The sequence below is a fragment of the Aulonocara stuartgranti genome (assembly GCF_965226115.1).
Source record: "Aulonocara stuartgranti genome assembly, chromosome: 19".
NCBI classification, from domain to species: Eukaryota; Metazoa; Chordata; class Actinopteri; order Cichliformes; family Cichlidae; genus Aulonocara; species Aulonocara stuartgranti.
In genome coordinates this window covers 28173249-28236169 of record NC_138955.1, presented here as the reverse complement: position 1 = coordinate 28236169, position 62921 = coordinate 28173249, and the positions used below count along the sequence as shown (strand labels likewise).

The 62921-nt window shown below is 40.7% G+C and overlaps 3 protein-coding genes across 5 annotated transcripts; all 3 read right to left on the bottom strand.

Moving 5' to 3' along the window:
• Positions 1–9844: 9844 nt before the first annotated feature.
• On the bottom strand, positions 9845–24196 carry LOC309695007 (uncharacterized protein). Its single transcript, XM_082515367.1, has 8 exons — positions 24101–24196; positions 18200–18405; positions 17964–18089; positions 17771–17875; positions 17291–17655; positions 10137–10278; positions 9992–10045; positions 9845–9911 (listed from the first exon to the last, which is right to left on the bottom strand). The coding sequence occupies exons 3-5, from the start codon at positions 18087–18089 to the stop codon at positions 17314–17316; spliced, it is 573 nt and encodes a 190-aa protein (XP_082371493.1). The 5' UTR covers positions 18200–18405; positions 24101–24196; the 3' UTR covers positions 9845–9911; positions 9992–10045; positions 10137–10278; positions 17291–17313.
• Positions 24197–30786: 6590 nt separating this feature from the next.
• On the bottom strand, positions 30787–38155 carry LOC309696200 (uncharacterized protein). 3 transcript variants are annotated; one of them, XM_082517361.1, is made up of 5 exons: positions 32335–34085; positions 32046–32251; positions 31810–31935; positions 31617–31721; positions 30787–31501 (listed from the first exon to the last, which is right to left on the bottom strand). In XM_082517361.1, exons 1-5 carry the CDS (start codon positions 32453–32455, stop codon positions 31064–31066), a joined length of 996 nt encoding a protein of 331 aa, XP_082373487.1. In that variant the 5' UTR covers positions 32456–34085; the 3' UTR covers positions 30787–31063. The 3 variants fall into 3 exon arrangements, 1 of the variants encoding a protein (XP_082373487.1); XR_014273372.1 differs by lacking the exon at positions 32335–34085 and adding an exon at positions 37938–38155 and having other exon boundaries at positions 31617–32251; XR_014273373.1 differs by adding an exon at positions 37938–38118 and having other exon boundaries at positions 31127–31501; positions 31617–34640.
• Positions 38156–44611: 6456 nt separating this feature from the next.
• LOC309695006 (uncharacterized protein) lies at positions 44612–51856 on the bottom strand. The gene is made up of 5 exons (XM_082515366.1): positions 51761–51856; positions 45871–46076; positions 45635–45760; positions 45442–45546; positions 44612–45326 (listed from the first exon to the last, which is right to left on the bottom strand). The coding sequence occupies exons 3-5, from the start codon at positions 45758–45760 to the stop codon at positions 44889–44891; spliced, it is 669 nt and encodes a 222-aa protein (XP_082371492.1). The 5' UTR covers positions 45871–46076; positions 51761–51856; the 3' UTR covers positions 44612–44888.
• Positions 51857–62921: the final 11065 nt, after the last annotated feature.

The following is a 62921-nucleotide window of genomic DNA, read 5'->3' as shown; positions in this document are numbered from 1 at the left end:
GTTCAATTCCACCATCACGCCAGGGTCTTTCTGTGTGGAGTTTGCAGGTTCTCCCCGTGTTTGCGTGGGTTCTCTCCAAAGACATGCAGCTTGTGGTGATAGGTTAATTGGTTAATCCGAATTGCCCATAGGTGTGAATGTGAGTGCGAATGGTTGTCTGTCCCTGTGTGTTGGCCCTGTGACAGACTGGCAACCTGTCCAGGATGTACCCCGCCTCTTTATCTTTAAAATAATAGCGCCACAAACAAAATTTTTTGCAGCACAAACCAGCACAAACATAGCACAAACCTGTGACATCAACTTTTGTTTGATTTGGGTGATGTGGGGGGCTGGTTGACCTTTTGACGTTTGCATTTTCATTAATATCTTTAAAACAGAGGCAGCACAAACGACAATTTTAGCAGCACAAACCAGCACAAACGTAGCACAAACTTTTGACGCCAGTTTTTTTTTTGATTCCATTAATGTGGGGGGCTGGTTGACCTCTGATGACCGCTAGAAATTTTTCTTGAATATCTTTAAAATGAAAACGGCAAAAAATAAACTTTTGCAGCATGCACAAACGTAGCACAAACGTTTGATACCACTTTTGTTGGATTTGAAGAAGGTGGGGGGGCCAACTTCACTCACATGCCGATCATGCAATAACCCAGCCCTCTGTGGTAGATCTCACTGACAATGAACATAATCGGGCCGCTGATGATCTGTTGGTGGAAAACATAAATTAAGAACCATCAAACCACTTTGTAAATAATGATGGAGCTTCCATAAGTGGATATTTGGAACTGAATGACACATTACCATGGGATGGTCTGCCAAATGTAGGTGAAAGTGAAGATTCTGTTGCAGTTGTTATTATTAGTGGGGATAACAGGGTGGATATTAGTGTGGTTGAACTAAACCCTGAAACACTGTTTACAGAAAAAGAGTCTGATCCACCTCATCACACATTGTCTCTCTCACCGGGGCTGACAGGAGAGGCCAATATTCCTGACCAAGCACCCCCTGAACCACGATCTTGTCCCGTAATACTGACTGTTAGAAGAGGTCATTGTCTTACTGATTTGATCAGTGCCATTCATCCGGCATGACTTTCAGTGTGAAGAATGGCAGGCTATAGCTAGAATGTTTGTTGTAGGGTGGAAACAAGCTGGTTACTTCCCAGTGAAGCTTGCAATACCCTTTCTGGAGGAGATACAGCTCGACAACCAGTAGTTTAAAAGATTCCTTTCTTTTGTATGTCTCACAAGAAGAGCGATCTGTTCTCCTGAAGGCTTTGGATGACTTCAATTCAGTGGATACAGATGAATTGCTGGAAGTACTTGATGCACATGAGTGCAAGCAGGTCCCTACCAAGGACACACTGCTCCCGTTGTTGCTGGGAGTTGGAACCCTATTAGTTAGGTTGCTTAATATTTCTGCTAAGTACTCTTTAAAATACCAGAATAGGGAGGATGGTGTAGGTTTAAGTTTATTAGATTGATCAGTATTGCTGAACTATGAAATATTTTTTTTTGCATACAGGTATAACAGAATAGCTTTAGTGTAGTTGTTGTTTTAAACTTGAGTATGAACTTATACAAAATGCAGCAAGATATTTAAAAAAAACAGTTTTGTTGATTAAAAAACACTATATCGGATTCATATCGGTATCGGCAGATATCCAAATTTATGATATCGGTATCGGACATAAAAAAGTGGTATCGTGCCATCTCTAGTTGAGACCCTCCGCAAGGTTCTCCAGGCACTCCAAGAACATGGAGTAAAATTGAGGCCGGAGAAATGTGACCTCTTCAAACAAGAAGTCCGATATGTGGGTCGGCTTGTGTCTGCTGAAGGAGTCAAAATAGACCCGGCAGACCTGGAGGCTGTCAAAACCCTGACATCTAAGACACCTCAAACAGTTGGTGATGTGAGGAAGCTGGCAGGCTTTCTAAGCTACTACCGCTCGTATATCCAGGATTTTTCCCGAATAGCTAAACCAATCTATGAACTCCTTCAGACCAAGCCAGGCAAAACTCAGTGTCCGAAATCTGTGAGAAACAGCAAACACCCACAGCTGTCCTCTCGAGAGCACGTTGAGTGGACCCTGAAACACCAGAGAGCGTTAGAACAGTTGGCGACCCTCCTCACCAACCCCCCTGTTCTGACATATCCCGATTTTAGCCTGCCTTTCACATTGCATACAGATGCATCTGACCAGGGCTTAGGAGCTGTCCTGTATCAGCGTCAACATGGGAAATTGAGAGTAATTGGCTATGGATCTAGGACTCTGACACAAGCAGAACGCAACTACCACCTGCATAGTGGAAAATTAGAGTTCCTTGCGTTGAAATGGGCTGTATGTGAAAAATTCCGTGACTACCTGTACTATGCCCCACACTTCACAGTTTATACAGATAACAACCCCCTAACCTATGTAATGAGTACCGCAAAGTTAAACGCAGTGGGACATAGGTGGGTTGGAGAGCTCTCGGATTTCCGGTTCGACATCAGATACAGGCCAGGAAAGTCAAATGTAGACGCAGACACTCTTTCGCGTCTCCCCTTGGATATAGAGAAATATGAAACTGCTTGCACAGAGGGATTTCCAGATGAGGCAGTGCAGGCAGTCTGGGATGGAAGCCAGGTGGCCAGACAGAAAGATGTTGCTTGGGTAGCTGTTACAGGAAAAATGATTGTTTCTTTACCTTCTTTTAAATGTACAAAGCATTGTTTGGATGCCCTTCGTCTATGGTTAGATTAGTTTAGAATTATCCTTTTAGACTTTCTCAGCAAAGACATACTGTTTTGGGACATATTGTTTTAGATTGTTTTATCTCTCACAGCTTTCTCCCAGCTCTCTGCTGACGAGACTAGCGCCACATATGGAGTTGTTTATTTTATCTGTTTTGTATTTTCTTATCCTGTTCTCACTGTCTTTCCTATAAAAAGTGCCAAGCCTCTGTACACGGTGTGAGTTGTTCTGAACAGCTTACCCGTGTGCACGTTAAAGCATAAAAAGTGATCTTGTCTCATTGTGTCTTTATTTCTCCTGGGTCTTTTACAGAGTTTTCCCCCAACAGTAGCCATGCTCAATATCTCTTCTCTGGACCCCCATCAGCAGCCTCATATCAACTCGCTGAGCATCAGCCATGATGATCTGGTTAAAGCTCAAAGAGAGGATCCAGCCATTGGCCAAATCCTCAAGCTGAAACTAGATGGAGCAAAACTGACAGATGAAATACGCAAGATGGTAAGAGGAACTGCCCATAAACTCCTCCATGAGTGGGGTAAGTTACATCTTGAAAATGACCTCTTGTATAGATGTACCAGTGACAGAAGACAATTAGTGCTTCCTGCCAAGTACAGGACTTTAGCATTAAGACATTTACATGACACGATGGGTCATGTTGGGACAGACCGAGTGCTACATCTCGCAAGGGACAGATTCTATTGGCCCTTTATGGCTAAGGACATTGAAGCCTATGTGACCCAGAAGTGTCCCTGTATCATGTCCAAGAAACCAGTAACACACGTCAGGGCTCCCATGGGTAGTATAAGATCGGACTACCCTTTAGAACTGGTGTGTATTGACTTTTTGCATTTGGAAGCCAGCCGTGGAGGGTATGAGTATATTCTCGTGGTAATTGACCATTTCACTAGATTTGCTCAAGCATACCCCACAAGGAACAAGAGTGGGAAAACAGCTGCTGAACGGATTTTCCAGGATTTCATACCCAGATTTGGATACCCATCCAAACTACATCACGACCAGGGTCGTGAATTTGAGAATGAACTGTTCAGGACACTACAGAAATTATCTGGTGTCGGACATTCCAGAACATCACCTTACCATCCTCAAAGTAACCCTTCAGAACGTCTCAACAGGACAATACTCCAAATGTTGAGAACATTAACAGAAAAGGAAAAAGTACAGTGGAAAGACCACCTCCCACATCTTGTACATGCGTACAACTGTACTCGACATGAGTCCACCGGCTACTCACCATTCTATCTCCTCTATGGACGACACCCGCATCTACCAGTCGATCTGCTGTTTGGATTGAAGGGGGAAAATGAAACATACTCACCTACAGGATATGCCAAGAAATGGGCCGAACGAATGTCGGAAGCTTATCGGATTGCTAGTGAAAATAGCAAGAAGTCTAGTGCAAGAGGCAAAATAACATATGATAAAAAGGCAAAAGGAGTCATGCTTCAGCCAGGAGACAGAGTTCTGGTCAGAAACCTCAGTGAGCAGGGAGGACCTGGCAAGTTGAGATCATATTGGGAGAGGACTATTTATATAGTAAAAGAGCAGCTAGCAGATAGCCCAGTTTACGTAGTCCATCCTGAAGCTGGAGACCCAAAAAGAACCCGAACATTGCATCGCAATCTACTGTTACTTGTAAATGACTTACCTGTTCAAGTCACTCCCCCCCTGGCAAAGCCTGCAATTGGAAAGACAACACGCAACAGACGAAGGATGGAAAGATCGGCAGATGCACAAAGACAAACAGACATGTGGGATATCTCTGACAGCGGTTCTGAGAGTGATTGCTCGGGGTACTGGCTAAGAGCACCTGTTGAAAGGACTGTGAGAAAGAACCTGGACCATGAGCAACACCCTGCATCTCAGTCATACCAGACCAAAGAACCTATTAGAGTGACAACAAACACAAAAAATGGACATTCACCTGTGCAGACGATGGAAGACATACTGACTATGCCTGAGCATTCACCATCCGTCAGCATTGAACAATTCGAAGAGGAAACTGGGAGAGAATGCTCACACCTGCCATGTTCTCTGAGAGAGGAGATGGAAGAAATGGAAGTGGGTAGTGACAACCTATCTGAATCCAGAGGGTCTGGTGAGGAGTGTGAAACTCATTTGCAGTCTAACGTACAGGTTCAACCACCGGGACATACTTGTACGGACATTAGAAGAGCTACCCGTCACAGGAAGCCACGACAGTTTCTGACTTATGAATCACTGGGTAAACCCTCAGTGCAGTCACATGCGGCAGTTAATCTAGTTGGGGAACGCACAGCACCACAGTTACCTGCCACAACCATACCATCATACACTGTATTTCCATACCCACCATTGGCAATTGTGCCGCCCGTGTGTATGTCACAGTCACCAATGTACTGCACCCCAATACCATACTCACCATACCAGTATCACGCATCACTGAACCCATCTGCATACACACCACCCCCACTGCTTGTTTCATAACTAGTTCTTGGACTGATTAGAGTTAATAAGAATTTGAGAAGCAAAAGTTAAAAATGTCATGATTTTGTGAATGTTGGGAGCCATTTTGTTTTTGTCAGGGAGTGTGTGATACCCACTAATGTGTGATCACATTTATGTGAATTAATTTAAGTAATTTCACTTTCAATGTAAGTGATATTTCCATTTGGAAATGCCCTAAATAACTACAGTAATTGTAACAGGAAACTTGGTAACTACCCTGGGATGTTTGTAGCGGACACTTCATTTTTATACCAATAGGTGGCAGTGTGAGACCATGGTTTGGCCTGTTGTTAGCAGCCTGAAGCGCATGTTCCGCGCTGTTTTCTCATAATGGCGGAGTATTCAGGAAACGGCAAGCCACGTCTCTCTGTCTGATCATTTCTTTCCTGTTTACAGGACACATATATAGCTGTCTACAGGTGCTGCCACCCGGTACCTGTAACACTGGCGTCTGAGTCGGACTGGAGCTCTCTGCCCTTTACCAATCCAGCCACGGGCCCATCCATCTGGCCCATCAAGACTCACTCTCATTTCATCAGTCCATAAAACCTTAGAAAAATCAGTCTTGAGATATTTCTTGGCCCAGTCTTGACGTTTCAGCTTGTGTGTCTTGTTCAGTGGTGGTCGTCTTTCAGCCTTTCTTACCTTGGCCATGTCTCTGAGTATTGCACACCTTGCGCTTTTGGGCACTCCAGTGATGTTGCAGCTCTGAAATATGGCCAAACTGGTGGCAAGTGGCATCTTGGCAGCTGCACGCTTGACTTTTCTCAGTTCATGGGCAGTTATGTTGCGCCTTGGTTTTTCCACACGCTTCTTGCGACCCTGTTGACTATTTTGAATGAAACGCTTGATTGTTCGATGATCACGCTTCAGAAGCTTTGCAATTTTGAGACTGCTGCATCCCTCTGCAAGATATCTCACTATTTTTGACTTTTCTGAGCCTGTCAAGTCCTTCTTTTGACCCATTTTGCCAAAGGAAAGGACGTTGCCTAATAATTATGCACAGCTGATATAGGGTGTTGATGTCATTAGACCACACCCCTTCTCATTACAGAGATGCACATCACCTAATATGCTTAATTGGTAGTAGGCTTTCGAGCCTATACAGCTTGGAGTAAGACAACATGCATGAAGAGGATGATGTGGACAAAATACTCATTTGCCTAATAATTCTGCACTCCCTGTATTGGCTTTCTTGTTGTCAACTCTTTCCTGAGGTCCTATAGGGCTTTTAACAGGTTTCAGACAAAACACTACATAGAATGCATATTAAATGCATACAAATGCAAGAAAAATGAGCACTATTTATAGAAGGAAATTCATTTGAAACAGCATGTAACAAATTCGTTTATGAGCCCTCAACTACAACAAGATAATGAATGCAAGATTATTATTTCACCTATATATGACAATCACTATTCAAAATAAGAAATTTTACCAGTGTCACCAGACATTGAAGGTGCTGGGTTCAACACTGTTTCTGTGGTTTCTCTGGGTTTATTGCACACCTTTGGGGCTAGGTACACAAAGAAAAGAATATACACACACAGATAGGAACAAATCCAAGGGGTCAAAATGTGGTCATAAATATTTTGTACTTGTAAATCAGTTTTGTATGTGTAAAAAGAATTTGTGTGTGTGTAAAAAAGATTTGTATTTGTGTGGTAGCGTTCTGGTCATAAGACAATGCATATACTTACCTACAACAGCTTGACCCAGTGCTGACAATGAGATATTGATCTTTCCAAGTCGACCATGTCGTAGCTGCCTCTCCAGAAGTTTCTTGTTGGTGACAGTGTTATAATGATGAGTTATATTTCTCATCAAAAACACATGTGTGGATGGACTCATATTACTTAAAAAGTAATTGCTTTTCCTCATGTTTGCAAAGAACTGTTCAACAACTTGACTGTTCAGCCAGCCTTTCAGCTCTGGGACAAGTTGAATTCTGCGGCATTGTCCTCAAAGGAAGAACTCTCCTGAGTCATCTGTGATGGGGTGCCTGATGATAGTGGTACAGTTGATTTGAAGATGTCTCTCTGTGTCTGGAAGAGATGCCATTTAGCTATGTTTTTATGAGGACATGATATTCGAGGCTTTGCACAAGCACAATGCCAGGTGTTCCTCAGAGCATTATAAGTCACAAATATTCTGCCAAGACGGCAGAAACTGTGTATTTCCGGCTCAAATACAGACAAACAGATCTGTGTTGAGGATCCACCAAAATCCACCCTCACACAAAGTGGAGCATATGCCATCTGGGCAGCTTTCTGTCTCTTTATGCATGTAGCAGCTTTGGCCTCTCCAAAAAATTTAAGGTCCACCATTTCCATCACGATGTGCTCTTGAAGAAAAACCTCCTTTACAGTTTCTCGGCAGTAATCTAGTGAGCGAAGGTGCTCACATAAACTGAAGCCTAGTCCGCTCCGCTGGGCCAGCAACTGGTATTGCTGACATTCCTCCAGCTCACATCTGATATTGTGAGACATCCCCCATGTTTTCCTCTGAACGTGAACTGGCACAGAGAACCCATGGCCAGTTCTCTGCACAGCAAATAACCCTGTAGTTTCATCTACACAAACACACTGCTCCGGCTCACTGAGCTGCAGCGGCGCTGGCTCCTCAGCTGGTGGCTCGCTGAGCTGCTCCGGCTCGCTGAGCTGCGCAGCTGGCGGCGCGGGCTTCTCCCGCTCTCCGAGCTCCTGCCCGCTGAGCTCCAGCTCCGGCTCCTGCTCGCTGAGGTGCTCCTGCTCCTCTTGCTGCCTCGCGGGCTCCTCCGGCTCGCCGAGCTCCTGCTCACGCAGGGCAGGTCCAGGTGGCGACATAGCAGCCGGTGAAGAAGATGGCAGAAGGGTGACTGCAGGCGGATGAGGTGACAGTGGCGCTACAGCTACAGATGGTGAAGCAGCAAGTGATGTGGAGAAAAACCCAAGTGAAATAAATAAATAATTAATTAAATGTGTCAATAATTAATTAATTACATGTGTCGTAAATATTTATGTAATTAATTATTTCTGATTTTAATTAATTATTGCCACATTTAATTAATTATTTAATGGTGTATTTAATTAATTCATTATGGCAGTCCTGGCGTTCCATAGGATCTTTGTTCCCTACAAGTGAGGAAACACTACACAATGTGTTACTCTTCTATCACTCCCAGTTTCAACATTTTGCCCATTTTCTTCTGAACAATTTGCCTGTTGTGCTCGAGTCAGGCTATGAGTGCATTATCACCCCAGGCTGTGTTTCAAAATAGCGCTCTTTGAGCAAAGTAAGTTTCTGGGGTGGCTGTAGCTCAGGTGGCAGAGCAGGTCAGCCACTAATCAGAAGGTCGGTGGTTCGATCCCAGGCTGCCTCCTGGCTGCATGCCAAATATACTTGGGCAAGATACTAACCCCATGTTTGCCTACTGGTGGTGGTCAGAGGGCCCGGTGGCGCCTGTGGCCGGCAGCCTCGCCTCTGTCAGTGCCCCCCAGGGCAGCTGTGGCTGCAATGTAGCTTGCCATTGCCAGTGTGTGAATGACTGAATGTAGTGTAAAGTACTTTGGGGTCCTTAAGGACTAGAAAAGCGCTATACAAATGCAGGCCATTTACCATTTAAAGTCGGGCAGGTGGGAGAACAAATCTGCAAACCGCTGCAAAATTGAGGTCACTTTTTCTTTTGTTAGATTAACAAGTTCAATGCGGCTCCCTATGTGGATGAGAGCAAGTGGTTCAGAAAATGTGGTAGATTGTGGTGCTTGGTCTTTCCCCCAGTGGTAGGACATCTATGTACATTCTGATTAAGTTATGAAGTTTATGTGAACTTATTAGCCTTGTGATTTTACAACTGAAATTTGTGTAGATATAGGACCAAATGGCATCAAATGGTTTGACTGTATAGTACAACATACCCCAAAACTTCAACATTTACATACTGAAAATATGTCTTAAGCTTGGACTTTTACTTCTTCAAGAAGCATGTCTCCTTTCTTAATTTGACTGATCTCACATATGGTGGAAATATATAATGTCAAGTCTGAGAGCACTTGTGATTCCAGAAAATAAACGTGACAGTAACTCATTGGACACAGTATTAGATGATCACTTTTTATTAACAACTCTTTTATGTAATAAAAAAGTGGGATCTTCAAAAACAAATACAATGCAAAAGCCCTCAAATAAGGCATTTCTTGGGCTTACTGGGAGCAATGGAATAAATTGCACCTTATTTTCAGAGTCCTTTTTCCCCCTTCACTCTTCATCTTCTCCAGAGGCTCCTGCTGTACTTTTTCTTTTCTCTCTCTTACTTTGGCTTCACTCTTCATCTTCTCCAGAGGTTCCTGCTGCACTTTTTCTTTTCTCTTTCCTACTTTGGCTTCACTCCTCATCTTCTCCAGAGGCTCCTGCTGCACTTTTTCTTTTCTCTCTCTTACTTTGGCTTCACTCCTCATCTTCTCCAGAGGCTCCTGCTGCACTTTTTCTTTTCTCTCTCTTACTTTGGCTTCACTCTTCATCTTCTTCAGAGGCTCCTGCTGTACTTTTTCTTTTCTCTCTCTTACTTTGGCTTCACTCTTCATCTTCTTAAGAGGCTCCTGCTGTACTTTTTCTTTTCTCTCTCCTACTTTGTCTTCACTCTTCATCTTCTCCAGAGACTCTTCTTGTATCTCTTTCTCCTCCAGTTGTTCTTTATTTTAAGAAAATAATCATTTACTTACTCATTAACTTAACATTGTTCATATTGTGCAATATAATGTTAATATTTACCTGAGGTTATTATTGCTGCAGATGACATTCCACTTTGGTCTTTCTTGTTGTTATCTAAGACCAAATGAGAAATAAATAAATACCACTTCACCTTAAAGTTCTTTGAACTTGTGTATTTTTACTACAGCTGCTGGTTTCCAGTTACCAGATCTGGGTATGGTGTCTTCAAAGAGAGTTGATTGATGAAAAGTGAGCCTCTTCAAGCATCTGGTTTGGTGAATCACCCTTTTTTCTGAACTCTTATTCACAGTCATTGCTTTGTCTTGGCTTACATAGGCCTGCTGCATCTGAAAAATGATGATTGACAAAGAAAAACAAGGTTACTTTAGCTCATCTAGATGTAATGTTCAGATTTGTTATGTAACAACTGGAATTTGGTGCTGTAATCGTAATGAGCTCATCGCCGTTTCTCTGTCCTGTACATATAACACACAGAAATGCAAGAAGACTATGGTGTGAAGACGTGTCTCCCGGGGCTCCGCAAAGCAATGACAAAAATATTGGTTTAAGACGCATCCGCATTTACTATATCAGCCCTGTAGGCTCTAAATAACCGTTCTTGCCGCCGAGCATCCGCTCGTTTATTTATTTTTTTTATTTTTTCACTCTCTGAGGTCGGGAAACCTACTTTTGACAACTTCTGGGAAAGGCCGTAGGAGCTTCTTTCCTGGTTGGCTGTGGTGACCGTAGCAGTTGCGTCCGGGCAATCAAGTTCTCCCACTAAAAGCCTCACCATTTGCTCTTCATTTTTCTTTTTGTACAATGGCAGATAAGAGGGAGCACCGTCGAAAACGGGGTCAAGCCGGCGCGGGTGGTTCTCAGAGCCCGGAGCTGGGCCGCGAATCCCAACGTGACGCGGCTATCACAGAGAGCAGCTACGAGCAGGGTGCGGGCGCACCGCTCGGTGAAGCCACATTTACCAGAGCATTGGAGGCTCTGAAACGGGACATCTGCGACAAGCTTGAATGCAAGATTGACACGGTTACCCATACACTGCGGTCAGAAATATCATCTGTGAAGGCTGAGTTTAAAGCTGCTATAACCACCCTACAGGCCACCGTTAATGCTCAAGGGACTACCATTAAAGATTTGGAGCTTTCAGCTACAACCTGCAGTGACGACCTGACTTCTCTTCAATCTGCTGTAAAGGTCCTAACGGAGGAGGTCAGACAACTCCAAGCTAAATGTGAGGATCTAGAAGGAAGATCAAGGCGTAACAATATTCGCCTTGTTGGCATCCCCGAGGGTTTGGAGTCTTCCAACCCTAGGGAGTTTATTTCCCATCTCCTGCAAGATCTTCTGAAACTGAATGAAGCACCCTTGTTAGATCGGGTTCACAGGTCCCTTGGGTCAAAGCCCAGAGAGGGAACGCCTCCTCGCCCACTTCTCATTAGAGTCCATTACTTCCATGTCAAGGAACAGCTGCTACGTCTTGCAGGGGCAAATTCTCCTCTACTTTACCAGGGCAGAAGGATTTCCATTTTTCCAGACTTTACACCTGCAGTGGCTAAAAAGCGTTCACAGTTTACTGGTGTCAAGCGCCTTCTGCATTCCTGTCCTGGGATCAAGTTCTGCCTGTTCTACCCTGCGGAACTGAGGGTGACACTTCCAGATGGAGTTATACGTAAGTTTACTGATCCTGCGTCTGCCACGGACTTTGCCAATAAGATCCTGGGGGGCCCAGCCTCTCAGGGTACATAAGTGTCTTAGTCCATGGGCTGATATGTCCATCTTGCTTAATTTCTTTGAAATAATTTTTTTTTTTTTTTTTTTTTTTTTTAGGATGTGTCTCGTTCTAATATACTCTCATATAATCCTTGATTTGTCTTTGCCTTGTAATGCACGGAGCTTAAACTCAACTGGGACTTCGAATGGTTGGGAGGAAGTGCTCAGGGGTGTGTTTAGCGAGGGGTGCGCGCATCTTGTTAGGGAAGATGCTTCAGCATTTAGGGGGAAGTTTGGGTGTTTTTTGTTTTTATGTTGTACTGTTCTGTACACTGATTTTGTTTTTTGCGTGTTTTTCATTGGTCAGCTGTGGCTTTTCTCAACCTATGTTTTAATATGGCACCGCAATTAAATATTAATAATCAACAAGCAGGTTACTCATTTAAGTTCTGTAGCTGGAATTGTAAAGGCCTGAACCAACCTATTAAAAGGAGCAAGGTCCTTCATCATTTGCAATTTTTGGGCGCCCAGGTTGTGTTCTTACAAGAAACACACCTAAAAATTTCAGATCATTTTAGACTTCGCAAGGGGTGGGTGGGTCAACTCTATCACTCTACATTTAATTCCAAAGTTCGTGGTGCTGCTATTTTAATACACAAATCAGTGCCATTTGTTTCTTCTAAGGTTATAGTGGACCAGAATGGTAGATTCATTATTGTGAGTGGTAGTATTTGGAACACTAAATTTATTTTTGCCAATGTTTATGCTCCCAATTGGGACGATCCAAATTTTCTTAGTATTCTTTTCACTAAAATTTCTGATTTCTCTTCCCACTATTTGGTTCTTGGTGGCGATTTTAATTGCTGGCTCGGGCCGCTGGATCGATCCTCAAATAAGCCTGGTAGGCAATCCAACTCTTCCAAAATTATTAATACGTTCCTTAAAGAATTCTCTGTTATTGATGCCTGGCGTTTCCTCAACCCTACACGTAGAGAATACACCTTTTTCTCCCCTGTTCATCATACATACACTCGTATTGATTACTTCCTACTGGACAGTCGACTTACTTCACAGATTCGCTCTTGCTCTCATAGTGCTATTGTCATTTCAGATCATGCTCCGTTGACTCTAGATTTGGCAGTGGGCCAATGTTCTCCGCCAGCTCCATGGCGTTTGAATACACGCTCGCTGTCAGACGATAAGTTCACCACATTTCTGAATTCCAAGATAGACTTATTTATAGAGACAAATACTACACCCGGAATATCACCCTCTATTTTGTGGGAAACATTTAAGGCTTTTATCAGGGGACATATTATATCTTATGCTGGTTTTGAGGCAAACCAAAGGAAAGCAAAATTGTCCGAGCTCATAATACGCATATCGCAATTAGACGAGTTGTATGCCGTTTGCCCGGCACCAGAGGTCTATAATGATAGGCTGTCTTTGCAGACTGAGTTTGATCACCTGTCCTCTGCTCGGGCTGAAGAGATGTTGCTGAAATGTCAGTACTCCCAGTATGAATATGGGGATAAGGCCAGTAAACTGCTCTCTCATCAGCTCCGTAGTGCAGCAGCTGCACACTCCATTCCTCGGATTCAGACATTAAGTGGTGTCTCTATGGATCCTAGAATAATTAATGACCAATTTCGAGACTTTTATTCATCTCTCTATGCGTCTGAGTGTGCATTTAGTACGGAGGCTTTGGACTCATTTTTCAATCATCTTAAGCTCCCATCAATCGATCAGACACACAGCCTCCAGCTGGAGGGACCAGTAACTGTAGAAGAGATCATGCAAGCTATCAGCAAACTGCAGTGTTCTAAGTGTCCCGGACAGGACGGGTTTCCGGTTGAGTTCTATCGTAAATTCATGCCTAAACTGGCTCCGCTCATGATAAATATGTATAAGCACTCACTGGAAGTTGGATCCCTCCCACCCTCTCTACTGCAGGCATCTATATCCCTGATCCTAAAAAAGGATAAGGATCCACTACAATGTGGCTCATACCGTCCCATTTCTTTGTTAAATGTGGATTATAAAATCCTTGCTAAACTTCTAGCGAGGCGTGTAGAAGCAGTCTTACCATCTCTAATCAATCTGGACCAAACAGGCTTTATTAAAGGGAGATACGCCTTCTCTAACCTTAGACGTTTGTTTAATGTCCTTTACAATCCCTCAGACTCCAACAGCCCTGAGTTTGGGATCAGTTTAGATGCTGAGAAGGCTTTTGACAGGGTAGAGTGGGGATACCTCTTTTATGTTTTAGATAAATTCGGCTTTGGTAAAATATTCATCTCCTGGTTGAAACTTCTTTATACTTCCCCGCTTGCCGCTGTCAAAACAAATGGCACATGCTCTGACTTCTTTCCCCTGTTTAGGGGGACTAGGCAGGGCTGTCCTATGTCGCCATTGCTATTTGCAATCGTAATTGAGCCCCTAGCCATATCGCTAAGATCAAACCCAGGTATCACCGGGGTTTTTAGAAATGGTATAGAACAAAGAGTCTCCTTATATGCAGATGACTTGCTTCTTTATATCTCAGAGCCAGCATCCTCATTCCCTTTGGTACTTTCAATACTTGAACAGTTTAGCCTTATTTCTGGCTATAAACTGAATCTTGCTAATAGCGAACTGTTTCCCCTGAATGCTGCTGCACAGAAATATCAGTGCACAGCACTGCCTTTTCGAGTTGTATCAGACAACTTCACATATTTAGGGGTTAAAATTACAAGTCATTTTCATGCTCTTTTCAAGCTTAATTTCGACCCACTTGTGGAGAAAGTTAGGCAGGATTTGGACAGATGGTCTCTACTCCATCTGTCTGTAGCAGGGCGCATAAATACAATTAAAATGAATATCCTCCCCAGATTTTCTTTTCTTTTTCAGTGTGTCCCTGTATTTATTCCAATTTCCTTTTTTGTTAAATTAGACAAGATTCTATCTGGGTTCATCTGGAACAAAAAAAACCCCAGAATACGCAAGACATATCTTCAAAGACCGAAAAAGATGGGGGGGATGGCTTTACCAAACTTTATGTTCTATTATTGGGCATGTAATATTCGTATTCTCAGGTATTGGCTACAGGGGGAGGACACGAATAATGCCCCGGCCTGGCTCAGTTTGGAGACTTCTTCCTGTGTCTCAGCCTCTTTACCAGCCCTGATTTATGCCCAAAAGCAGCCTCCGAGTGCAGGTTCTTATAATAACTCTATTGTCAAAGTTACCTTGAAAATATGGTATCAATTTCGTCGTTACTTTAAGTTGACCTTTTTTCCCCTTCAATCACCCATTGTGAAAAATCCCTCTTTTCAGCCTTCGTTAGCTGATGGTGCTTTTTATTTGTGGGCCTCTTTGGGTATTAGGTCTTTTTCTGATCTGTACATTCAGAATACATTTGCCTCCTTTGAACAGCTCTCATTGAAATTTGGCCTTCCAAAAAGTCACTTTTTTCGCTATTTACAAATCCGGAGTTTTGTTAAGGAGAAATCCTCTCAGTTTCCATCTAGACCTTCTTATCATGACTTTGATAACCTTCTATCGCCTCCCCCTTCATTACAGGGCCTGATCTCCTGTTTGTATGGGAGAATATGCTCCTTTGGCAATTCTTCAATCTCGGCTATTAAATTGGCATGGGAGCAGGATCTGGGGTGTGTGATTCAGGATGACTCTTGGGATAAAATTCTTTACCGGGTCCATGGCTCCTCATTCTGTGCCAAACACGGGCTGATTCAATGTAAGATTCTGCACCGTATACATTGGACTAAGGCCAGACTAGCTCAAATATACCCCAATCTTAGCCCTGATTGCGACCGTTGTCATCAAACACCTGCCTCTTTAATGCATATGTTTTGGTCATGTTCATCCCTCAAACAATACTGGATTAATATTTTCTTGATTTTATCTAAGATCACCCAGCTAACCCTCCAACCTGTGCCCTTAACTGCTTTGTTTGGGGTTCTTCCTGATTCAGTTGCCTTGCCGACGCCTCAAGCGGATCTGGTAGCATTTTTCACCTTATTGGCAAGACGCAGAATATTGTTATGTTGGAAGTCCCCTTCCGTCCCATCCTGGGAAATCTGGATCAGAGACGTTTTGCACTTTAGCAAACTCGAAAAGATTAAATTCACCCTACGCGGGTCTACGGCCAAATTTTTTAAGACCTGGCAACCCTTTTTTGACCATGTTCAGACTTTGCGGTCTCGCAATGCTCCCAATTAGCCAGCTCAGACTCTATCATATTTTATTTTTTTCTTATCTTATGTTTAAGTAAGAGGCCTAAGTTTAAGTATATGGATTCTATTGTGCCTGCGCCCTAGTATTTATTTAACTACTTTATACATATTTTGTTTTCTCTAACAGAATTGACTTATCCCTATCACTAAGCTGACCACTTATCATCTGTGGTTTTTTTTTTTTTTTTTTTTTTTTTTTTTGTGTGTTTTGGTTTTTATGTGTCTGTGTGGGGGTGTGGGTTCTGGATACTCTCCACATCTCCTTTGTACACTCAGGAACTGTTGTCTTGTACCCTTGGGTTTGTTACTAGTATTATTAGATTGGACTTTTTCCTTTTTCTGTTTGTACACCCACTGGTACTGCTATAATCATGAGGTGGGAATGTATGTTTTATATTGCTTTATGTTCTTTAAAAAGAAAACGGCATATTGTTCAATTTATCTTTTGTAAAAGTCGATGCAAAAACTTTAATAAAAAAAAAAAAAAAGAAATGCAAGAACAAGAAAAAAATTATAAACCAGTTTCATGTTGGTATTGATTGTTTTAGAAACAAATCAAACTGCAAGGAATGAACTTTAGCCCCCTATTTGTGAGTAAAAGCATTTTGTAATAGTGCACCACTATAAGTGCCTGTGCTGATTTGTTAGCAAATAGTTTTTGGACCGTCCAAGTCCTCAGAACTCACTGCTGGTATTATACATACACGAGCACGATCATTAGATTTACTGCAGCTTTCTACTCCTCCTCATGACCTCACTAAAATGGACTGCAGCTAACTCACCTCTTCCTCAAACACATCTTTTCTGAATTGTCTTTGAATTTATCTGGTGGAGGTTTCCCATCATGTTCCATCCTCTTCGAATAAGCTGAGTTCTTCTTCTTCTTCTGGCTCCTCCCTTTAGGGGTCACTACAGTGGATCATCTGCCTCCATCTTATTCTATCCATAGCCGCCTCCTCGTTCATACCAACCCTATCTATATCCTCCATCACTATATCCTTGAACTCCCTCTAAGGGCTTGCTCTTTCCCTCCTGCCTGGCAACTCCATATGGAACAATATATTCACTATGCCTCTTCTACATATGTCCAAATCATGTCAGCTTTGCCTCTCTAACTTTGTCTCCAAACCGCTCAACATGAGCTGTCTCTCTGATGCACTCATTTCTAATCTTCTCCATTCTGGTCACTCCCAAACAAAATCTTAGCATCTTGAGCCCTGCCATCCCCTGCCTGGCCTTTTGCACTGCTTGTTGCTTTGGATGCTTGACTCCAGGTATTTAAACTCATGTACCTTCAATACCTTTACTCCTTGCATATTTCATATGAGCTGACCATCTGACGCAGAAGAATACAAAGACATATTTTGTTGAATGCACTGAAACAGAGGACAAATTTTACCTTTTCCATGGCCACTTTGTGAATCATTTGTCCCAAATGTTCTGCTTCATCCTTTGAATCATCTTTAGATTCATCTTGTGTGGGTCTGCTATCATGTGTCCCATCCTCTTCAGATGCTGCCACCATCTGTTTTCAGAGAAGACAACAATATGTTTGGTCATTTTTGATGGATTGATTGTGGAAGCACTGAAACTGAGGATGAATTTCACATCTCTTTGTGGCACAGGACACCCAGTTTTGTTTTTCATGGCTACCTTAGGAATCCTTTTACGTTCTTGTTCTTCCTCCTCTTCTGAATAGCCTTCAGATTCATCCTGTGTGGGTTTCCAGTCATCTGTCCCATCATCTTCAGATGAGCTCACAGACTGTTATTAGAACAGAAAAATATATATTTTACTCATTTTTCATGGATGTGTGGAAACAAAACACTTACATCTTTAACTGCAGGAGAAGAAACTCTGCTGGATTTTTCCTGCCCACCTTAGGAACCCATTCCCTCGCTTCATCCTCCTCCTCCTCTTCTGGATTGTCTTCTTGTGTGAGTTTCCCCACATCTGTCCTATCATTTTTGTAAAAGACCACCATCTGATTTTAGAAAAGTAAAAGTAAAAAGGTAAAAGATTAGTAATCAGTGAAAACACTAAAAACAAGCACAAGAACATACATTACATACTTTTCTCTTGCGCAACTGGTATGTCACTTTTTGTAGATGCTCCACCCCCTTTTTCAAATCCTGTTTAGTTTCTCTTATTGTGGCTCCGGCACTACAGGCAACCTCACCCTGACCTGGGCTCACCATCTGTTTATGGTACAAATTAAATATGTTTTGTTCATGATGGAGTAAATGATTATATATGAAAGAAGTGCAACCAATCAAAACTCTTACCAAGGGAATCAGGGCACACATACCTTGTTACTGCTACACTGGAAGAGCGTTCTGTCTAAAAGCTCCTCTGTTCCTGATGACTGCTGCTCTTCCTTGTCAGATCCTTCACTGTCCTCGTCCTGCACAGATCCTCTGTCCTCTCTCCTTTTCCTTTTATTTGCTGCATATGTTGCAATTGCATTGGTGGTCAGTGCTCGGCTCTGGAGTGTGTCCTCTGCAGGGTCCTCAGCTGTGCAAAGCAATATTACTAAATATGAATAAATGTAAGTGTATAGATAAATATATGACTTCACTTTAGCTTATTTAAATAACCTTGATAAAATCTTTTGGCTGTGATGGCATCATGGCACATAAATGTTGCCACTCTGTCGTAAGATTTACGTCCCAACTGTCGCTTGGCCTGAAAGAATAATGTTTTAAAAAGAAACCACATGAATAAAACCCATGACACTTTAACCTACTTCATTGTGTGTCAAAAAATAAAAATGAAAAGTTTTCTCACATACAGCGGGGAAAATAAGTATTTGACACATCAGCATTTTTATCAGTAAGGGGATTTCCAAGTGGACTATTGACACAACATTTCCACCAGATGTTGCCATCAAGCCAAATATTGAAGTCATACAATCAAATCAGAACATATAAGTATACAAGTTAAACCATAATAAATAAAGTGAAATGACACAGGGAATAAGTATTGAACACACTTTATTCAATACTTTGTAGAAAAGCCTTTGTTGGTGATTACAGCTTCTAGACGCCTCTTGTATGGATAGACCAGTCGTCTGCATTGCTCAGGAGTGATTCTGGCCCATTCTTCCACACAAACGGTCTTTAAATCTTGAAGGTTCCTTGGGCCTCTTTTATGAACTTTAATCTTCAGTTCTCTCCATAGATTTTCTATGGGATTTAGGTCAGGTGATTGACTGGGCCATTCAAGCAACTTGATTTTCTTTCTTTGAAACCACTTCATTGTTTCCTTGGCCTTGTGTTTGGGATCATTGTCTTGCTGAAATGTCCACCCTCTTTTCATTTTTAGCTTCCTGGTAGATGGCAGCAGATTTTTATCCAGAATGTCCCGGTACATCTCTCCATTCATCCTGCCTTCAATAATATGAAGTCTGCCAGTACCCCTTGCTGAAAAGCAGCCCCAAACCATGATGCTTCCACCCCCAAACTTGACTGTTGGTATGGTGTTCTTGGGGTGGTGAGCAGTGCCATTTCTTCTCCAAACATGGTGTGTAGAATGACTGCCAAAAAGTTCAATTTTGCTTTCATCTGACCATACTATAGTCGTCCAATAATCCACAGGCTTCTCCAAATGCTGTTGCGCAAATTTTAACCGAGCCTTGACATGCTTTTTGTTCAGCAATGGAGTCTTGCGTGGTGAGCGTGCATGGATGCCATGGCGGTTCAGTGCATTGCTTATAGTTTTCTTTGAAACAACAGTACCTGCTGATGCAAGGTCTTCCTGAAGTTCTGTCCGAGTGGTTCTTGGCTCTTGGAGAACCCTCCTGATTATTCTTTGGACTCCTCGGACAGGGATCTTGCGTGGAGCACCTGATCGTGGCAGGTTTATGGTGAACTGATGCACTTTCCATTTCCGGATAATGGCCCCCACAGTGCTCACAGGAACATTCAGCATTCTGGAAATGCACCTATAACCATTCCCATCAAAATGCTTTTCAACGATAAGATTACGAAGATCTTGAGAGAGTTCTTTGCTTTTACCCATCATGAAGTCTTTCCTGTGTGCCTTCTGGGTAATGAGGAGCCTTTATAGGCCATCAATTAGGACTAAAGCAGCTGATATCAATTAGTACTGATAGGGGACAGGATTTCTCTATCAATACTGACAGATTTCAGGTGATCTCCTGGCTTTCTATGTCATTTTGCCCCTTGTTATCTCCATGTATTCAATACTTATTCCCTGTGTCATTTCACTTTATTTATTGTGGTTTAACTTGTATACTTATATGTTCTGATTTGTTTGTATGACGTCAATATTTGGCTTGATGGCAACATCTGGTGGAAATGTTGTGTCAATAGTCCACTTGGAAATCCCCTTACTGATAAAAATGCTGATGTGTCAAATACTTATTTTCCCCGCTGTAAGTGCTACAGGAGGAACGTAGCATGTTGAAGGTGGGGGCAATCCCCAGATTCATCATCTCCCAGGCTGCCTTGAAAAATACCGGTAGTCTATGAAGAACACCTCCACTAGAACTGTGGAAAAAAGTCGGTGCCTCCGAACCGCCTTCAACATACTCTCTGATATGATTGTAACGCTGCAACCAGGTATACTCATTCTTGTACAGGGGGACAGCTGCTTGCCCATGATATCTTTGAGTTTTGTGCTGTTTAACCTAATACATGAAAAGACATGTTTATTCAGCTGAATAAAAAAATGTCTATGTATACTTAGATTTATATCGTTTTAGTACATACACGGATGATGCGGGCACCCTGCTTAGCTTTTTCTGCCATTTCAACCTCCTCAGTAGTCATGTTGATGATCACTCCCTTTCGGTGACCAGTTATGGCAATAATATATCCGCCCAACAGTCCAAAAAACAATTTCAATATTGTTCTGCTCTGGGGTTGCTTCTCGAGGTCATCTGTAAAAACACAAAGAGAACACTACATGTATTAATATGCTATGCTAACACATACACTGCATTTACATGTCCAGTCCCTTGTGCAGATTATAGAGGGATTTTACAAGCACCATGTCTCAAGGACCATGCAAGCACCACAAAGTATCAAACAAATTTTCCAGACCAACCATACAAAAAACCCAGTTTCCAATTACAAAACCCTGTAATGTGTCTTAAGATAGAAGATAGAAAGAGATAAAAGTCTCACGCCCCGTGCCGCCTCTACATATAGATAACAAATGCAAATGTGTTTGAGTAGTAGAAATGGCTGTTATAATGGCTGAGTGTGTGTGTGTGTGTGTGTGTGTGTGTGTGTGTGTGTGTGTGTGCGCGCGCGCGCGTCTGTGCGTCCAAAATATAACTCTAAATATTGAATGTAAATCTGTTCCAGATACCATAACTTGTAACTTGTTTTACTGAGGGTTAGTTATGCTCAGTTTCTGGCATGTTGAAAATAAATGAAACAAAGGAAAGAAAATGTGTAAGTTAACCAGTGTAATGAATCTGAGAATACAGGGAGTGCAGAATTATTAGGCAAGTTGTATTTTTGAGGAATAATTTTATTATTGAACAACAAACATGTTCTCAATGAACCCAAAAAATTCATTAATATCAAAGCTGAATGTTTTTGGAAGTAGTTTTTAGTTTGTTTTTAGTTTTAGCTATTTTAGGGGGATATCTGTGTGTGCAGGTGACTATTACTGTGCATAATTATTAGGCAACTTAACAAAAAACAAATATATACCCATTTCAATTATTTATTTTTACCAGTGACACCAATATAACATCTCCACATTCACAAATATACATTTCTGACATTCAAAAACAAAACAAAAACAAATCAGCGACCAACATAGCCACCTTTCTTTGCAAGGACACTCAAAAACCTGCCATCCATGGATTCTGTCAGTGTTTTGATCTGTTCACCATCAACATTGCGTGCAGCAGCAACCACAGCCTCCCAGACACTGTTCAGAGAGGTGTACTGTTTTCCCTCCTTGTAAATCTCACATTTGATGATGGACCACAGGTTCTCAATGGGGTTCAGATCAGGTGAACAAGGTGGCCATGTCATTAGTTTTTCTTCTTTTATACCCTTTCTTGCCAGCCACGCTGTGGAGTACTTGGACGCGTGTGATGGAGCATTGTCCTGCATGAAAATCATGTTTTTCTTGAAGGATGCAGACTTCTTCCTGTACCACTGCTTGAAGAAGGTGTCTTCCAGAAACTGGCAGTAGGACTGGGAGTTGAGCTTGACTCCATCCTCAACCCGAAAAGGCCCCTCAAGCTCATCTTTGATGATACCAGCCCAAACCAGTACTCCACCTCCACCTTGCTGGCGTCTGAGTCGGACTGGAGCTCTCTGCCCTTTACCAATCTAGCCACGGGCCCATCCATCTGGCCCATCAAGACTCACTTTCATTTCATCAGTCCATAAAACCTTAGAAAAACCAGTCTTGAGATATTTCTTGGCCCAGCCTTGACGTTTCAGCTTGTGTGTCTTGTTCAGTGGTGGTCGTCTTTCAGCCTTTCTTACCTTGGCCATGTCTCTGAGTACTGCACACCTTGCGCTTTTGGGCACTCCAGTGATGTTGCAGCTCTGAAATATGGCCAAACTGGTGGCAAGTGGCATCTTGGCAGCTGCACGCTTGACTTTTCTCAGTTCATGGGCAGTTATTTTGTGCCTTGGTTTTTCCACACGCTTCTTGCAACCCTGTTGACTATTTTGAATGAAACGCTTGATTGTTCGATGATCACGCTTCAGAAGCTTTGCAATTTTGAGACTGCTGCATCCCTCTGCAAGATATCTCACTATTCTTGACTTTTCTGAGCCTGTCAAGTCCTTCTTTTGATCCATTTTGCCAAAGGAAAGGACGTTGCCTAATAATTATGTACACCTGATATAGGGTGTTGATGTCATTAGACCACACCCCTTCTCATTACAGAGATGCACATCACCTAATATGCTTAATTGGTAGTAGGCTTTCGAGCCTATACAGCTTGGAGTAAGACAACATGCATGAAGAGGATGATGTAGACAAAATACTCATTTGCCTAATGATTCTGCACTCCCTGTAGAATAACAGTGATTCTAATAACAGGCCTCACAGAGTGTCTGACCTTGGTGTGTGTGTTTCTGTGTGTTGTGTATAATGTGACACAGTGGAGCTAATAATCTCAAAGAATATCTGACAAACAAAATGTATGTTTTCATTAAATCATAAAATAACTAGAGAAATAAATGGTAATTAACTGAGTTTTAAAGCATTCGAATTGGAAAGGGATTAAGTTACAATGGATGTTCTTGTGAAAATGTCCTAAAGACAAATCTAACTGAAGTAGAATCACATAAACTGAATGAAACATGAAGTGATTGAATATGAATTCTCTATGTTAAGAATAACAATGAAAATGTAATGAAGCATTCACAATTTTAAAAGCTACACATTGATAGATAAGGTGTGGGAAGATATGACGTCCAGTAGGAGAAGGGGGGGGGGGGGGGGTGAACAGGTGAGGTGAAGAAGAGATTTTGTGTTTTTCTTTTTTGTCTTCTGCAAGATGAGCAGCCCAAAAGATTGGATCGAAGAGGTTCACAGTTGAAAACCTGTCCAACCTGTGAATTCATTCCTTTTTGTCTGCTCATTGTTGCTGTGTTAGGCGGTTAATTTAGAAGGATTTTGATTTACATCCTTCCTCCAACCTCTCCTCACCAAAGAAAAGAACACACTTAGCATTAGCTTAGAGCATCTTAGTTAGATAAGTAGAGTTTAAGTAATCTGATTATTGTTTTGTGATTATTTTATTTTCCTTATTCTTATTTAATTAAATTTCCTGCAATTAAAGTTTAAATTGTGGACACCTTTTATGAAACAATAAAAGTAAAAGTCTTATTCTTTGTAAGTGCAAATACCTCTTACACTTTATTCTAGCCATAATAATGAAAATTATCTTTACAATCATCCCAGAAATAACAAGATCAAAATGTACAGGGCTCCATCTTAAGGCAGAGCTGCACATATTTCACTGCAATGGTGATGTGTTTTAGCTCTGGCTTCATGTGCATTACATTGACCAAGCTGCACATTATTCTTAAATTTAAACTGGACATTAGACAGAAAAGACATAAGCTCAGTTTCAGTGTGTGGGTCACTGTGATGTAAAGATCTGTAGGGGCTTTGTCTTAACCCAGATCTGAAGTCTGTATAATCCCTCTTAAGTAAAATGAACATTCAGTGTCATTGTGATCATTGCAGTGATCCATACCCAGTGCGGCAGCAATCTTCTGGGGAGCCTCATCAATGAACAAAGCATGTTTTTCTGCTTTGACAAGTCTTTCTAAAAAAAAATGTAAGCACAATACCTTAGACACTTTATTATTAACATCATGTCATTAAAGTAGGTAGAGGTATAGATGTGTATTATATACGTACTAGACTTAGATCTCCGCACATTCAGCTGGTGCACGACTACTTCACGGCCTACTTCCGATAACCATCTTGTGATTGCCTGGACATCATGTCTCTCTGACAACATTTGCACCATTGGGACGTGAGAGTTGTCCCTTCCTGTTAACACACCTTGATACAGGAAGATATTTCCAGACAAACCATTAGGCCTGAGAAGCTTTTTTACAACTGAGCCAGTCGCATCAAAGGCAACTATGGGGTGCTTTTCAATCTTGTACATCAGCATTTGAGTTTGACTCCAGTAGTGACAGAAGAACTTGTCTAATCCAATGTCCCAAATGCTTCCATTGTGAGGGGAACTGTATTTTAATGAGTGGAGAGACAGTATTGGGTTTTTATGAGCAACTTCTAGTTGATTTTGTTCATGTTTGGCTTTGCGCAGAGTTGTCAAATTTGGTAGATGGCTTGGCTCTGGATCACCAAAGTCCATCAGCTTTTCTGTCTCTGATGCTCTCCACACATGGGGCTGCAGTCTGCCTTCACAAAGTTCTTTTTTTACTTGTGCCCTCAGACTTCTGGACACGGCTCTCCTAGAAAAGCCAGTGTGCATGGATTCATCTGTGTTTGCCATTACACACTTCAGCACCATTGGGCAGTGATTTTCAGGTTCCTTTTCACATGTAATGTACAGCTGGCCACTACACTCTTTGCAAAAGCCTCTGATTTAATAAAACAAGATACAGTTCTGGGGTACACCTTGGCTCGTTTAAAAGTAATGGTGCATGTACTTGTAACCTCTTTCCAGATTCCCTGGTTTACAACATGAGTCCATGTACCTGGTTTCAAAATTGTGTATTCCCTTTTCTTGAAAGTATTCTTTTTGTATGTGACTTTATGTGGAATCATATGTATCCACTGTTCAAATGGGAGCTCCACATTGAAAGTCTTGCAGTCTTTGTTTTGAAAAGGAGAGCTGCTTTGTTCAAAATCATTATCATTGTCACTACTGTCTGTGTCAGTCAGTCTCTCTTCATCACTGTAATCCAGAGCAGCCCATACATTGTGTCTGTTTAATTTAACAAAAGTGTAAAGAGCTTTTGGTGTCATCTTTTCACCAAGTTGTTTGCATAGATTTTGCCATATGTCATCACTTGGAGTTGAAACTTTTCCATTTTTTATGACTGCTTCTTTAGAAGCACGAAGGACTTCAAATACTGCAATTTTGTCCACCACTGATTTCTTTGGCATCTGTCAAGCAAAAATTAAAAATGTGATATATTACTGCTATAATTTGATTATAACTTTAATTCTACATCTTTAAGTGGACATAAAATTACTTACTTTTATACACTGTTTTGACATAGTGAATTGAAGTGTTGATGATTGCTGTTGGTCATGGAATCTAGCTTAAAAATGCAAATAAGATAGCTAGCACATGTTTTCTTCAACTCTTGTTTTTTTTCTCTCAGAAGAAGAATGTGTATGATAGCACCCCCTGGTGATCACAAACCAAACACAGGTCGCTATGTTTGGTTTTTTTGGCAGAGTTGTACCAGTTTATCCTTAACAAGATCTAGTTCAAAATTCATTTGATCGGTATAAAAATGAATGTAGTCAATGTTCATAGCTCATCATCAAAATACTTGTAGATAAATCCGTGCACTGTTGAGATAAATCTGTGTCTGTGTCAATCCCACACATGTTTAATAGCCCACTCATTTAATAGCCTTTTGTGACCATGGCTACAGAAGTTTGACTCTTGCAAAAAATATAAATCGGCCCTTTCAGGTAACATTGACAGTTACCTAAGATTTACAGTTCTTCAGGCTGTTTGGAGCCTTTGAGTTCAGATTTGCTGAATCACTGAAGTGCACTCCTGTCCTGTGTATGTTAATTTTATACAACTTGCTCATGACAGCCCACATACAAATGACAGCACTTTTGTTAATATTACCATTTGACTTAAAAGCTACAGTTCACATATTATTAGGTTAATGTTTTAACAACCATTAGCATTTTAGCATAAACCCTGCTGGTAGCACACTAGATGGAGTAAGGTAATGTTAAGAAACATGGTAGTCAGTGATCCACAACCAGCTTATTGGCTCAAAACACCTTATCTAATTATAAACTGATACGCACCTACTGGCATGCCCCTTTAAATTTCTTCATAAATGTTATTTAATGTTATTATTACGGCAGCACGGTGGTTAGCACTGTTGCTGCACAGCAAGAAGGTCCTGAGTTCAATTCCACCATCACGCCAGGGTCTTTCTGTGTGGAGTTTGCAGGTTCTCCCCGTGTTTGCGTGGGTTCTCTCCAAAGACATGCAGCTTGTGGTGATAGGTTAATTGGTTAATCCGAATTGCCCATAGGTGTGAATGTGAGTGCGAATGGTTGTCTGTCCCTGTGTGTTGGCCCTGTGACAGACTGGCAACCTGTCCAGGATGTACCCCGCCTCTTTATCTTTAAAATAATAGCGCCACAAACAAAATTTTTTGCAGCACAAACCAGCACAAACATAGCACAAACCTGTGACATCAACTTTTGTTTGATTTGGGTGATGTGGGGGGCTGGTTGACCTTTTGACGTTTGCATTTTCATTAATATCTTTAAAACAGAGGCAGCACAAACGACAATTTTAGCAGCACAAACCAGCACAAACGTAGCACAAACTTTTGACGCCAGTTTTTTTTTGATTCCATTAATGTGGGGGGCTGGTTGACCTCTGATGACCGCTAGAAATTTTTCTTGAATATCTTTAAAATGAAAACGGCAAAAAATAAACTTTTGCAGCATGCACAAACGTAGCACAAACGTTTGATACCACTTTTGTTGGATTTGAAGAAGGTGGGGGGGCCAACTTCACTCACATGCCGATCATGCAATAACCCAGCCCTCTGTGGTAGATCTCACTGACAATGAACATAATCGGGCCGCTGATGATCTGTTGGTGGAAAACATAAATTAAGAACCATCAAACCACTTTGTAAATAATGATGGAGCTTCCATAAGTGGATATTTGGAACTGAATGACACATTACCATGGGATGGTCTGCCAAATGTAGGTGAAAGTGAAGATTCTGTTGCAGTTGTTATTATTAGTGGGGATAACAGGGTGGATATTAGTGTGGTTGAACTAAACCCTGAAACACTGTTTACAGAAAAAGAGTCTGATCCACCTCATCACACATTGTCTCTCTCACCGGGGCTGACAGGAGAGGCCAATATTCCTGACCAAGCACCCCCTGAACCACGATCTTGTCCCGTAATACTGACTGTTAGAAGAGGTCATTGTCTTACTGATTTGATCAGTGCCATTCATCCGGCATGACTTTCAGTGTGAAGAATGGCAGGCTATAGCTAGAATGTTTGTTGTAGGGTGGAAACAAGCTGGTTACTTCCCAGTGAAGCTTGCAATACCCTTTCTGGAGGAGATACAGCTCGACAACCAGTAGTTTAAAAGATTCCTTTCTTTTGTATGTCTCACAAGAAGAGCGATCTTTTTGTAAAAGACCACCATCTGATTTTAGAAAAGTAAAAGTAAAAAGGTAAAAGATTAGTAATCAGTGAAAACACTAAAAACAAGCACAAGAACATACATTACATACTTTTCTCTTGCGCAACTGGTATGTCACTTTTTGTAGATGCTCCACCCCCTTTTTCAAATCCTGTTTAGTTTCTCTTATTGTGGCTCCGGCACTACAGGCAACCTCACCCTGACCTGGGCTCACCATCTGTTTATGGTACAAATTAAATATGTTTTGTTCATGATGGAGTAAATGATTATATATGAAAGAAGTGCAACCAATCAAAACTCTTACCAAGGGAATCAGGGCACACATACCTTGTTACTGCTACACTGGAAGAGCGTTCTGTCTAAAAGCTCCTCTGTTCCTGATGACTGCTGCTCTTCCTTGTCAGATCCTTCACTGTCCTCGTCCTGCACAGATCCTCTGTCCTCTCTCCTTTTCCTTTTATTTGCTGCATATGTTGCAATTGCATTGGTGGTCAGTGCTCGGCTCTGGAGTGTGTCCTCTGCAGGGTCCTCAGCTGTGCAAAGCAATATTACTAAATATGAATAAATGTAAGTGTATAGATAAATATATGACTTCACTTTAGCTTATTTAAATAACCTTGATAAAATCTTTTGGCTGTGATGGCATCATGGCACATAAATGTTGCCACTCTGTCGTAAGATTTACGTCCCAACTGTCGCTTGGCCTGAAAGAATAATGTTTTAAAAAGAAACCACATGAATAAAACCCATGACACTTTAACCTACTTCATTGTGTGTCAAAAAATAAAAATGAAAAGTTTTCTCACATACAGCGGGGAAAATAAGTATTTGACACATCAGCATTTTTATCAGTAAGGGGATTTCCAAGTGGACTATTGACACAACATCTGTTCTCCTGAAGGCTTTGGATGACTTCAATTCAGTGGATACAGATGAATTGCTGGAAGTACTTGATGCACATGAGTGCAAGCAGGTCCCTACCAAGGACACACTGCTCCCTGTTTTGGCACAGATAGGACAAAAAGTACTTATTGAGGCCCCAATGTTTGTAATCAAGTGCTGGCGTCCCATTGTGGGTTCTGTAGCTGGTTTACTCCCACCAGAAGGACTGCATCATTTCATTGAAGAAAAAAAACCAACTGTAAAAACAGTGAAGGAGCTTCTAGACTTTCCAGAGGAGATGACAGCTGCCCAGTCAACAGTTTCTCGTTACCTGAAAAGGTACATTGGAGAAATTGATTTCAATTATCTTCAGCTTTTCCTGCAGTTCTGTACAGGATCCAATCTGTTGGATAAAGCCATACTAATTGAGTTAATAGAAACTACAGATTTCCTCCACAGACCACAATCCCACACATGTGGATGTGTACTAAAGCTGCCACTTGGTTATCACAGCTATCCAGACTTTTGCAGTGAATTTTACAGCATTCTCGCAAGCTCTATGTGGGTGATGGATGTGGTGTAGGTCAGTGTTTTCCAACCTTGGTCCTCAAGGCACTCTGCCCTACACGTTTTAGGTTTTCCACCCTAACAGTTCATAAAAACACGGGTGTAGTTAACAGTAACATGAAGGAATGAATGTGAATATTCAATAGACTGGGTGGTTAAGTTCTCTTAACAGTGCAGCCTTTTTTTTCCCCATCTGGTCAGTAAGTGCTTCCTTAGTCTCCCCCCCCCCCCCAATTAAAATAGTAAGCTAAAGGGAATGTTCAGGTTTTTTGAAGTGGAGTTACCTGTAGTAGACAGCACTTAGCACTCTGACTTTGCAGAAGCAGCAGTGAGTGTTGGGGACAATATAAGGCAACAAATTGCTTGGGGAATGAGACCACAAAATAACACCAGTTGAAAATACATATACATATTTAAATAATATTTTCAGTGCTTCACCTGGTGGGAATCCTAAACATAGAAGTGCATCTGTTCCTGCTGCACACATTGTTACTGTGTTTCTGGTTAGTGCCAAAATAAATTACTAATTTTAACATTCTAATTCTAAAGCAATCTAGGATTGCTTTAATCTATTCCACAATAACAAAACTATATGCATCCCTGTCTGCAATTATTCGGGCTTGCAGTATAAAGAAAAAAAAGTCTACTGTTATAAAAACTGGTTAAAATATAAATAGTTGATAAAAGGTTTAAAAATCATATGCTTTGGTACAAATGTATTTCATTTACAGTTAAGAGTCCAATAATTAAAAGGGTTTCATGATTTAGAGTTATTTTCTGTGCACAATAAATATGTTGGGGTGTAACCTAAGCTTATTTACCCATCTAATGTCAGTTATCTCAATATTGTATTGTCATTGGTTGTTGTGCTGACGAGCCAGTCAATGTCATTCTTTTCTGCTATGGGGGCGGGACGAGTGGTAAGTTTGTGTGAATCTGTGGGAGCGGACACAGAAGCTAAGTCCGAAGAGAGAGATGTCGTAAGGCAAACGTGGTGTGGATTTTGCATCTAAGTGTATCATTGAGGTCGACTACCCGTGGTCCTGATATTACTTATTTGTGATCTGCAAGAGGTAAATGAGACTGTGTGCCTTGACATTTGTACTGTAACTATTCGTTATAGTGGTAAAATGGCGTGATATGTGATGCTAACTAGCGGCTTGCTAATTAGCGCAGCTTACCGCATTATGTGGTGTGATGCCATGCTGTATGTTTAGCTCTGTGATTTTCAGTCAAAGCATGCTAATGCTAAATCGTTATGTGATAGCATTTGGTATTGTAGCTCAAGTGTTTTAATATGTTTAGAAGCCGATGGACGCTCTGAAAGGAGAGGGAGAGAGAGGTTTCTGCCCGGATGGACCCTGCTGTTTTCTTACCCCTGACTGTCTACACTACTGGTGAACTAACTGCCCGTTTCTGATTGCCCCACTAACAAACTCATTGTAGTGTTGATGCATGTGTGTTCTAAGGTGCAACTAGAAAAATTTGCATTTCCTGCGAAAATGCTGTGTGGATGCCTTTACGCTGAGGATGTCTGCTGAAAAAAGCTGAAAAAGTTGAGAAAAAAAACAAAAAAAATATTGCCCGAGTGGGATTCGAACCTGGCCCTTCTGGTACTCAAGGGAGGTTCTCATCTCACTGCGCCACAGTCATTCTCTCAAAGAAGAGGTGGAGAGACTGACAATTGTGCTGAAATGAGCAGAAGAGGCTTAGAATTGTGCTGATAAGAGGTGGAAAGGCTGAAAATGTTTCAGAAGAGGTGAATAAGCAGAATTTGGGCAGAAAAGAGGTGAAAACTCTGAATATTTTGCTGAAAAGAGTTCAATCAGTAAAATTTCTTCTGAAAAGAGTTCAATCAGCAGAATTTTGCTGAAAAATGTTTTTTTCTGAAAACAGCAGAAAAAACTGAAAATTTTGCTGAAAAGAGTTGAATGAGCAGAATTCTGCTGAAAAGAGTTCAATGAGCAGAATTCTGCTTTGAATCATCTTTAGATTCATCTTGTGTGGGTCTGCTATCATGTGTCCCATCCTCTTCAGATGCTGCCACCATCTGTTTTCAGAGAAGACAACAATATGTTTGGTCATTTTTGATGGATTGATTGTGGAAGCACTGAAACTGAGGATGAATTTCACATCTCTTTGTGGCACAGGACACCCAGTTTTGTTTTTCATGGCTACCTTAGGAATCCTTTTACGTTCTTGTTCTTCCTCCTCTTCTGAATAGCCTTCAGATTCATCCTGTGTGGGTTTCCAGTCATCTGTCCCATCATCTTCAGATGAGCTCACAGACTGTTATTAGAACAGAAAAATATATATTTTACTCATTTTTCATGGATGTGTGGAAACAAAACACTTACATCTTTAACTGCAGGAGAAGAAACTCTGCTGGATTTTTCCTGCCCACCTTAGGAACCCATTCCCTCGCTTCATCCTCCTCCTCCTCTTCTGGATTGTCTTCTTGTGTGAGTTTCCCCACATCTGTCCTATCATTTTTGTAAAAGACCACCATCTGATTTTAGAAAAGTAAAAGTAAAAAGGTAAAAGATTAGTAATCAGTGAAAACACTAAAAACAAGCACAAGAACATACATTACATACTTTTCTCTTGCGCAACTGGTATGTCACTTTTTGTAGATGCTCCACCCCCTTTTTCAAATCCTGTTTAGTTTCTCTTATTGTGGCTCCGGCACTACAGGCAACCTCACCCTGACCTGGGCTCACCATCTGTTTATGGTACAAATTAAATATGTTTTGTTCATGATGGAGTAAATGATTATATATGAAAGAAGTGCAACCAATCAAAACTCTTACCAAGGGAATCAGGGCACACATACCTTGTTACTGCTACACTGGAAGAGCGTTCTGTCTAAAAGCTCCTCTGTTCCTGATGACTGCTGCTCTTCCTTGTCAGATCCTTCACTGTCCTCGTCCTGCACAGATCCTCTGTCCTCTCTCCTTTTCCTTTTATTTGCTGCATATGTTGCAATTGCATTGGTGGTCAGTGCTCGGCTCTGGAGTGTGTCCTCTGCAGGGTCCTCAGCTGTGCAAAGCAATATTACTAAATATGAATAAATGTAAGTGTATAGATAAATATATGACTTCACTTTAGCTTATTTAAATAACCTTGATAAAATCTTTTGGCTGTGATGGCATCATGGCACATAAATGTTGCCACTCTGTCGTAAGATTTACGTCCCAACTGTCGCTTGGCCTGAAAGAATAATGTTTTAAAAAGAAACCACATGAATAAAACCCATGACACTTTAACCTACTTCATTGTGTGTCAAAAAATAAAAATGAAAAGTTTTCTCACATACAGCGGGGAAAATAAGTATTTGACACATCAGCATTTTTATCAGTAAGGGGATTTCCAAGTGGACTATTGACACAACATTTCCACCAGATGTTGCCATCAAGCCAAATATTGAAGTCATACAATCAAATCAGAACATATAAGTATACAAGTTAAACCATAATAAATAAAGTGAAATGACACAGGGAATAAGTATTGAACACACTTTATTCAATACTTTGTAGAAAAGCCTTTGTTGGTGATTACAGCTTCTAGACGCCTCTTGTATGGATAGACCAGTCGTCTGCATTGCTCAGGAGTGATTCTGGCCCATTCTTCCACACAAACGGTCTTTAAATCTTGAAGGTTCCTTGGGCCTCTTTTATGAACTTTAATCTTCAGTTCTCTCCATAGATTTTCTATGGGATTTAGGTCAGGTGATTGACTGGGCCATTCAAGCAACTTGATTTTCTTTCTTTGAAACCACTTCATTGTTTCCTTGGCCTTGTGTTTGGGATCATTGTCTTGCTGAAATGTCCACCCTCTTTTCATTTTTAGCTTCCTGGTAGATGGCAGCAGATTTTTATCCAGAATGTCCCGGTACATCTCTCCATTCATCCTGCCTTCAATAATATGAAGTCTGCCAGTACCCCTTGCTGAAAAGCAGCCCCAAACCATGATGCTTCCACCCCCAAACTTGACTGTTGGTATGGTGTTCTTGGGGTGGTGAGCAGTGCCATTTCTTCTCCAAACATGGTGTGTAGAATGACTGCCAAAAAGTTCAATTTTGCTTTCATCTGACCATACTATAGTCGTCCAATAATCCACAGGCTTCTCCAAATGCTGTTGCGCAAATTTTAACCGAGCCTTGACATGCTTTTTGTTCAGCAATGGAGTCTTGCGTGGTGAGCGTGCATGGATGCCATGGCGGTTCAGTGCATTGCTTATAGTTTTCTTTGAAACAACAGTACCTGCTGATGCAAGGTCTTCCTGAAGTTCTGTCCGAGTGGTTCTTGGCTCTTGGAGAACCCTCCTGATTATTCTTTGGACTCCTCGGACAGGGATCTTGCGTGGAGCACCTGATCGTGGCAGGTTTATGGTGAACTGATGCACTTTCCATTTCCGGATAATGGCCCCCACAGTGCTCACAGGAACATTCAGCATTCTGGAAATGCACCTATAACCATTCCCATCAAAATGCTTTTCAACGATAAGATTACGAAGATCTTGAGAGAGTTCTTTGCTTTTACCCATCATGAAGTCTTTCCTGTGTGCCTTCTGGGTAATGAGGAGCCTTTATAGGCCATCAATTAGGACTAAAGCAGCTGATATCAATTAGTACTGATAGGGGACAGGATTTCTCTATCAATACTGACAGATTTCAGGTGATCTCCTGGCTTTCTATGTCATTTTGCCCCTTGTTATCTCCATGTATTCAATACTTATTCCCTGTGTCATTTCACTTTATTTATTGTGGTTTAACTTGTATACTTATATGTTCTGATTTGTTTGTATGACGTCAATATTTGGCTTGATGGCAACATCTGGTGGAAATGTTGTGTCAATAGTCCACTTGGAAATCCCCTTACTGATAAAAATGCTGATGTGTCAAATACTTATTTTCCCCGCTGTAAGTGCTACAGGAGGAACGTAGCATGTTGAAGGTGGGGGCAATCCCCAGATTCATCATCTCCCAGGCTGCCTTGAAAAATACCGGTAGTCTATGAAGAACACCTCCACTAGAACTGTGGAAAAAAGTCGGTGCCTCCGAACCGCCTTCAACATACTCTCTGATATGATTGTAACGCTGCAACCAGGTATACTCATTCTTGTACAGGGGGACAGCTGCTTGCCCATGATATCTTTGAGTTTTGTGCTGTTTAACCTAATACATGAAAAGACATGTTTATTCAGCTGAATAAAAAAATGTCTATGTATACTTAGATTTATATCGTTTTAGTACATACACGGATGATGCGGGCACCCTGCTTAGCTTTTTCTGCCATTTCAACCTCCTCAGTAGTCATGTTGATGATCACTCCCTTTCGGTGACCAGTTATGGCAATAATATATCCGCCCAACAGTCCAAAAAACAATTTCAATATTGTTCTGCTCTGGGGTTGCTTCTCGAGGTCATCTGTAAAAACACAAAGAGAACACTACATGTATTAATATGCTATGCTAACACATACACTGCATTTACATGTCCAGTCCCTTGTGCAGATTATAGAGGGATTTTACAAGCACCATGTCTCAAGGACCATGCAAGCACCACAAAGTATCAAACAAATTTTCCAGACCAACCATACAAAAAACCCAGTTTCCAATTACAAAACCCTGTAATGTGTCTTAAGATAGAAGATAGAAAGAGATAAAAGTCTCACGCCCCGTGCCGCCTCTACATATAGATAACAAATGCAAATGTGTTTGAGTAGTAGAAATGGCTGTTATAATGGCTGAGTGTGTGTGTGTGTGTGTGTGTGTGTGTGTGTGTGCGCGCGCGCGCGTCTGTGCGTCCAAAATATAACTCTAAATATTGAATGTAAATCTGTTCCAGATACCATAACTTGTAACTTGTTTTACTGAGGGTTAGTTATGCTCAGTTTCTGGCATGTTGAAAATAAATGAAACAAAGGAAAGAAAATGTGTAAGTTAACCAGTGTAATGAATCTGAGAATACAGGGAGTGCAGAATTATTAGGCAAGTTGTATTTTTGAGGAATAATTTTATTATTGAACAACAAACATGTTCTCAATGAACCCAAAAAATTCATTAATATCAAAGCTGAATGTTTTTGGAAGTAGTTTTTAGTTTGTTTTTAGTTTTAGCTATTTTAGGGGGATATCTGTGTGTGCAGGTGACTATTACTGTGCATAATTATTAGGCAACTTAACAAAAAACAAATATATACCCATTTCAATTATTTATTTTTACCAGTGACACCAATATAACATCTCCACATTCACAAATATACATTTCTGACATTCAAAAACAAAACAAAAACAAATCAGCGACCAACATAGCCACCTTTCTTTGCAAGGACACTCAAAAACCTGCCATCCATGGATTCTGTCAGTGTTTTGATCTGTTCACCATCAACATTGCGTGCAGCAGCAACCACAGCCTCCCAGACACTGTTCAGAGAGGTGTACTGTTTTCCCTCCTTGTAAATCTCACATTTGATGATGGACCACAGGTTCTCAATGGGGTTCAGATCAGGTGAACAAGGTGGCCATGTCATTAGTTTTTCTTCTTTTATACCCTTTCTTGCCAGCCACGCTGTGGAGTACTTGGACGCGTGTGATGGAGCATTGTCCTGCATGAAAATCATGTTTTTCTTGAAGGATGCAGACTTCTTCCTGTACCACTGCTTGAAGAAGGTGTCTTCCAGAAACTGGCAGTAGGACTGGGAGTTGAGCTTGACTCCATCCTCAACCCGAAAAGGCCCCTCAAGCTCATCTTTGATGATACCAGCCCAAACCAGTACTCCACCTCCACCTTGCTGGCGTCTGAGTCGGACTGGAGCTCTCTGCCCTTTACCAATCTAGCCACGGGCCCATCCATCTGGCCCATCAAGACTCACTTTCATTTCATCAGTCCATAAAACCTTAGAAAAACCAGTCTTGAGATATTTCTTGGCCCAGCCTTGACGTTTCAGCTTGTGTGTCTTGTTCAGTGGTGGTCGTCTTTCAGCCTTTCTTACCTTGGCCATGTCTCTGAGTACTGCACACCTTGCGCTTTTGGGCACTCCAGTGATGTTGCAGCTCTGAAATATGGCCAAACTGGTGGCAAGTGGCATCTTGGCAGCTGCACGCTTGACTTTTCTCAGTTCATGGGCAGTTATTTTGTGCCTTGGTTTTTCCACACGCTTCTTGCAACCCTGTTGACTATTTTGAATGAAACGCTTGATTGTTCGATGATCACGCTTCAGAAGCTTTGCAATTTTGAGACTGCTGCATCCCTCTGCAAGATATCTCACTATTCTTGACTTTTCTGAGCCTGTCAAGTCCTTCTTTTGATCCATTTTGCCAAAGGAAAGGACGTTGCCTAATAATTATGTACACCTGATATAGGGTGTTGATGTCATTAGACCACACCCCTTCTCATTACAGAGATGCACATCACCTAATATGCTTAATTGGTAGTAGGCTTTCGAGCCTATACAGCTTGGAGTAAGACAACATGCATGAAGAGGATGATGTAGACAAAATACTCATTTGCCTAATGATTCTGCACTCCCTGTAGAATAACAGTGATTCTAATAACAGGCCTCACAGAGTGTCTGACCTTGGTGTGTGTGTTTCTGTGTGTTGTGTATAATGTGACACAGTGGAGCTAATAATCTCAAAGAATATCTGACAAACAAAATGTATGTTTTCATTAAATCATAAAATAACTAGAGAAATAAATGGTAATTAACTGAGTTTTAAAGCATTCGAATTGGAAAGGGATTAAGTTACAATGGATGTTCTTGTGAAAATGTCCTAAAGACAAATCTAACTGAAGTAGAATCACATAAACTGAATGAAACATGAAGTGATTGAATATGAATTCTCTATGTTAAGAATAACAATGAAAATGTAATGAAGCATTCACAATTTTAAAAGCTACACATTGATAGATAAGGTGTGGGAAGATATGACGTCCAGTAGGAGAAGGGGGGGGGGGGGGGGGTGAACAGGTGAGGTGAAGAAGAGATTTTGTGTTTTTCTTTTTTGTCTTCTGCAAGATGAGCAGCCCAAAAGATTGGATCGAAGAGGTTCACAGTTGAAAACCTGTCCAACCTGTGAATTCATTCCTTTTTGTCTGCTCATTGTTGCTGTGTTAGGCGGTTAATTTAGAAGGATTTTGATTTACATCCTTCCTCCAACCTCTCCTCACCAAAGAAAAGAACACACTTAGCATTAGCTTAGAGCATCTTAGTTAGATAAGTAGAGTTTAAGTAATCTGATTATTGTTTTGTGATTATTTTATTTTCCTTATTCTTATTTAATTAAATTTCCTGCAATTAAAGTTTAAATTGTGGACACCTTTTATGAAACAATAAAAGTAAAAGTCTTATTCTTTGTAAGTGCAAATACCTCTTACACTTTATTCTAGCCATAATAATGAAAATTATCTTTACAATCATCCCAGAAATAACAAGATCAAAATGTACAGGGCTCCATCTTAAGGCAGAGCTGCACATATTTCACTGCAATGGTGATGTGTTTTAGCTCTGGCTTCATGTGCATTACATTGACCAAGCTGCACATTATTCTTAAATTTAAACTGGACATTAGACAGAAAAGACATAAGCTCAGTTTCAGTGTGTGGGTCACTGTGATGTAAAGATCTGTAGGGGCTTTGTCTTAACCCAGATCTGAAGTCTGTATAATCCCTCTTAAGTAAAATGAACATTCAGTGTCATTGTGATCATTGCAGTGATCCATACCCAGTGCGGCAGCAATCTTCTGGGGAGCCTCATCAATGAACAAAGCATGTTTTTCTGCTTTGACAAGTCTTTCTAAAAAAAAATGTAAGCACAATACCTTAGACACTTTATTATTAACATCATGTCATTAAAGTAGGTAGAGGTATAGATGTGTATTATATACGTACTAGACTTAGATCTCCGCACATTCAGCTGGTGCACGACTACTTCACGGCCTACTTCCGATAACCATCTTGTGATTGCCTGGACATCATGTCTCTCTGACAACATTTGCACCATTGGGACGTGAGAGTTGTCCCTTCCTGTTAACACACCTTGATACAGGAAGATATTTCCAGACAAACCATTAGGCCTGAGAAGCTTTTTTACAACTGAGCCAGTCGCATCAAAGGCAACTATGGGGTGCTTTTCAATCTTGTACATCAGCATTTGAGTTTGACTCCAGTAGTGACAGAAGAACTTGTCTAATCCAATGTCCCAAATGCTTCCATTGTGAGGGGAACTGTATTTTAATGAGTGGAGAGACAGTATTGGGTTTTTATGAGCAACTTCTAGTTGATTTTGTTCATGTTTGGCTTTGCGCAGAGTTGTCAAATTTGGTAGATGGCTTGGCTCTGGATCACCAAAGTCCATCAGCTTTTCTGTCTCTGATGCTCTCCACACATGGGGCTGCAGTCTGCCTTCACAAAGTTCTTTTTTTACTTGTGCCCTCAGACTTCTGGACACGGCTCTCCTAGAAAAGCCAGTGTGCATGGATTCATCTGTGTTTGCCATTACACACTTCAGCACCATTGGGCAGTGATTTTCAGGTTCCTTTTCACATGTAATGTACAGCTGGCCACTACACTCTTTGCAAAAGCCTCTGATTTAATAAAACAAGATACAGTTCTGGGGTACACCTTGGCTCGTTTAAAAGTAATGGTGCATGTACTTGTAACCTCTTTCCAGATTCCCTGGTTTACAACATGAGTCCATGTACCTGGTTTCAAAATTGTGTATTCCCTTTTCTTGAAAGTATTCTTTTTGTATGTGACTTTATGTGGAATCATATGTATCCACTGTTCAAATGGGAGCTCCACATTGAAAGTCTTGCAGTCTTTGTTTTGAAAAGGAGAGCTGCTTTGTTCAAAATCATTATCATTGTCACTACTGTCTGTGTCAGTCAGTCTCTCTTCATCACTGTAATCCAGAGCAGCCCATACATTGTGTCTGTTTAATTTAACAAAAGTGTAAAGAGCTTTTGGTGTCATCTTTTCACCAAGTTGTTTGCATAGATTTTGCCATATGTCATCACTTGGAGTTGAAACTTTTCCATTTTTTATGACTGCTTCTTTAGAAGCACGAAGGACTTCAAATACTGCAATTTTGTCCACCACTGATTTCTTTGGCATCTGTCAAGCAAAAATTAAAAATGTGATATATTACTGCTATAATTTGATTATAACTTTAATTCTACATCTTTAAGTGGACATAAAATTACTTACTTTTATACACTGTTTTGACATAGTGAATTGAAGTGTTGATGATTGCTGTTGGTCATGGAATCTAGCTTAAAAATGCAAATAAGATAGCTAGCACATGTTTTCTTCAACTCTTGTTTTTTTTCTCTCAGAAGAAGAATGTGTATGATAGCACCCCCTGGTGATCACAAACCAAACACAGGTCGCTATGTTTGGTTTTTTTGGCAGAGTTGTACCAGTTTATCCTTAACAAGATCTAGTTCAAAATTCATTTGATCGGTATAAAAATGAATGTAGTCAATGTTCATAGCTCATCATCAAAATACTTGTAGATAAATCCGTGCACTGTTGAGATAAATCTGTGTCTGTGTCAATCCCACACATGTTTAATAGCCCACTCATTTAATAGCCTTTTGTGACCATGGCTACAGAAGTTTGACTCTTGCAAAAAATATAAATCGGCCCTTTCAGGTAACATTGACAGTTACCTAAGATTTACAGTTCTTCAGGCTGTTTGGAGCCTTTGAGTTCAGATTTGCTGAATCACTGAAGTGCACTCCTGTCCTGTGTATGTTAATTTTATACAACTTGCTCATGACAGCCCACATACAAATGACAGCACTTTTGTTAATATTACCATTTGACTTAAAAGCTACAGTTCACATATTATTAGGTTAATGTTTTAACAACCATTAGCATTTTAGCATAAACCCTGCTGGTAGCACACTAGATGGAGTAAGGTAATGTTAAGAAACATGGTAGTCAGTGATCCACAACCAGCTTATTGGCTCAAAACACCTTATCTAATTATAAACTGATACGCACCTACTGGCATGCCCCTTTAAATTTCTTCATAAATGTTATTTAATGTTATTATTACGGCAGCACGGTGGTTAGCACTGTTGCTGCACAGCAAGAAGGTCCTGAGTTCAATTCCACCATCACGCCAGGGTCTTTCTGTGTGGAGTTTGCAGGTTCTCCCCGTGTTTGCGTGGGTTCTCTCCAAAGACATGCAGCTTGTGGTGATAGGTTAATTGGTTAATCCGAATTGCCCATAGGTGTGAATGTGAGTGCGAATGGTTGTCTGTCCCTGTGTGTTGGCCCTGTGACAGACTGGCAACCTGTCCAGGATGTACCCCGCCTCTTTATCTTTAAAATAATAGCGCCACAAACAAAATTTTTTGCAGCACAAACCAGCACAAACCTGTGACATCAACTTTTGTTTGATTTGGGTGATGTGGGGGGCTGGTTGACCTTTTGACGTTTGCATTTTCATTAATATCTTTAAAACAGAGGCAGCACAAACGACAATTTTAGCAGCACAAACCAGCACAAACGTAGCACAAACTTTTGACGCCAGTTTTTTTTTGATTCCATTAATGTGGGGGGCTGGTTGACCTCTGATGACCGCTAGAAATTTTTCTTGAATATCTTTAAAATGAAAACGGCAAAAAATAAACTTTTGCAGCATGCACAAACGTAGCACAAACGTTTGATACCACTTTTGTTGGATTTGAAGAAGGTGGGGGGGCCAACTTCACTCACATGCCGATCATGCAATAACCCAGCCCTCTGTGGTAGATCTCACTGACAATGAACATAATCGGGCCGCTGATGATCTGTTGGTGGAAAACATAAATTAAGAACCATCAAACCACTTTGTAAATAATGATGGAGCTTCCATAAGTGGATATTTGGAACTGAATGACACATTACCATGGGATGGTCTGCCAAATGTAGGTGAAAGTGAAGATTCTGTTGCAGTTGTTATTATTAGTGGGGATAACAGGGTGGATATTAGTGTGGTTGAACTAAACCCTGAAACACTGTTTACAGAAAAAGAGTCTGATCCACCTCATCACACATTGTCTCTCTCACCGGGGCTGACAGGAGAGGCCAATATTCCTGACCAAGCACCCCCTGAACCACGATCTTGTCCCGTAATACTGACTGTTAGAAGAGGTCATTGTCTTACTGATTTGATCAGTGCCATTCATCCGGCATGACTTTCAGTGTGAAGAATGGCAGGCTATAGCTAGAATGTTTGTTGTAGGGTGGAAACAAGCTGGTTACTTCCCAGTGAAGCTTGCAATACCCTTTCTGGAGGAGATACAGCTCGACAACCAGTAGTTTAAAAGATTCCTTTCTTTTGTATGTCTCACAAGAAGAGCGATCTTTTTGTAAAAGACCACCATCTGATTTTAGAAAAGTAAAAGTAAAAAGGTAAAAGATTAGTAATCAGTGAAAACACTAAAAACAAGCACAAGAACATACATTACATACTTTTCTCTTGCGCAACTGGTATGTCACTTTTTGTAGATGCTCCACCCCCTTTTTCAAATCCTGTTTAGTTTCTCTTATTGTGGCTCCGGCACTACAGGCAACCTCACCCTGACCTGGGCTCACCATCTGTTTATGGTACAAATTAAATATGTTTTGTTCATGATGGAGTAAATGATTATATATGAAAGAAGTGCAACCAATCAAAACTCTTACCAAGGGAATCAGGGCACACATACCTTGTTACTGCTACACTGGAAGAGCGTTCTGTCTAAAAGCTCCTCTGTTCCTGATGACTGCTGCTCTTCCTTGTCAGATCCTTCACTGTCCTCGTCCTGCACAGATCCTCTGTCCTCTCTCCTTTTCCTTTTATTTGCTGCATATGTTGCAATTGCATTGGTGGTCAGTGCTCGGCTCTGGAGTGTGTCCTCTGCAGGGTCCTCAGCTGTGCAAAGCAATATTACTAAATATGAATAAATGTAAGTGTATAGATAAATATATGACTTCACTTTAGCTTATTTAAATAACCTTGATAAAATCTTTTGGCTGTGATGGCATCATGGCACATAAATGTTGCCACTCTGTCGTAAGATTTACGTCCCAACTGTCGCTTGGCCTGAAAGAATAATGTTTTAAAAAGAAACCACATGAATAAAACCCATGACACTTTAACCTACTTCATTGTGTGTCAAAAAATAAAAATGAAAAGTTTTCTCACATACAGCGGGGAAAATAAGTATTTGACACATCAGCATTTTTATCAGTAAGGGGATTTCCAAGTGGACTATTGACACAACATCTGTTCTCCTGAAGGCTTTGGATGACTTCAATTCAGTGGATACAGATGAATTGCTGGAAGTACTTGATGCACATGAGTGCAAGCAGGTCCCTACCAAGGACACACTGCTCCCTGTTTTGGCACAGATAGGACAAAAAGTACTTATTGAGGCCCCAATGTTTGTAATCAAGTGCTGGCGTCCCATTGTGGGTTCTGTAGCTGGTTTACTCCCACCAGAAGGACTGCATCATTTCATTGAAGAAAAAAAACCAACTGTAAAAACAGTGAAGGAGCTTCTAGACTTTCCAGAGGAGATGACAGCTGCCCAGTCAACAGTTTCTCGTTACCTGAAAAGGTACATTGGAGAAATTGATTTCAATTATCTTCAGCTTTTCCTGCAGTTCTGTACAGGATCCAATCTGTTGGATAAAGCCATACTAATTGAGTTAATAGAAACTACAGATTTCCTCCACAGACCACAATCCCACACATGTGGATGTGTACTAAAGCTGCCACTTGGTTATCACAGCTATCCAGACTTTTGCAGTGAATTTTACAGCATTCTCGCAAGCTCTATGTGGGTGATGGATGTGGTGTAGGTCAGTGTTTTCCAACCTTGGTCCTCAAGGCACTCTGCCCTACACGTTTTAGGTTTTCCACCCTAACAGTTCATAAAAACACGGGTGTAGTTAACAGTAACATGAAGGAATGAATGTGAATATTCAATAGACTGGGTGGTTAAGTTCTCTTAACAGTGCAGCCTTTTTTTTCCCCATCTGGTCAGTAAGTGCTTCCTTAGTCTCCCCCCCCCCCCAATTAAAATAGTAAGCTAAAGGGAATGTTCAGGTTTTTTGAAGTGGAGTTACCTGTAGTAGACAGCACTTAGCACTCTGACTTTGCAGAAGCAGCAGTGAGTGTTGGGGACAATATAAGGCAACAAATTGCTTGGGGAATGAGACCACAAAATAACACCAGTTGAAAATACATATACATATTTAAATAATATTTTCAGTGCTTCACCTGGTGGGAATCCTAAACATAGAAGTGCATCTGTTCCTGCTGCACACATTGTTACTGTGTTTCTGGTTAGTGCCAAAATAAATTACTAATTTTAACATTCTAATTCTAAAGCAATCTAGGATTGCTTTAATCTATTCCACAATAACAAAACTATATGCATCCCTGTCTGCAATTATTCGGGCTTGCAGTATAAAGAAAAAAAAGTCTACTGTTATAAAAACTGGTTAAAATATAAATAGTTGATAAAAGGTTTAAAAATCATATGCTTTGGTACAAATGTATTTCATTTACAGTTAAGAGTCCAATAATTAAAAGGGTTTCATGATTTAGAGTTATTTTCTGTGCACAATAAATATGTTGGGGTGTAACCTAAGCTTATTTACCCATCTAATGTCAGTTATCTCAATATTGTATTGTCATTGGTTGTTGTGCTGACGAGCCAGTCAATGTCATTCTTTTCTGCTATGGGGGCGGGACGAGTGGTAAGTTTGTGTGAATCTGTGGGAGCGGACACAGAAGCTAAGTCCGAAGAGAGAGATGTCGTAAGGCAAACGTGGTGTGGATTTTGCATCTAAGTGTATCATTGAGGTCGACTACCCGTGGTCCTGATATTACTTATTTGTGATCTGCAAGAGGTAAATGAGACTGTGTGCCTTGACATTTGTACTGTAACTATTCGTTATAGTGGTAAAATGGCGTGATATGTGATGCTAACTAGCGGCTTGCTAATTAGCGCAGCTTACCGCATTATGTGGTGTGATGCCATGCTGTATGTTTAGCTCTGTGATTTTCAGTCAAAGCATGCTAATGCTAAATCGTTATGTGATAGCATTTGGTATTGTAGCTCAAGTGTTTTAATATGTTTAGAAGCCGATGGACGCTCTGAAAGGAGAGGGAGAGAGAGGTTTCTGCCCGGATGGACCCTGCTGTTTTCTTACCCCTGACTGTCTACACTACTGGTGAACTAACTGCCCGTTTCTGATTGCCCCACTAACAAACTCATTGTAGTGTTGATGCATGTGTGTTCTAAGGTGCAACTAGAAAAATTTGCATTTCCTGCGAAAATGCTGTGTGGATGCCTTTACGCTGAGGATGTCTGCTGAAAAAAGCTGAAAAAGTTGAGAAAAAAAACAAAAAAAATATTGCCCGAGTGGGATTCGAACCTGGCCCTTCTGGTACTCAAGGGAGGTTCTCATCTCACTGCGCCACAGTCATTCTCTCAAAGAAGAGGTGGAGAGACTGACAATTGTGCTGAAATGAGCAGAAGAGGCTTAGAATTGTGCTGATAAGAGGTGGAAAGGCTGAAAATGTTTCAGAAGAGGTGAATAAGCAGAATTTGGGCAGAAAAGAGGTGAAAACTCTGAATATTTTGCTGAAAAGAGTTCAATCAGTAAAATTTCTTCTGAAAAGAGTTCAATCAGCAGAATTTTGCTGAAAAATGTTTTTTTCTGAAAACAGCAGAAAAAACTGAAAATTTTGCTGAAAAGAGTTGAATGAGCAGAATTCTGCTGAAAAGAGTTCAATGAGCAGAATTCTGCTTTGAATCATCTTTAGATTCATCTTGTGTGGGTCTGCTATCATGTGTCCCATCCTCTTCAGATGCTGCCACCATCTGTTTTCAGAGAAGACAACAATATGTTTGGTCATTTTTGATGGATTGATTGTGGAAGCACTGAAACTGAGGATGAATTTCACATCTCTTTGTGGCACAGGACACCCAGTTTTGTTTTTCATGGCTACCTTAGGAATCCTTTTACGTTCTTGTTCTTCCTCCTCTTCTGAATAGCCTTCAGATTCATCCTGTGTGGGTTTCCAGTCATCTGTCCCATCATCTTCAGATGAGCTCACAGACTGTTATTAGAACAGAAAAATATATATTTTACTCATTTTTCATGGATGTGTGGAAACAAAACACTTACATCTTTAACTGCAGGAGAAGAAACTCTGCTGGATTTTTCCTGCCCACCTTAGGAACCCATTCCCTCGCTTCATCCTCCTCCTCCTCTTCTGGATTGTCTTCTTGTGTGAGTTTCCCCACATCTGTCCTATCATTTTTGTAAAAGACCACCATCTGATTTTAGAAAAGTAAAAGTAAAAAGGTAAAAGATTAGTAATCAGTGAAAACACTAAAAACAAGCACAAGAACATACATTACATACTTTTCTCTTGCGCAACTGGTATGTCACTTTTTGTAGATGCTCCACCCCCTTTTTCAAATCCTGTTTAGTTTCTCTTATTGTGGCTCCGGCACTACAGGCAACCTCACCCTGACCTGGGCTCACCATCTGTTTATGGTACAAATTAAATATGTTTTGTTCATGATGGAGTAAATGATTATATATGAAAGAAGTGCAACCAATCAAAACTCTTACCAAGGGAATCAGGGCACACATACCTTGTTACTGCTACACTGGAAGAGCGTTCTGTCTAAAAGCTCCTCTGTTCCTGATGACTGCTGCTCTTCCTTGTCAGATCCTTCACTGTCCTCGTCCTGCACAGATCCTCTGTCCTCTCTCCTTTTCCTTTTATTTGCTGCATATGTTGCAATTGCATTGGTGGTCAGTGCTCGGCTCTGGAGTGTGTCCTCTGCAGGGTCCTCAGCTGTGCAAAGCAATATTACTAAATATGAATAAATGTAAGTGTATAGATAAATATATGACTTCACTTTAGCTTATTTAAATAACCTTGATAAAATCTTTTGGCTGTGATGGCATCATGGCACATAAATGTTGCCACTCTGTCGTAAGATTTACGTCCCAACTGTCGCTTGGCCTGAAAGAATAATGTTTTAAAAAGAAACCACATGAATAAAACCCATGACACTTTAACCTACTTCATTGTGTGTCAAAAAATAAAAATGAAAAGTTTTCTCACATACAGCGGGGAAAATAAGTATTTGACACATCAGCATTTTTATCAGTAAGGGGATTTCCAAGTGGACTATTGACACAACATTTCCACCAGATGTTGCCATCAAGCCAAATATTGAAGTCATACAATCAAATCAGAACATATAAGTATACAAGTTAAACCATAATAAATAAAGTGAAATGACACAGGGAATAAGTATTGAACACACTTTATTCAATACTTTGTAGAAAAGCCTTTGTTGGTGATTACAGCTTCTAGACGCCTCTTGTATGGATAGACCAGTCGTCTGCATTGCTCAGGAGTGATTCTGGCCCATTCTTCCACACAAACGGTCTTTAAATCTTGAAGGTTCCTTGGGCCTCTTTTATGAACTTTAATCTTCAGTTCTCTCCATAGATTTTCTATGGGATTTAGGTCAGGTGATTGACTGGGCCATTCAAGCAACTTGATTTTCTTTCTTTGAAACCACTTCATTGTTTCCTTGGCCTTGTGTTTGGGATCATTGTCTTGCTGAAATGTCCACCCTCTTTTCATTTTTAGCTTCCTGGTAGATGGCAGCAGATTTTTATCCAGAATGTCCCGGTACATCTCTCCATTCATCCTGCCTTCAATAATATGAAGTCTGCCAGTACCCCTTGCTGAAAAGCAGCCCCAAACCATGATGCTTCCACCCCCAAACTTGACTGTTGGTATGGTGTTCTTGGGGTGGTGAGCAGTGCCATTTCTTCTCCAAACATGGTGTGTAGAATGACTGCCAAAAAGTTCAATTTTGCTTTCATCTGACCATACTATAGTCGTCCAATAATCCACAGGCTTCTCCAAATGCTGTTGCGCAAATTTTAACCGAGCCTTGACATGCTTTTTGTTCAGCAATGGAGTCTTGCGTGGTGAGCGTGCATGGATGCCATGGCGGTTCAGTGCATTGCTTATAGTTTTCTTTGAAACAACAGTACCTGCTGATGCAAGGTCTTCCTGAAGTTCTGTCCGAGTGGTTCTTGGCTCTTGGAGAACCCTCCTGATTATTCTTTGGACTCCTCGGACAGGGATCTTGCGTGGAGCACCTGATCGTGGCAGGTTTATGGTGAACTGATGCACTTTCCATTTCCGGATAATGGCCCCCACAGTGCTCACAGGAACATTCAGCATTCTGGAAATGCACCTATAACCATTCCCATCAAAATGCTTTTCAACGATAAGATTACGAAGATCTTGAGAGAGTTCTTTGCTTTTACCCATCATGAAGTCTTTCCTGTGTGCCTTCTGGGTAATGAGGAGCCTTTATAGGCCATCAATTAGGACTAAAGCAGCTGATATCAATTAGTACTGATAGGGGACAGGATTTCTCTATCAATACTGACAGATTTCAGGTGATCTCCTGGCTTTCTATGTCATTTTGCCCCTTGTTATCTCCATGTATTCAATACTTATTCCCTGTGTCATTTCACTTTATTTATTGTGGTTTAACTTGTATACTTATATGTTCTGATTTGTTTGTATGACGTCAATATTTGGCTTGATGGCAACATCTGGTGGAAATGTTGTGTCAATAGTCCACTTGGAAATCCCCTTACTGATAAAAATGCTGATGTGTCAAATACTTATTTTCCCCGCTGTAAGTGCTACAGGAGGAACGTAGCATGTTGAAGGTGGGGGCAATCCCCAGATTCATCATCTCCCAGGCTGCCTTGAAAAATACCGGTAGTCTATGAAGAACACCTCCACTAGAACTGTGGAAAAAAGTCGGTGCCTCCGAACCGCCTTCAACATACTCTCTGATATGATTGTAACGCTGCAACCAGGTATACTCATTCTTGTACAGGGGGACAGCTGCTTGCCCATGATATCTTTGAGTTTTGTGCTGTTTAACCTAATACATGAAAAGACATGTTTATTCAGCTGAATAAAAAAATGTCTATGTATACTTAGATTTATATCGTTTTAGTACATACACGGATGATGCGGGCACCCTGCTTAGCTTTTTCTGCCATTTCAACCTCCTCAGTAGTCATGTTGATGATCACTCCCTTTCGGTGACCAGTTATGGCAATAATATATCCGCCCAACAGTCCAAAAAACAATTTCAATATTGTTCTGCTCTGGGGTTGCTTCTCGAGGTCATCTGTAAAAACACAAAGAGAACACTACATGTATTAATATGCTATGCTAACACATACACTGCATTTACATGTCCAGTCCCTTGTGCAGATTATAGAGGGATTTTACAAGCACCATGTCTCAAGGACCATGCAAGCACCACAAAGTATCAAACAAATTTTCCAGACCAACCATACAAAAAACCCAGTTTCCAATTACAAAACCCTGTAATGTGTCTTAAGATAGAAGATAGAAAGAGATAAAAGTCTCACGCCCCGTGCCGCCTCTACATATAGATAACAAATGCAAATGTGTTTGAGTAGTAGAAATGGCTGTTATAATGGCTGAGTGTGTGTGTGTGTGTGTGTGTGTGTGTGTGTGTGCGCGCGCGCGCGTCTGTGCGTCCAAAATATAACTCTAAATATTGAATGTAAATCTGTTCCAGATACCATAACTTGTAACTTGTTTTACTGAGGGTTAGTTATGCTCAGTTTCTGGCATGTTGAAAATAAATGAAACAAAGGAAAGAAAATGTGTAAGTTAACCAGTGTAATGAATCTGAGAATACAGGGAGTGCAGAATTATTAGGCAAGTTGTATTTTTGAGGAATAATTTTATTATTGAACAACAAACATGTTCTCAATGAACCCAAAAAATTCATTAATATCAAAGCTGAATGTTTTTGGAAGTAGTTTTTAGTTTGTTTTTAGTTTTAGCTATTTTAGGGGGATATCTGTGTGTGCAGGTGACTATTACTGTGCATAATTATTAGGCAACTTAACAAAAAACAAATATATACCCATTTCAATTATTTATTTTTACCAGTGACACCAATATAACATCTCCACATTCACAAATATACATTTCTGACATTCAAAAACAAAACAAAAACAAATCAGCGACCAACATAGCCACCTTTCTTTGCAAGGACACTCAAAAACCTGCCATCCATGGATTCTGTCAGTGTTTTGATCTGTTCACCATCAACATTGCGTGCAGCAGCAACCACAGCCTCCCAGACACTGTTCAGAGAGGTGTACTGTTTTCCCTCCTTGTAAATCTCACATTTGATGATGGACCACAGGTTCTCAATGGGGTTCAGATCAGGTGAACAAGGTGGCCATGTCATTAGTTTTTCTTCTTTTATACCCTTTCTTGCCAGCCACGCTGTGGAGTACTTGGACGCGTGTGATGGAGCATTGTCCTGCATGAAAATCATGTTTTTCTTGAAGGATGCAGACTTCTTCCTGTACCACTGCTTGAAGAAGGTGTCTTCCAGAAACTGGCAGTAGGACTGGGAGTTGAGCTTGACTCCATCCTCAACCCGAAAAGGCCCCTCAAGCTCATCTTTGATGATACCAGCCCAAACCAGTACTCCACCTCCACCTTGCTGGCGTCTGAGTCGGACTGGAGCTCTCTGCCCTTTACCAATCTAGCCACGGGCCCATCCATCTGGCCCATCAAGACTCACTTTCATTTCATCAGTCCATAAAACCTTAGAAAAACCAGTCTTGAGATATTTCTTGGCCCAGCCTTGACGTTTCAGCTTGTGTGTCTTGTTCAGTGGTGGTCGTCTTTCAGCCTTTCTTACCTTGGCCATGTCTCTGAGTACTGCACACCTTGCGCTTTTGGGCACTCCAGTGATGTTGCAGCTCTGAAATATGGCCAAACTGGTGGCAAGTGGCATCTTGGCAGCTGCACGCTTGACTTTTCTCAGTTCATGGGCAGTTATTTTGTGCCTTGGTTTTTCCACACGCTTCTTGCAACCCTGTTGACTATTTTGAATGAAACGCTTGATTGTTCGATGATCACGCTTCAGAAGCTTTGCAATTTTGAGACTGCTGCATCCCTCTGCAAGATATCTCACTATTCTTGACTTTTCTGAGCCTGTCAAGTCCTTCTTTTGATCCATTTTGCCAAAGGAAAGGACGTTGCCTAATAATTATGTACACCTGATATAGGGTGTTGATGTCATTAGACCACACCCCTTCTCATTACAGAGATGCACATCACCTAATATGCTTAATTGGTAGTAGGCTTTCGAGCCTATACAGCTTGGAGTAAGACAACATGCATGAAGAGGATGATGTAGACAAAATACTCATTTGCCTAATGATTCTGCACTCCCTGTAGAATAACAGTGATTCTAATAACAGGCCTCACAGAGTGTCTGACCTTGGTGTGTGTGTTTCTGTGTGTTGTGTATAATGTGACACAGTGGAGCTAATAATCTCAAAGAATATCTGACAAACAAAATGTATGTTTTCATTAAATCATAAAATAACTAGAGAAATAAATGGTAATTAACTGAGTTTTAAAGCATTCGAATTGGAAAGGGATTAAGTTACAATGGATGTTCTTGTGAAAATGTCCTAAAGACAAATCTAACTGAAGTAGAATCACATAAACTGAATGAAACATGAAGTGATTGAATATGAATTCTCTATGTTAAGAATAACAATGAAAATGTAATGAAGCATTCACAATTTTAAAAGCTACACATTGATAGATAAGGTGTGGGAAGATATGACGTCCAGTAGGAGAAGGGGGGGGGGGGGGGTGAACAGGTGAGGTGAAGAAGAGATTTTGTGTTTTTCTTTTTTGTCTTCTGCAAGATGAGCAGCCCAAAAGATTGGATCGAAGAGGTTCACAGTTGAAAACCTGTCCAACCTGTGAATTCATTCCTTTTTGTCTGCTCATTGTTGCTGTGTTAGGCGGTTAATTTAGAAGGATTTTGATTTACATCCTTCCTCCAACCTCTCCTCACCAAAGAAAAGAACACACTTAGCATTAGCTTAGAGCATCTTAGTTAGATAAGTAGAGTTTAAGTAATCTGATTATTGTTTTGTGATTATTTTATTTTCCTTATTCTTATTTAATTAAATTTCCTGCAATTAAAGTTTAAATTGTGGACACCTTTTATGAAACAATAAAAGTAAAAGTCTTATTCTTTGTAAGTGCAAATACCTCTTACACTTTATTCTAGCCATAATAATGAAAATTATCTTTACAATCATCCCAGAAATAACAAGATCAAAATGTACAGGGCTCCATCTTAAGGCAGAGCTGCACATATTTCACTGCAATGGTGATGTGTTTTAGCTCTGGCTTCATGTGCATTACATTGACCAAGCTGCACATTATTCTTAAATTTAAACTGGACATTAGACAGAAAAGACATAAGCTCAGTTTCAGTGTGTGGGTCACTGTGATGTAAAGATCTGTAGGGGCTTTGTCTTAACCCAGATCTGAAGTCTGTATAATCCCTCTTAAGTAAAATGAACATTCAGTGTCATTGTGATCATTGCAGTGATCCATACCCAGTGCGGCAGCAATCTTCTGGGGAGCCTCATCAATGAACAAAGCATGTTTTTCTGCTTTGACAAGTCTTTCTAAAAAAAAATGTAAGCACAATACCTTAGACACTTTATTATTAACATCATGTCATTAAAGTAGGTAGAGGTATAGATGTGTATTATATACGTACTAGACTTAGATCTCCGCACATTCAGCTGGTGCACGACTACTTCACGGCCTACTTCCGATAACCATCTTGTGATTGCCTGGACATCATGTCTCTCTGACAACATTTGCACCATTGGGACGTGAGAGTTGTCCCTTCCTGTTAACACACCTTGATACAGGAAGATATTTCCAGACAAACCATTAGGCCTGAGAAGCTTTTTTACAACTGAGCCAGTCGCATCAAAGGCAACTATGGGGTGCTTTTCAATCTTGTACATCAGCATTTGAGTTTGACTCCAGTAGTGACAGAAGAACTTGTCTAATCCAATGTCCCAAATGCTTCCATTGTGAGGGGAACTGTATTTTAATGAGTGGAGAGACAGTATTGGGTTTTTATGAGCAACTTCTAGTTGATTTTGTTCATGTTTGGCTTTGCGCAGAGTTGTCAAATTTGGTAGATGGCTTGGCTCTGGATCACCAAAGTCCATCAGCTTTTCTGTCTCTGATGCTCTCCACACATGGGGCTGCAGTCTGCCTTCACAAAGTTCTTTTTTTACTTGTGCCCTCAGACTTCTGGACACGGCTCTCCTAGAAAAGCCAGTGTGCATGGATTCATCTGTGTTTGCCATTACACACTTCAGCACCATTGGGCAGTGATTTTCAGGTTCCTTTTCACATGTAATGTACAGCTGGCCACTACACTCTTTGCAAAAGCCTCTGATTTAATAAAACAAGATACAGTTCTGGGGTACACCTTGGCTCGTTTAAAAGTAATGGTGCATGTACTTGTAACCTCTTTCCAGATTCCCTGGTTTACAACATGAGTCCATGTACCTGGTTTCAAAATTGTGTATTCCCTTTTCTTGAAAGTATTCTTTTTGTATGTGACTTTATGTGGAATCATATGTATCCACTGTTCAAATGGGAGCTCCACATTGAAAGTCTTGCAGTCTTTGTTTTGAAAAGGAGAGCTGCTTTGTTCAAAATCATTATCATTGTCACTACTGTCTGTGTCAGTCAGTCTCTCTTCATCACTGTAATCCAGAGCAGCCCATACATTGTGTCTGTTTAATTTAACAAAAGTGTAAAGAGCTTTTGGTGTCATCTTTTCACCAAGTTGTTTGCATAGATTTTGCCATATGTCATCACTTGGAGTTGAAACTTTTCCATTTTTTATGACTGCTTCTTTAGAAGCACGAAGGACTTCAAATACTGCAATTTTGTCCACCACTGATTTCTTTGGCATCTGTCAAGCAAAAATTAAAAATGTGATATATTACTGCTATAATTTGATTATAACTTTAATTCTACATCTTTAAGTGGACATAAAATTACTTACTTTTATACACTGTTTTGACATAGTGAATTGAAGTGTTGATGATTGCTGTTGGTCATGGAATCTAGCTTAAAAATGCAAATAAGATAGCTAGCACATGTTTTCTTCAACTCTTGTTTTTTTTCTCTCAGAAGAAGAATGTGTATGATAGCACCCCCTGGTGATCACAAACCAAACACAGGTCGCTATGTTTGGTTTTTTTGGCAGAGTTGTACCAGTTTATCCTTAACAAGATCTAGTTCAAAATTCATTTGATCGGTATAAAAATGAATGTAGTCAATGTTCATAGCTCATCATCAAAATACTTGTAGATAAATCCGTGCACTGTTGAGATAAATCTGTGTCTGTGTCAATCCCACACATGTTTAATAGCCCACTCATTTAATAGCCTTTTGTGACCATGGCTACAGAAGTTTGACTCTTGCAAAAAATATAAATCGGCCCTTTCAGGTAACATTGACAGTTACCTAAGATTTACAGTTCTTCAGGCTGTTTGGAGCCTTTGAGTTCAGATTTGCTGAATCACTGAAGTGCACTCCTGTCCTGTGTATGTTAATTTTATACAACTTGCTCATGACAGCCCACATACAAATGACAGCACTTTTGTTAATATTACCATTTGACTTAAAAGCTACAGTTCACATATTATTAGGTTAATGTTTTAACAACCATTAGCATTTTAGCATAAACCCTGCTGGTAGCACACTAGATGGAGTAAGGTAATGTTAAGAAACATGGTAGTCAGTGATCCACAACCAGCTTATTGGCTCAAAACACCTTATCTAATTATAAACTGATACGCACCTACTGGCATGCCCCTTTAAATTTCTTCATAAATGTTATTTAATGTTATTATTACGGCAGCACGGTGGTTAGCACTGTTGCTGCACAGCAAGAAGGTCCTGAGTTCAATTCCACCATCACGCCAGGGTCTTTCTGTGTGGAGTTTGCAGGTTCTCCCCGTGTTTGCGTGGGTTCTCTCCAAAGACATGCAGCTTGTGGTGATAGGTTAATTGGTTAATCCGAATTGCCCATAGGTGTGAATGTGAGTGCGAATGGTTGTCTGTCCCTGTGTGTTGGCCCTGTGACAGACTGGCAACCTGTCCAGGATGTACCCCGCCTCTTTATCTTTAAAATAATAGCGCCACAAACAAAATTTTTTGCAGCACAAACCAGCACAAACATAGCACAAACCTGTGACATCAACTTTTGTTTGATTTGGGTGATGTGGGGGGCTGGTTGACCTTTTGACGTTTGCATTTTCATTAATATCTTTAAAACAGAGGCAGCACAAACGACAATTTTAGCAGCACAAACCAGCACAAACGTAGCACAAACTTTTGACGCCAGTTTTTTTTTGATTCCATTAATGTGGGGGGCTGGTTGACCTCTGATGACCGCTAGAAATTTTTCTTGAATATCTTTAAAATGAAAACGGCAAAAAATAAACTTTTGCAGCATGCACAAACGTAGCACAAACGTTTGATACCACTTTTGTTGGATTTGAAGAAGGTGGGGGGGCCAACTTCACTCACATGCCGATCATGCAATAACCCAGCCCTCTGTGGTAGATCTCACTGACAATGAACATAATCGGGCCGCTGATGATCTGTTGGTGGAAAACATAAATTAAGAACCATCAAACCACTTTGTAAATAATGATGGAGCTTCCATAAGTGGATATTTGGAACTGAATGACACATTACCATGGGATGGTCTGCCAAATGTAGGTGAAAGTGAAGATTCTGTTGCAGTTGTTATTATTAGTGGGGATAACAGGGTGGATATTAGTGTGGTTGAACTAAACCCTGAAACACTGTTTACAGAAAAAGAGTCTGATCCACCTCATCACACATTGTCTCTCTCACCGGGGCTGACAGGAGAGGCCAATATTCCTGACCAAGCACCCCCTGAACCACGATCTTGTCCCGTAATACTGACTGTTAGAAGAGGTCATTGTCTTACTGATTTGATCAGTGCCATTCATCCGGCATGACTTTCAGTGTGAAGAATGGCAGGCTATAGCTAGAATGTTTGTTGTAGGGTGGAAACAAGCTGGTTACTTCCCAGTGAAGCTTGCAATACCCTTTCTGGAGGAGATACAGCTCGACAACCAGTAGTTTAAAAGATTCCTTTCTTTTGTATGTCTCACAAGAAGAGCGATCTTTTTGTAAAAGACCACCATCTGATTTTAGAAAAGTAAAAGTAAAAAGGTAAAAGATTAGTAATCAGTGAAAACACTAAAAACAAGCACAAGAACATACATTACATACTTTTCTCTTGCGCAACTGGTATGTCACTTTTTGTAGATGCTCCACCCCCTTTTTCAAATCCTGTTTAGTTTCTCTTATTGTGGCTCCGGCACTACAGGCAACCTCACCCTGACCTGGGCTCACCATCTGTTTATGGTACAAATTAAATATGTTTTGTTCATGATGGAGTAAATGATTATATATGAAAGAAGTGCAACCAATCAAAACTCTTACCAAGGGAATCAGGGCACACATACCTTGTTACTGCTACACTGGAAGAGCGTTCTGTCTAAAAGCTCCTCTGTTCCTGATGACTGCTGCTCTTCCTTGTCAGATCCTTCACTGTCCTCGTCCTGCACAGATCCTCTGTCCTCTCTCCTTTTCCTTTTATTTGCTGCATATGTTGCAATTGCATTGGTGGTCAGTGCTCGGCTCTGGAGTGTGTCCTCTGCAGGGTCCTCAGCTGTGCAAAGCAATATTACTAAATATGAATAAATGTAAGTGTATAGATAAATATATGACTTCACTTTAGCTTATTTAAATAACCTTGATAAAATCTTTTGGCTGTGATGGCATCATGGCACATAAATGTTGCCACTCTGTCGTAAGATTTACGTCCCAACTGTCGCTTGGCCTGAAAGAATAATGTTTTAAAAAGAAACCACATGAATAAAACCCATGACACTTTAACCTACTTCATTGTGTGTCAAAAAATAAAAATGAAAAGTTTTCTCACATACAGCGGGGAAAATAAGTATTTGACACATCAGCATTTTTATCAGTAAGGGGATTTCCAAGTGGACTATTGACACAACATCTGTTCTCCTGAAGGCTTTGGATGACTTCAATTCAGTGGATACAGATGAATTGCTGGAAGTACTTGATGCACATGAGTGCAAGCAGGTCCCTACCAAGGACACACTGCTCCCTGTTTTGGCACAGATAGGACAAAAAGTACTTATTGAGGCCCCAATGTTTGTAATCAAGTGCTGGCGTCCCATTGTGGGTTCTGTAGCTGGTTTACTCCCACCAGAAGGACTGCATCATTTCATTGAAGAAAAAAAACCAACTGTAAAAACAGTGAAGGAGCTTCTAGACTTTCCAGAGGAGATGACAGCTGCCCAGTCAACAGTTTCTCGTTACCTGAAAAGGTACATTGGAGAAATTGATTTCAATTATCTTCAGCTTTTCCTGCAGTTCTGTACAGGATCCAATCTGTTGGATAAAGCCATACTAATTGAGTTAATAGAAACTACAGATTTCCTCCACAGACCACAATCCCACACATGTGGATGTGTACTAAAGCTGCCACTTGGTTATCACAGCTATCCAGACTTTTGCAGTGAATTTTACAGCATTCTCGCAAGCTCTATGTGGGTGATGGATGTGGTGTAGGTCAGTGTTTTCCAACCTTGGTCCTCAAGGCACTCTGCCCTACACGTTTTAGGTTTTCCACCCTAACAGTTCATAAAAACACGGGTGTAGTTAACAGTAACATGAAGGAATGAATGTGAATATTCAATAGACTGGGTGGTTAAGTTCTCTTAACAGTGCAGCCTTTTTTTCCCCCATCTGGTCAGTAAGTGCTTCCTTAGTCTCCCCCCCCCCCCCAATTAAAATAGTAAGCTAAAGGGAATGTTCAGGTTTTTTGAAGTGGAGTTACCTGTAGTAGACAGCACTTAGCACTCTGACTTTGCAGAAGCAGCAGTGAGTGTTGGGGACAATATAAGGCAACAAATTGCTTGGGGAATGAGACCACAAAATAACACCAGTTGAAAATACATATACATATTTAAATAATATTTTCAGTGCTTCACCTGGTGGGAATCCTAAACATAGAAGTGCATCTGTTCCTGCTGCACACATTGTTACTGTGTTTCTGGTTAGTGCCAAAATAAATTACTAATTTTAACATTCTAATTCTAAAGCAATCTAGGATTGCTTTAATCTATTCCACAATAACAAAACTATATGCATCCCTGTCTGCAATTATTCGGGCTTGCAGTATAAAGAAAAAAAAGTCTACTGTTATAAAAACTGGTTAAAATATAAATAGTTGATAAAAGGTTTAAAAATCATATGCTTTGGTACAAATGTATTTCATTTACAGTTAAGAGTCCAATAATTAAAAGGGTTTCATGATTTAGAGTTATTTTCTGTGCACAATAAATATGTTGGGGTGTAACCTAAGCTTATTTACCCATCTAATGTCAGTTATCTCAATATTGTATTGTCATTGGTTGTTGTGCTGACGAGCCAGTCAATGTCATTCTTTTCTGCTATGGGGGCGGGACGAGTGGTAAGTTTGTGTGAATCTGTGGGAGCGGACACAGAAGCTAAGTCCGAAGAGAGAGATGTCGTAAGGCAAACGTGGTGTGGATTTTGCATCTAAGTGTATCATTGAGGTCGACTACCCGTGGTCCTGATATTACTTATTTGTGATCTGCAAGAGGTAAATGAGACTGTGTGCCTTGACATTTGTACTGTAACTATTCGTTATAGTGGTAAAATGGCGTGATATGTGATGCTAACTAGCGGCTTGCTAATTAGCGCAGCTTACCGCATTATGTGGTGTGATGCCATGCTGTATGTTTAGCTCTGTGATTTTCAGTCAAAGCATGCTAATGCTAAATCGTTATGTGATAGCATTTGGTATTGTAGCTCAAGTGTTTTAATATGTTTAGAAGCCGATGGACGCTCTGAAAGGAGAGGGAGAGAGAGGTTTCTGCCCGGATGGACCCTGCTGTTTTCTTACCCCTGACTGTCTACACTACTGGTGAACTAACTGCCCGTTTCTGATTGCCCCACTAACAAACTCATTGTAGTGTTGATGCATGTGTGTTCTAAGGTGCAACTAGAAAAATTTGCATTTCCTGCGAAAATGCTGTGTGGATGCCTTTACGCTGAGGATGTCTGCTGAAAAAAGCTGAAAAAGTTGAAAAAAAAAACAAAAAAAATATTGCCCGAGTGGGATTCGAACCTGGCCCTTCTGGTACTCAAGGGAGGTTCTCATCTCACTGCGCCACAGTCATTCTCTCAAAGAAGAGGTGGAGAGACTGACAATTGTGCTGAAATGAGCAGAAGAGGCTTAGAATTGTGCTGATAAGAGGTGGAAAGGCTGAAAATGTTTCAGAAGAGGTGAATAAGCAGAATTTGGGCAGAAAAGAGGTGAAAACTCTGAATATTTTGCTGAAAAGAGTTCAATCAGTAAAATTTCTTCTGAAAAGAGTTCAATCAGCAGAATTTTGCTGAAAAATGTTTTTTTCTGAAAACAGCAGAAAAAACTGAAAATTTTGCTGAAAAGAGTTGAATGAGCAGAATTCTGCTGAAAAGAGTTGAATGAGCAGAATTCTGCTTTGAATCATCTTTAGATTCATCTTGTGTGGGTCTGCTATCATGTGTCCCATCCTCTTCAGATGCTGCCACCATCTGTTTTCAGAGAAGACAACAATATGTTTGGTCATTTTTGATGGATTGATTGTGGAAGCACTGAAACTGAGGATGAATTTCACATCTCTTTGTGGCACAGGACACCCAGTTTTGTTTTTCATGGCTACCTTAGGAATCCTTTTACGTTCTTGTTCTTCCTCCTCTTCTGAATAGCCTTCAGATTCATCCTGTGTGGGTTTCCAGTCATCTGTCCCATCATCTTCAGATGAGCTCACAGACTGTTATTAGAACAGAAAAATATATATTTTACTCATTTTTCATGGATGTGTGGAAACAAAACACTTACATCTTTAACTGCAGGAGAAGAAACTCTGCTGGATTTTTCCTGCCCACCTTAGGAACCCATTCCCTCGCTTCATCCTCCTCCTCCTCTTCTGGATTGTCTTCTTGTGTGAGTTTCCCCACATCTGTCCTATCATTTTTGTAAAAGACCACCATCTGATTTTAGAAAAGTAAAAGTAAAAAGGTAAAAGATTAGTAATCAGTGAAAACACTAAAAACAAGCACAAGAACATACATTACATACTTTTCTCTTGCGCAACTGGTATGTCACTTTTTGTAGATGCTCCACCCCCTTTTTCAAATCCTGTTTAGTTTCTCTTATTGTGGCTCCGGCACTACAGGCAACCTCACCCTGACCTGGGCTCACCATCTGTTTATGGTACAAATTAAATATGTTTTGTTCATGATGGAGTAAATGATTATATATGAAAGAAGTGCAACCAATCAAAACTCTTACCAAGGGAATCAGGGCACACATACCTTGTTACTGCTACACTGGAAGAGCGTTCTGTCTAAAAGCTCCTCTGTTCCTGATGACTGCTGCTCTTCCTTGTCAGATCCTTCACTGTCCTCGTCCTGCACAGATCCTCTGTCCTCTCTCCTTTTCCTTTTATTTGCTGCATATGTTGCAATTGCATTGGTGGTCAGTGCTCGGCTCTGGAGTGTGTCCTCTGCAGGGTCCTCAGCTGTGCAAAGCAATATTACTAAATATGAATAAATGTAAGTGTATAGATAAATATATGACTTCACTTTAGCTTATTTAAATAACCTTGATAAAATCTTTTGGCTGTGATGGCATCATGGCACATAAATGTTGCCACTCTGTCGTAAGATTTACGTCCCAACTGTCGCTTGGCCTGAAAGAATAATGTTTTAAAAAGAAACCACATGAATAAAACCCATGACACTTTAACCTACTTCATTGTGTGTCAAAAAATAAAAAGTGCTACAGGAGGAACGTAGCATGTTGAAGGTGGGGGCAATCCCCAGATTCATCATCTCCCAGGCTGCCTTGAAAAATACCGGTAGTCTATGAAGAACACCTCCACTAGAACTGTGGAAAAAAGTCGGTGCCTCCGAACCGCCTTCAACATACTCTCTGATATGATTGTAACGCTGCAACCAGGTATACTCATTCTTGTACAGGGGGACAGCTGCTTGCCCATGATATCTTTGAGTTTTGTGCTGTTTAACCTAATACATGAAAAGACATGTTTATTCAGCTGAATAAAAAAATGTCTATGTATACTTAGATTTATATCGTTTTAGTACATACACGGATGATGCGGGCACCCTGCTTAGCTTTTTCTGCCATTTCAACCTCCTCAGTAGTCATGTTGATGATCACTCCCTTTCGGTGACCAGTTATGGCAATAATATATCCGCCCAACAGTCCAAAAAACAATTTCAATATTGTTCTGCTCTGGGGTTGCTTCTCGAGGTCATCTGTAAAAACACAAAGAGAACACTACATGTATTAATATGCTATGCTAACACATACACTGCATTTACATGTCCAGTCCCTTGTGCAGATTATAGAGGGATTTTACAAGCACCATGTCTCAAGGACCATGCAAGCACCACAAAGTATCAAACAAATTTTCCAGACCAACCATACAAAAAACCCAGTTTCCAATTACAAAACCCTGTAATGTGTCTTAAGATAGAAGATAGAAAGAGATAAAAGTCTCACGCCCCGTGCCGCCTCTACATATAGATAACAAATGCAAATGTGTTTGAGTAGTAGAAATGGCTGTTATAATGGCTGAGTGTGTGTGTGTGTGTGTGTGTGTGTGTGTGTGTGTGTGTGTGTGTGTGTGTGTGTGTGCGCGCGTCTGTGCGTCCAAAATATAACTCTAAATATTGAATGTAAATCTGTTCCAGATACCATAACTTGTAACTTGTTTTACTGAGGGTTAGTTATGCTCAGTTTCTGGCATGTTGAAAATAAATGAAACAAAGGAAAGAAAATGTGTAAGTTAACCAGTGTAATGAATCTGAGAATACAGGGAGTGCAGAATTATTAGGCAAGTTGTATTTTTGAGGAATAATTTTATTATTGAACAACAAACATGTTCTCAATGAACCCAAAAAATTCATTAATATCAAAGCTGAATGTTTTTGGAAGTAGTTTTTAGTTTGTTTTTAGTTTTAGCTATTTTAGGGGGATATCTGTGTGTGCAGGTGACTATTACTGTGCATAATTATTAGGCAACTTAACAAAAAACAAATATATACCCATTTCAATTATTTATTTTTACCAGTGACACCAATATAACATCTCCACATTCACAAATATACATTTCTGACATTCAAAAACAAAACAAAAACAAATCAGCGACCAACATAGCCACCTTTCTTTGCAAGGACACTCAAAAACCTGCCATCCATGGATTCTGTCAGTGTTTTGATCTGTTCACCATCAACATTGCGTGCAGCAGCAACCACAGCCTCCCAGACACTGTTCAGAGAGGTGTACTGTTTTCCCTCCTTGTAAATCTCACATTTGATGATGGACCACAGGTTCTCAATGGGGTTCAGATCAGGTGAACAAGGTGGCCATGTCATTAGTTTTTCTTCTTTTATACCCTTTCTTGCCAGCCACGCTGTGGAGTACTTGGACGCGTGTGATGGAGCATTGTCCTGCATGAAAATCATGTTTTTCTTGAAGGATGCAGACTTCTTCCTGTACCACTGCTTGAAGAAGGTGTCTTCCAGAAACTGGCAGTAGGACTGGGAGTTGAGCTTGACTCCATCCTCAACCCGAAAAGGCCCCACAAGCTCATCTTTGATGATACCAGCCCAAACCAGTACTCCACCTCCACCTTGCTGGCGTCTGAGTCGGACTGGAGCTCTCTGCCCTTTACCAATCTAGCCACGGGCCCATCCATCTGGCCCATCAAGACTCACTTTCATTTCATCAGTCCATAAAACCTTAGAAAAACCAGTCTTGAGATATTTCTTGGCCCAGCCTTGACGTTTCAGCTTGTGTGTCTTGTTCAGTGGTGGTCGTCTTTCAGCCTTTCTTACCTTGGCCATGTCTCTGAGTACTGCACACCTTGCGCTTTTGGGCACTCCAGTGATGTTGCAGCTCTGAAATATGGCCAAACTGGTGGCAAGTGGCATCTTGGCAGCTGCACGCTTGACTTTTCTCAGTTCATGGGCAGTTATTTTGTGCCTTGGTTTTTCCACACGCTTCTTGCAACCCTGTTGACTATTTTGAATGAAACACTTGATTGTTCGATGATCACGCTTCAGAAGCTTTGCAATTTTGAGACTGCTGCATCCCTCTGCAAGATATCTCACTATTCTTGACTTTTCTGAGCCTGTCAAGTCCTTCTTTTGATCCATTTTGCCAAAGGAAAGGACGTTGCCTAATAATTATGTACACCTGATATAGGGTGTTGATGTCATTAGACCACACCCCTTCTCATTACAGAGATGCACATCACCTAATATGCTTAATTGGTAGTAGGCTTTCGAGCCTATACAGCTTGGAGTAAGACAACATGCATGAAGAGGATGATGTAGACAAAATACTCATTTGCCTAATGATTCTGCACTCCCTGTAGAATAACAGTGATTCTAATAACAGGCCTCACAGAGTGTCTGACCTTGGTGTGTGTGTTTCTGTGTGTTGTGTATAATGTGACACAGTGGAGCTAATAATCTCAAAGAATATCTGACAAACAAAAT

What these genes read in the sequence shown, in the direction of transcription:
- LOC309696200 (XM_082517361.1), bottom strand. Translation starts at nt 32,455, where the DNA reads ATGTGGTTTCTTTTTAAAACATTATTCTTTCAGGCCAAGCGACAGTTG. An exon ending in AGCCAAAAGATTTTATCAAG is followed by an intron (nt 32,252 to 32,334) that starts GTTATTTAAATA and finishes TGCTTTGCACAG; the next exon opens with CTGAGGACCCTGCAGAGGAC. An exon ending in TCCAGTGTAGCAGTAACAAG is followed by an intron (nt 31,936 to 32,045) that starts GTATGTGTGCCC and finishes TACCATAAACAG; the next exon opens with ATGGTGAGCCCAGGTCAGGG.
- LOC309695007 (XM_082515367.1), bottom strand. Translation starts at nt 18,089, where the DNA reads ATGGTGAGCCCAGGTCAGGGTGAGGTTGCCTGTAGTGCCGGAGCCACA. An exon ending in ACCAGTTGCGCAAGAGAAAA is followed by an intron (nt 17,876 to 17,963) that starts GTATGTAATGTA and finishes TTCTAAAATCAG; the next exon opens with ATGGTGGTCTTTTACAAAAA. An exon ending in CGAGGGAATGGGTTCCTAAG is followed by an intron (nt 17,656 to 17,770) that starts GTGGGCAGGAAA and finishes TTCTAATAACAG; the next exon opens with TCTGTGAGCTCATCTGAAGA.
- LOC309695006 (XM_082515366.1), bottom strand. Translation starts at nt 45,760, where the DNA reads ATGGTGAGCCCAGGTCAGGGTGAGGTTGCCTGTAGTGCCGGAGCCACA. An exon ending in ACCAGTTGCGCAAGAGAAAA is followed by an intron (nt 45,547 to 45,634) that starts GTATGTAATGTA and finishes TTCTAAAATCAG; the next exon opens with ATGGTGGTCTTTTACAAAAA. An exon ending in CGAGGGAATGGGTTCCTAAG is followed by an intron (nt 45,327 to 45,441) that starts GTGGGCAGGAAA and finishes TTCTAATAACAG; the next exon opens with TCTGTGAGCTCATCTGAAGA.